General features: G+C 40.4%; 4 protein-coding genes across 6 annotated transcripts in view; 2 read left to right on the plus strand and 2 right to left on the minus strand.

Annotated features, from left to right (window-relative positions):
- Positions 1-9,679: 9,679 nt before the first annotated feature.
- LOC132782017 (protein-L-histidine N-pros-methyltransferase) lies at positions 9,680-49,342 on the minus strand. Of its 2 annotated transcripts, none has more exons than XM_060786653.2 (5): positions 48,913-49,342; positions 33,237-33,427; positions 23,657-23,866; positions 21,298-21,482; positions 9,680-10,428 (listed from the first exon to the last, which is right to left on the minus strand). In XM_060786653.2, the coding sequence occupies exons 1-5, from the start codon at positions 49,087-49,089 to the stop codon at positions 10,223-10,225; spliced, it is 969 nt and encodes a 322-aa protein (XP_060642636.1). In that variant the 5' UTR covers positions 49,090-49,342; the 3' UTR covers positions 9,680-10,222. The 2 variants fall into 2 exon arrangements, with proteins under 2 accessions (XP_060642636.1, XP_060642637.1); XM_060786654.2 differs by lacking the exon at positions 48,913-49,342 and adding an exon at positions 43,153-43,227.
- Positions 12,426-18,138, plus strand: LOC137097860 (immunoglobulin superfamily member 6-like). Its single transcript, XM_067473044.1, has 6 exons — positions 12,426-12,580; positions 13,594-13,944; positions 14,890-14,996; positions 16,611-16,664; positions 17,636-17,710; positions 18,051-18,138. The coding sequence occupies exons 1-6, from the start codon at positions 12,520-12,522 to the stop codon at positions 18,090-18,092; spliced, it is 690 nt and encodes a 229-aa protein (XP_067329145.1). The 5' UTR covers positions 12,426-12,519; the 3' UTR covers positions 18,093-18,138.
- A 2,352-nt stretch (positions 49,343-51,694) lies between the features above and the next one.
- LOC132782015 (transmembrane protein 180-like) lies at positions 51,695-67,369 on the minus strand. 2 transcript variants are annotated; one of them, XM_067473066.1, is made up of 8 exons: positions 67,299-67,369; positions 61,559-61,653; positions 60,327-60,507; positions 58,396-59,130; positions 57,267-57,421; positions 56,276-56,359; positions 55,295-55,438; positions 51,695-54,502 (listed from the first exon to the last, which is right to left on the minus strand). In XM_067473066.1, the coding sequence occupies exons 3-8, from the start codon at positions 60,477-60,479 to the stop codon at positions 54,379-54,381; spliced, it is 1,395 nt and encodes a 464-aa protein (XP_067329167.1). In that variant the 5' UTR covers positions 60,480-60,507; positions 61,559-61,653; positions 67,299-67,369; the 3' UTR covers positions 51,695-54,378. The 2 variants fall into 2 exon arrangements, with proteins under 2 accessions (XP_067329167.1, XP_067329169.1); XM_067473068.1 differs by lacking the exon at positions 61,559-61,653 and having other exon boundaries at positions 67,299-67,364.
- Positions 67,370-67,498: 129 nt separating this feature from the next.
- LOC132782014 (cerebellar degeneration-related protein 2) overlaps positions 67,499-71,860 on the plus strand; it is a 23,244-nt gene continuing 18,882 nt past the window's right edge. Inside the window, exon 1 of the mRNA XM_067473069.1 lies at positions 67,499-67,695. Within this exon, the coding sequence (XP_067329170.1) occupies positions 67,617-67,695 (79 nt within the window). The 5' untranslated portion in view covers positions 67,499-67,616. The remainder of the gene's footprint in view (positions 67,696-71,860) is intronic.

Here is a 71,860-nt window from a genome sequence, read left to right on the forward strand (position 1 = left end):
TCCAAAAATTGCAAGATTTCGCAGTCCAAGGCACTCTCAATATTTTCCTCCCACACCACAGTTCAAAAGTGTCTATCTTCCTTTGTTCAGCCTTCCTTATGGCCCAGCTCTCACATCCATAGGTTACTACAGGGAATACCATTGCTTTAACTATGTGGAGCATCGTTGCCAGTGTGATGTGTGCTATGTACGAACGTATCTCCTTCTACGTCCCACCTAGGAATTTAAGATCTTCTGAGGAGGCCCTGCTCTCAGCCCCACCTTTATCACAAGTGATGCTGGTGGGGACGAGGGACAGGGTCTTCTCGGTGGTGGCCCCCCACCTGTGGAATTCACTCCCCGGGGAAATTAGATCATCGTCTTCCCTCCTCTCTTTCAGAAGGAAGTTAAAAACTTGGATATGGGACTAGACCTTTGGGTAATCTGGCAGACTGACAAGGACAATGACGTCTATAGCTTTGGAAAGGATTATGATAATGCTGAATGGACTTACGGATTACAGAACTCAGCGAATGTTGGCCACCAGATTGGCTTTTCTTTTTTAGTTGTTATTGTATTAACTGAATGTTTTTAACTATTTATAATTGCTGCTGTTATATATTTTACTATGTTGAATTGTTGGTATTGAATTGTGCCGGTTATAAGCCGCCCTGAGTCCCCCCTAGGGGGTTGAAAAGGGCGGGGGTAGAAATGCTCGAAATAAATAAACAAATAAACAAATAAATAAATAAATAAGTGTACAGTGTGAGGAAGTACATCATCAGTGTCATAAATGGATGGTGAAGCGACAGCTCCCCTGATGGCCAGAATACCCTCATGAAAAGTTGGAATGTTAATAGCCTCTGTGTGTCTGTCTATATATGTTGTGTGTGTATGGCATTGACTGTTTGCCATGTATATGTACATTGTAATCCGTCCTGAGTCCCCTGCGGGGTGAGAAGGGTGGAATATAAATACTGTAAATAAATAAATAAATGTATCTGCTCTTAATTATTTTATTGAGATTAGTCATTGCTCTCCTCCAAAGAAGTAAACGTCTTCTGATTTCCTGGCTGCAGTCCGTGTGTGCAATAATCTTCGTGTCTAGAAATACAAAGGCTGGCAAGTCTGGCACTGTCTCCACGTTTTCCCCATCTGTTTTCTAGTTATCAATCAGTCTGGTAGCCATCATCTTGGATTTGGTTTTTTTTTATGTTAACTGCAACCCAACTTTTGCACTTTCTTCTTTCACCTTGGTTATCAGGCTTCTCGTCTCCTCCTTGCTTTCAGCCATCAAAGTGGTATCATCTTCATATCTAAGGTTCTTAATGTTTCTTCCAGCAATTTTAACTCTAGCTTTGGATTCATCAAGCCCTGCATATCGCATGATGTGTTTTGCATACAAGTTGGATAGGTTGGGTGAGAGTAGACAGTCCTGCCATACTAATTTCCCATCTTGAACCAGTCTGTTGTCCCATGGTCTGTTCTTACCATTGCTACTTGAACTTGCTTGACTCTATGTAAAATTGTATTGGACTGCTTGGCTTCGAATGAAGGGGGGAAATATATTTTCAGTAATAAGAGCTAAAAACTCCTCCTTTAGTTTTTAAAACCAACTCTACATCCAATCATATATTCTCAGCTTGCTTTTTGTCACAGACTCCCCTCAGCCCTTCAGATACTCCTTCCTTGCTTGCAGTGGAAGATCTTTGGAAAACAAGGAGGGAGAGAGCACTAAACACAATCTGCCTTGTACTCTGAACTATAAAGTTTCTTTCAGGGAAACTTTTCAACAGCTAATCCAGCAAATGAGAAGGAGCTTCTATTTTGCTTTTGAGGTCTGAGTGATAAGGCTAACAATCCTTATCACTGGACTGTTTGAGGAAAACAGTGCCCCAGTGGAAGCCTCTGTCCCGATCTCTGGTTGGCATTGCACCTCATAGTTATGCTCAGCAAGACCCAAAAAGCACAATGGACAATAATCACAGGCACGAAAAGATAGCCGACGGCAACATCTCACCATTGCCAGCTGATTAGAGTTTGAAATGGATCAGGGTTGCATTGTAGCTCTGGAAGGAGGTAAAATGAGGGCATGGCTTCCCAATAAGAAAAAACCCCTTTCAATGAAATGACTAGGATTGTTGTGACTTAATTTTTAGTTGTGCATTTAGACCAGCTATGGGCAAACTTTGTCCCCCCAGGTGTTTGGACTTCGACTCCCACAATTGTGGGTGTCGAAGTCCAAAACACCTGGAGGGCCTATGCCTGATTGAGACATATTGTTTAGCACTTGCAAACTCATCCTCGTTTTCTTGCAACAGTGAGTGAAAAATACATAAGTTTCATTTAAATCATATATGAGAAGGGATGTTATCCTGTATATGTTGGGAAGTAAGTCCCCTCCTGTTGATTACACTATGTTCCTGGGTTATAAAGGTCATTTCCTGATTGGTTCTATCATTAAAACATGAAAAAAGTTTATTAAACTGCAAAAAAAGTGGTCTGCACAAGAGGTTACAAATTGCCTATAAATGGTTAAAAGTGGCAGCCACAAAAACCAAGTCTCTGTAGTATAACAACTACTTTCAAAGTGAGGACTGCACAATTAAACAGGAAATAATACTTTCAAACCAGGAACAGATTTCCCCCCAAATTTTGTTACACAGTGTTGTCAATTGCTACAATCAAATGAAAAGTAAGAAATGGGAAAACGGGAAGTTCAGTGTCAGTACGGTAAAAACAAACAAACCAATACTTTCCCATAAACACTGAATTTTATGAAAGCATTAGTGATTTTTTTTCAGGAGAAGCAAGCCTTTCATCATCCACTGGATTTTTGTTTCTTATTGTTTTAACTTGTTTAAAATGGTTCCACATTTTATTATAATTAAAGTGCCTTTTAATCAGATTCTTTTTTGTATGCCGTTTATTTTTTTTAACTCTGTCTGTTATAACCGTTATAAGCCACCTTTACTCACAAACTGGGAAAAGCACAGTAAATATAACAATAATAACAATAACAGCAAAGCAGATCCTAAACTATGAATTGAATTCCTGGTCCATTAGTGTTAATAATAATAATAATAATAATAATAATAATAGCAAAGCAGATCCTAAACTATGAATTGAATTCCTGGTCCATTAGTGTTAATAATAATAATAATAATAATAATAGCAAAGCAGATCCTAAACTATGAATTGGATTCATAGTTCATTAGTGTTAATAATAATAATAATAATAATAATAACAATCGCAAAGCAAATCCCAAACTATGAACTGAATTATAATAATAGCAAAGCAGATGCAAAACTCTGAACTAAATTCTTAGTTCATTAGTGATAATAATAATAATAATAATAACAATAGCAAAGAAGATCCTAAACTATGAACTTAATAATAATAATAATAATAATAATAATAATAATAATAGCAAAGCAGATCCTAAACTTTGAACTGAATAACAACAACAACATTGCTAGCAAAGTAGATATTAAACTATGAATTGAATTTCTGGTTCATTAGTGTTATTACTAATAATAATAGCAACAAAGCAGATCCTAGACTATTAATTTAATTCCTGGTTCATTAATGTTACTACTACTACTACTACTACTACTAATAATAAATTTAATACTAAAGCAGATCCTAAACTATGAACTGAATTTTTAGTTCATTAGTGATAATAATAATAATAACAACAACAATAGCAAAGAAGATCCTAAACTATGAACATAATAATAATAATAATAAAAATAATAGCAAAATAGATCCCAAACTTTGAACTGAATAACAACAACAACAATAATATTGATAGCAAAGTAGATCTTAAACTATGAATTGAATTTCTGGTTCATTAGTGTTAATACTAATAATAATAGCAACAAAGCAGATCCTAGACTATTAATTTAATTCCTGGTTCATTAGTGTTAATACTACTACTATAATAATAATAATAATAATAATAACAAAGCCGATCCTAAATATGTACTCAACAACAACAACAACAACTTTATTTATATCCCACCACCATCTCCCAAAAAGGGATTTGGGGCAGCTCACATGTCGACAAAAGTGCAATACAAAACATATAAAATACAGAAAAATTTGGCCACATCAATGAGCAACACCAAAAATAATAGCCAAGCAGATCCTAAACAATAAATGGAATTCCCAGGGATTATATAAATGCAAGCATATATTAATATGATCATCATCATCATCTCATAAATATAATTATTAGCATGACCATGATCACCCATCCATTGCAAAAAAAAGTTATCCTATGGGAAAATACCTTATGAAAGGTAATATCTGGGAAACCTTCAGTTCGGACTCACCTGCAAATCCTGTGAAGTCGGTGAAACCGAGGATCCCAGGAAGTATTCCTCTCACTCAGTTTTAGGGCTGCGAGTCAAAGAGGTTTACTTTCTAGAAGAAAGGTGAAGAGGGGGAGACTGAGGAAGAAGGAAAGAAAGAGAGAAAGAGAAGAGAGAAGAAGAAAGAAAGGGAAAGGGAGTCTGGAATGCAGAGGGACAGCAGGGACTGTTGAAAGGCAAGCGAGAAGGAATGAAAGGAGGAAGGAAAGGAGCACATGAAAGTGAAGCGAATAGGGGATTCCAGGGAATGTGAAGCCTCTTGTGTCCCCTCACAGGAACAACACTTGCGCACTATACACAAACAACTTCTGTGATTCTGCTGCTTCTAGATCACTGATCAAGTAGCTCATTAACTGTACCTTTAATGCAGAGCTTTCCAAACGGTGTGTCGGGACACGAGTGTGTCACCTGCAGTCCATAGGTGTGTCACATTATATATTTAGAACATTTATAATCATAAATTTATTTATAATTGGAGCCCTCGGTGGCACAGTGGGTTAAAGCACTGAGCTGCTCAGCTTGTTGACCGAAAGATCGCAGGTTCGAATCTGGGGAGCGGCATGAGCTTCCGCTGTCAGCCCCAGCTTCTGCCAATCTAGCAGTTCAAAAACATGCAAATGTGAGTAGACCAATAGGTACCACTTTGGCAGGAAGGTAACGGCGCTCCATGCAGTCATGCCGGCCACATGATCTTGGAGATGTCTATGGACAATGCTGGCTCTTCAGCTTAGAAATTGAGATGAGCACCACACCTCAGAGTCAGACACGACTGGACTTAGTGTCAGGGGAAAATCTTTACTTTCACCTTTACCATCCTAACCGCCGAAGAGGAACTCAGGACGGCTTCCAACAGGCAACTATTCGACACCGACACAGTATATTAACATAACATAAAAATGCAATTAGAATACATTAAAACCAGTTGTAAATATACATTAAAACAGTTTGCCGGTTCAAATCGTCATCCAAATCAGTCCATTGCAGTCCACTATTCTATTCAGTCTATTCTGCAAACGCTTGATCCCACAGCCAGAATTTGAGCTTCTTCCAGAAGGTCAGGAGGGATGGAGCAGATCTAATCTCATTAGGGAGGGAGTTCCACAGCCAAGGGGCCACCACAGATAAGGCCATCTCTCTCGTTCTCACCAAACGCAACTGCGATGGCGATGTGACCAAGAGCAGGGCCTCGCCGGATGTTCTTAAGGTCCTTGGTGGTTTGTGGAGGGAGATACATTCGGACAGGTTAGCTGGGCCGGAACTGTTTAGGGCTTTATGGGTTAAGACCAGCACTTCGAATTGCGCACAGAAGCAAATAGGCAGCCAGTGGTTTTCCCATCTCACTGGAAGCAACCCCTAAAGGGCATCCAGTCCAACCCCCTTCAGCCAGGCAGGAAGACATAGTCAAAGAAGGAAAAATGGGGAAAAGATATCTTATATATATATATATACACACACACACACACACACACATATTCTTTCGCCCTTTATGCTGATCTCTTAGGTGTGCGATTGCCGTTGTTCTTTTGTGTTTAGATAATTAATGCTTTCTTATTTATTTATTTATTTATTTATTTATTTATTTGGGGTTCTTTTAGCCCGCCCTTCTCACCCCGAAGGGGACTCAGGGCGGCTTACAGAAGCACGGCACAATTCGATGCCTGCAGTACAGAACAATCAAGACACAAAATTACACAGTTACACAATTACATCACACTAGTTCATGCATTATATCAATAAAAGCAATAAAAGCAATAAAAACCAATACAAACCCAATTCCTCTCTTACACGGTCAGCGATCGCTAACTCATAGTTCTAGTTTTCCGTTCCACTTCCTCAATCCTGTTGTTCTTATTCACCTGATTGTCTTATCTAATCTAATTGCCTGGTTGTCCAAAGGCCTGGTCCCATAACCACGTCTTCACCCTCCTCCTGAAGGAGAGGAGGGATGATGATGCCCTGATTTCCCCCAGGAGTGAGTTCCACAGGCGAGGGGCTACCACTGAGAAAGCCCTGCTCCTCGTCCCCACCAGCCTCACTTGTGAGAGTGGTGGGGTCGAGAGCAGGGCCTCCCCAGATGATCTTAGATTTCGGGGTGGGACGTAAAGGGAGATACGTTCGGACAGATACACTGGACTGGAACCGTACAGGGTTTTGTAGGTCAAAACCAGCACCTTGAATTGTGCTCGGAACTGAATCGGCAGCCAGTGGAGCTGACATAACAGTTTGTGATTTCAATGTAATCTCCTCTTCCATGTATTTCTTAAATGGTTGCCAGTTTGTTTGTTAGGAGTTGAGTCAATTCATCCATGTTCATTTCGTCTGTTATTTTTATTTGCCATTGGTCTTTTGATGGGGTTTCTTCCAGTCTCCAATTCTTTGCATATACTAATCTTGCAGCCGTAATTAAATAATTTAAAAGAATTTCTTTATTCAATACCAATTTCAGTGCAATTCCAATGGTGGAAGTTGGAGTCCAAAACACCTGGAGGGCCCAAGTTTGCCCATGCCTGCCTTACAAAAATAACACAACACGGGGATTGCTGCACTGAGATGCTTGTTTGCCATGTTGCCTCCGCAAAATTGTCCTGCACAAGGAATTATTCACTGGTTGCTATACACAAAAGCTGCTTTCTTAAAGCTACACACAGCTTTAAAACATGAACTGCACTGCCATCTAGAGAGAAGGCAGTGGGACAACCGAGACCTAAAGGACTGTCTTGGTTCTGTCATCTGTCCTGAAGACTGATGAAGTAATTCAACTCACAAACAACATCTTTAAACTTACTCGCCCCAACGACGCTCAGTACTCACATCAACACAATCACCATAAACAGCTTGCATTCTCTGATGAATCTCCTTTGGGGTGACACCTTCTGCTGTCAAGAATTCAATGACTGCACGTTGCTTAAATAACATTGACCGACTGCGTAAGGTTCCATACTTCGCACTTTAACAACACAACTGTTCAATGCTAAGCCTTCCCACCAAAATGGAACTGTAGAGGAGAGTCTACTGAACAAGCCAGTACCTGCCACATACTAGTACTGCCATCTGTTGAAGAGTTATGAAGGTGGAGGCATTACTTTTCATTCAACCCTCGTACTCTGATGTTGAAGCCCCAGTGGCGCAGTGGTTGAACTGCTGAGCTGCTGAACTTGCTGACCAAAAGGTCACTGATTCAAATCTGGGGAGCAGGATGAGCTCCTGCTGTTAGCCCCAGCTTCTACCAACCTAGCCGTAGGAAAACATGCAAATCTGAGTAGATCAATAGGTACTGCTCCGGCGGGAAGGTAACAGCACTCCATGCAGTCATGCCAGCCACACAACCATGGACATGTCTATGGACAATGCCAGCTCTCTGGCTTAGAAATGGAGATGAGCGCCAACCACCAGAGTTGGACATGACTGAACTTCATGTCAGGGGAAAACCTTTGCCTACTCTGACATTGAAGTTTTCAGATGTGATTCTATGGTATCCTCTTGACCCAAGTATAGTAAATATATAAGGTACACTGTTATGCATAATTTCAGGTATCCAGAGGTGGTCTTGGAATATGGGAGTCATACTGTATAGGGAATTTGAAGAAATAGACTACACTGTACCTGCCTCATTTTTCTGTTTTGGCTGCAGGGTGGTGACCCCTCTGGACGCAGCCAGGGATAAGAGAGGCTATGACTATGTTTAAGGCACCTTTTCTAGCCCCTTCCCCAGCAGCGTGACTTTACTTGCAGAGGATTCTAGGTTTTGTCCTTAGCATCTCAAGTCGGAAGATCTCAGGTAACAAAGGGAAGTCAGACTTGACCCCGGTAGTGCACACTCTGGTTACATCCTGAATAGACTACTGCAATGTGCTCTACTTGGGGCTGCCTTTGAAGACTGTTCGAAAGCTACAAATGGTCCAACGGGCAGCAGCCAGGCTAACTGGAGCAGAGTAGAGAGAGAGGACATCCCTCCTGTTGCATCAGCACCACTGGCTGCCAGTCTGCTACCGAGCACAATTCAAAGTGCTCCCTTTAGCCTATAAAGCCCTAAATGGTTCTGGCCCAGCTTACCTGTCTGAACTTATCCCCCCCTATGGACCGCCTTGTAGGTTAAGATCTTCTGGGGACGCCCTGTTCTCGGTCCCACCTTCACCGCAAGCGCAACTGGTGGGGACAAGAGACAGAGCTTTCTCAGTGGTGGCCCCTCAGAGGTGGAACTCCCTCCCCAGTGACATTAGATTAGCCCCCTTCCTCCTGGCCTTCAGAAGGAAAGTGAAAGCATGGCTTTGGGATCAAGCCCTCGGAGAATAATTGTAGTGCAGTAATAGATACGGATTATGTGAAATGACTTCTGGAATGGCCCCAGATTACGATTGTGGATGGTGTGGTTTTTAACAGTAAGTGTGATGTATTTTAAAATGTTTTAATGTGCATTAATTTTAATTCTTAATTGAAATGTTTATTTTAATTGTATGTTGTGTTAAGGCATTGAATAGTTGCCTTGAGTCCCCTTCAGGGTTGAGAAAGGCAGGGTATAAATAGGGTAAATATATAAATAAATAAGCTTAGCCTGAGCTTCAGTGGTGTAGCAGTCAGTTTAGAACGGAAGATGCTACTCATGGCAACGCCCATAGACAAACCCACAAGGAAAGCAAAAAATAATGCAAGTTGCAGTGTTGATCTAACGCAGGGGTCCTCAAACTTTTTAAACAGAGGGCCAGGTCACAGTCCCTCAAACTGTTGGAGGGCCAAATTATAATTTGAAAAAATGCATGAATTCCTATGCACACTGCACATATCTTATTTGTAGTGCAAAAAACACTTTAAAACAATACAATAATTAAAATGAATAACTATTTAAACAAATATAAACTTATTAGTATTTCAATGGGAAGTGTGGGTCTGCTTTTGGCTGATGAGATAGGATTGTCATTGTTGTTGTGTGCTTTCAAGTCCTTACAGACTTAGGTTGACCCTGAGCGAGGGCCAAGTAAATGACCTTGGAGGGCCGTATCTGGCCTTTGGGCCTTAGTTTGAGGACCCCTGATCTAACAGTTCTGGCAGTGTCCATTTCTACCAGGAACAAGTCATTTTCAAGATTCAAAGGTATTAAATGTTTACTCATCACCAAGCAACAAAACACATTGCTTTACAACAGGGCTAGTGCAGTAGTTCTCAACCTTTGGGTCCCCAGATGTTTTGGCCTTCAACTCCCAGAAATCATAACAGCTGGTAAACTGGCTGAGATTTCTAGGACTTGTAGGCCAAAACACCTGGAGACCCACCGGTTAAGAACCATTGGGTGAGTGCAAAAAAATAAAATAAAATTCTGGGACAAGAGTCATGTCAAAAAAGTTTTATTAGGCATGATTAAAAACATGTGCTGAAGACCAACAGATAAAATAACTTCATAAACATGGAAGAAAATCTATCCCAACCCTTCATCAACCCAAATTTTATACCAAGCGAACAGCTTTATTGCCAGGGTTCTCTTCCAATGTTCTGGAGAAAAACAATGCACACGGGTTCCGTTTGTGCAACCTCCTGGCTGTTGCTGAATCAAGTCCTACCGCTGTCAGGTATAAAAATATCTTCTAGTTATGGTTGGATTGCAGGGACCTCGTGGGGGTTAAGAAATCATCAGCAGAAGAGCTCTGTCTTTTTTTCCTTTTTTAAAAAAGATGTTCTTTTCTTAAAAAAAACATACTACAAGGAAATTAGTAATTCTTTTTTTGACCTTTAGACTTCATACATGACGTCGATTTAGAATGGACAACCACAATTTTTTCCTCCTTTCCTGTAATTAATAATAATAATAAAAAACAAAAAAAATCAAAACGCTTCATTCACAGGCTGCTTCTTGGGATCGACTCAGAAGGTACATTTACACTGGTTTGAGGACGAAGACAGCATCATCTAAGACATAGTAGTCATTATACATATCACCTTCACATAAGTAGGGCAGTCTAGTGAATGCCTCTATGGCAAAGCCAGCTTTTTTGAAAACCTCTGGCAGGCTGTTCACTTGTTCCTCCCATGTCAGTCCTTTGATGTCCAAAACTTCAGAAGGCTTGTCCCACTTGCCACCTACTGAGAGAACATACGGGTTTCATTAGCATTTATTTTTCATAATTCATATTGAGTCTCAATCCTGCCATCTGGCTCAATTCATCTAAGAGGAGAAGTCCATTTATAAACCAATCTACTACAAAGTGGGCAAAACTAATGGGTTGGAAAGCACACAAAAGGGAGGGTAAGCGTTTCCAAAACAGTGAGAGACCCATGGAGGCTTGCAAATAGAAGCAATAATCAGCTCAACAAAGTAAAAGTATAAGGAAGAGTGAATTTCTTACTTTTTGGTCAAAACAATGAAGAAATCTGTGGCACTTTAAAGACATATTGCCAGGGTTCATGCTATAACAGTGGTTCTCAACCTGGGATCCCCAGATTTTTTGGCCTACAACTCCCAGAAATCCCAGCCAGTTTACCAGCTGTTAGGATTTCTGGGAGCTGAAGGCCAAAAACTTCTGGGGACCCCAGGTTGAGAACCACTGTGCTATAATAAATTGGGTTGTCCGTCACTCCTTCAGATCCTATCAGGCAGAGCAAGGTGGACATTTGTGGCCCACCTGGTGCTCTTGGCTTGCAACATCAGCTGAGGCACCATTGTTAATGGTGAGGAATTCTGGGAGCTACTTTCCAAAAACATTGAAGAGGCCACACCAGCTCACCCTTGTGTCCAGGAGTTGCAATGCTTTCCACTTCATGGGTGGGTGTTCCTCAGGTTCTTAACTGTCTGTTGACCCATAAGGTTTTCATGAATGGTCCATGGCTGGTCTAGAGATCCATGAACAAGGTGCTATTTTTGTTCTTCAGATTTATAACAAAGAGGTTATAAATACTGCTTTGACTAACAATCTCTTGACCATGCTGTGCTTCCTGTGTGGTTGTGTTCCTCTATGCCAGTGGTTCTCAACCTGTGGGTCCCCAATGCTTTGGCCTTCAACTCCCAGAAATCATTAACAACTGGTAAACTGCTGGGATTTCTAGGAGTTGTAGGGCAACATACCTGGGGACCCACAGGTTAACAACCACTGCTCTTTGATAAGGATCAAAACACCAGTGTGAAAAGAAGAAATTTAAATTTCAGGAAAACTTCCACTATGTGCCTTTCTCTCTATCACACAGCATTCCCCATTATATGTCTGGCCTTTCTAGCCTTCACTGATTTCTGGACAAGATTGTAGAGTTGTTGAACCAAGCATTTGGGTTTCAATGAGTGAATGTGGGTGAACAAACTGCAGTGAACATGGGGCCTGCTTTCAGTTTTGGCAAAAAATCCACTGAAATTTTTAACTGTAGCAGAGAAATCCAAGACACCCAACCAGTTATGCTGGAGAGGGAAAATAAGTCCAATGATAAAAACGGATATGGAATCAACCCCTAAAATTATATATAAATTTAAAAAATATATAATTTTTTCAGGGAAAGGGGGGGGGAGTTGAATACACATGGTATTAAAAGTTATGATTCTTTCAAATGATCTTGAATGTCCGTCCTTAAAACTGACATGACTTTAGCCTTGAGTTATGTTCAAAACAGTATTTCAGTGCAGTTTCTTTTAGGGAAGTGAAAGAATAACTTGGAAGGAAGAGCGCAGTCGCAACCACTAAACCACTAAACCTTACAAGACAAGAACAAGAGCTACTGTACTCGGCACGGTTCAGCAGATAGGCAAACAACTTGCAGCTATGGTCTGTTTTACTGCCAGGGAATCACTTGTGGAATATTTTGTTTCAGGAGCCAAATACGTTGACTACTTTTGAGTACTGCTTTGAGTAGGTCATGTATAAATGTAATTTGCTGAAACACATCATGCAGCAAAATGCTTCAAGCGCGCCCTGGAGAGAAGACACATTTATGGAACTGGAATCTGTTCATTCAGAGGGAAGGCAAATATGATCTGTGCTAAAAACTGAGACAGCCAACTTTCATCAAGTAAGCGAAGGTATTTTCAGAAAACAGAGCCCTATGCTTCCCCTAAACATACGCTTGGGAAGTTCCTTTCTTGAGCAACATGAGGGCATTAACTAAGAAGAGTTTCCTATTTTGGTGCTATTTCAGGGTGACTTACTTCCACTTTCTCAAGCTAAACCCTTTCAGAGGAATCTCACAGGCAAAATGATAACGTCCACACAATGGGTTCTGATTCTTGAAGCTACCTGGCTATCATATTGTGCTGGTAAGGAATTTTTTAAATCAATGCTTTCTGCTATTATTGAGCTTTAAAATAACAGTCAACAGGGCTAGCCCTATCATAAAGCAAAATGAAGTAATTGCCTGCTTGATGTGCCCTGGTTGCATTTTTTCTTACTAGTGGTCGGGAGAGCTGCTTGAGAAATTTTCTGCTTAAATCAAAATACCTTGCTTGGCTTTGCGGATTTATAGACTTGAATGTTGTTGGGGGCAGTTGTGACCCTGCCTAAGGATGGTCTTGAGTTCACACAGATTCCTTACACAGAGTAACAGAAAATTACTCTCCTAATAGTCCTAGCTGGGCAGAGTAGAAAAATCAAGAATGACAGCACATCTCAAACATCAACAGTCCAACCCACCCTGAAGACTACAAATGCATTTTTGAAGGCTTTCATGACTGGAATCACTGGGTTGCTGCGATTTTTCTGGGCTGTATGGCCATGCTCCAGAAGTAGTCTCTCCTGATGTTTTGGCAGGCATCCTCAGAGGTTGAGGGGGTCTCTTGGAAACTAGGCAAGTGAGGTTTATATATCTGTGGAGTGTCCAGGGTAGGAGAAACAACTCTTGTCTGCTTGAGGCAAGTGCAAATGTTGCAATTGGCCACCTCGATTAGCATTTGTAAAAAGCAACATTCTAAAAGCAAGGGAATTCCAGACAAGAATCAATCAGGGCCAGTTAACACCTCCCAACAAAGGATTCTTCCAGGCAGCAACCAGCCAGGCTTTTAAACAGCAAGGCCCTTAAATGCTAATCAAGGTGGCCAACTGAAATATTCACACTTGCCTCAAGCAGACAAGAGCTCCCTCACCCTGGACAATATTCCACAGATATACAGTATAAACCTCACTTGCCTAGTTTCCAACAGACTCCTTAACCTCTGAGGATGCCTGCCATAGGTGTGGGTGAAACATCAGGAAAGAATGCTTATGGAACATGGCCATACAGCCCAGAAAAATCACAGCAACCCACTAACAATGCACATTTCCCCCTTTTCAATAGGTGTTGACCATTGTGCAGTGAGTGTAAGACAACCTCAATCCATGGATGGTTTTACCGAATCCAGCAACATCAGTATATCATGCACCTTTTCTGCTCAGAATTGCCCCACATCATCCCTTAATATTCTATGGTTTCGGTATCTTGCAAAAACCCATGAAGATTTGTGTACTCCTGTGTGTAAAAACAGAACCAAGTTCGAAGTGCTTCGCCCAGCAGATGATCAGACTTTGCTTCAAATTAACACACTCAGTGTGGACGACAGTGGAATTTACTACTGTGGGGTAGCATTTCCGGATTCCACAGCACCTACCTCCAAGACCACAGGGGAAGGAACAGTGTTAGTGATCAGAGGTCAGTTGCAATTTTGAGTTTTTTTAACACTTTATTTAAGAGATCTAAAATCCACTTTCCTATCAAAGAATGCACCCAAATATTGTTTATCGTGTGATTTTACAGGTAAAATCATATGGTACTGGGCATGCTCTGTATACAGAAACCACTAATTTCATCTTTAGTATTACAAGGAGAAAGAAAAAAACACTCCTACCTGAGACTCTAGTGAAGCTTTACCCATTGGATTTAGTACAAACTGCCTGATTACAGATTTGCTTCCAAGCTGAACTCAAGAGGCTATTACTTCTTTACAAAGTTTTAGCTTTGAGGTAAATATCTAAAAGGCTGCATCTTGCCCATATTTTATGATTCTCAATGGAGGATCATTTGTATGTTTAATCACCCCAAATGGCTGAGTTAGTGGGCACACATGGAGCTGCGGTGGCGCAATGGGTTAAACCCTTGTGCCGGCTCGATTGCTGACCTGAAGGTTGCTGGTTTGAATCCGCGAGACAAGGTGAGCTCCCACCTGTCAGCTCTAGCTTGCGGGACACGAGAGAAGCCTCCCAGCAGTATGGTAACACATCTGGAAATCCCCTGGGCAACGTCTCTGTAGATGGCCAATTCTCTCACACCAGAAGCGATTTGCAGTATGTTCTTAAATCGCTTCTGACACGACAAAAAAAAGTGGGCACACAAGAGAGGACTTTCTCTCCTGTATATCTGCCAACCTGGACTGTGAAATTGCATTGCAAGGGAAGCTTGGCATACTTTAAATATGTCTGAAGTTCTAAAGGTGACCTTTGAAGGTAGCAAGCAAGATATAAAGCATTAATATAAAACCAAAGCCCAGAGTCTTCAAATTGGAATGAGGGTGACAAAATAATTCATACTATAAATCTGATATGAAATAGGGAAATAAACCACATATCCTGTATTATTTTTTGTTTGCCATTAACACAGAAACTAAGATATACAGCCAAGGAACTATCAATATCATGGTGGCCATATCATTGCTGCTGTTCTTATACATCACTGCAATTTTGGCAATTTTGAAGTTCTTCTCTAAGGTATGTTCATGACTGTATCTTTCTTTATTTGTGTCTGCGTAAGCATCAAAGCATGTACACGGTTTTTGCAATGACTCTGAAAAAAGTTAGTTTTTGGACTACAATTTCCAGAATCCTTGAACTAATGAAGTCTCTGTATGATGTATAAGAGATGCATGTCTTTGTTCATGTACACATTTATTATAGAGAGACAGTAACACCCTCTGAACTACTGCAAATTATCTCAATCTGGGGCCAAGTAGAATTGAGAGCATCACATTTTCTTTTAGAAGTGTCAAATGAATATTAAGACACCTTACTTAGTTAATGTAGTACTATTAGCCTATTTTCTGCATTGGACAACTACAATACGCTCTTTCATCTGAACAGAGTTTACAAGCTATATCTAATCCAAAATGCTCTGCTCAGGCTGCCCAGAGCAGTTAATAGGAATAATGCTACAAAAATGAATTTAAAAATGGCATCCCTAGTCAATTTCTGAGTGCAATCCCAATACTCTAATCCTGATAAGAGTCTAAGTAAGGTACAGTATGGAAAGGGTGACCTATGGGGCAACATGTGTTTCCCAAATCCCACTTTGTCAGCTCTCAAAATCCCCTCTAAGTATTTAATATTGTTTTCAGTTTTTTTTTTCATCGATTTCACTCAAAAACTATTCCAAAACACCTGCAAATCACATTCAAATAGGGTGGTTAGCCCCTCATTCCCTTAAAACTGAGTGGTGACATGTCATTTGGAACTTATTTTTGGCCTTTTTCTAAGAGTTTTACTTCGTCCTCTCTTTGGTGACATTCCACTGGTGGACTTTGACTTTTCAAGTGGCTTTTGAAATTTGTTAACTGATCTCCATTGGCTTCTTCTTACTGCTTGCAGATCTTAATCAGTGCTATTTTGCTTTAGTGCAATTAATAGCCTTAGAAAACTAACACATGGTGAGTTTAATATGTTCTAGTTTGTATTCAATATATATTCTTCCTTGCTTTTAACATTATTTTTATGGGATAGGTTGGATCTAAATAATTCTTAATAAATCAATAGTTGAGTTCAGTATTAGAGTGGATAATTGTAGGTTGGCTTTCAATGCTTCGAAACCTAATCAGATTAGTCATTTCAAATTTGGGACTCTAGAAACAGCAATTCAAAAATAATTTCCCAGTCTCTGATTGGGATCTACTACAAACTGATCTAATCAGTATCTACAGAAACTACACTTTTGGTCTATTTAAATTATCTTCAATTGTTTTAAACTGTTTAAATTGATTTTACTTGTACACCATCTTTAGATAATGTGACATAGAGAGGGATACAACTACTGTATTCAAATAAATCAATGTCCTATAACCAGCAAGATTTTTTACTCTCCAGTGAATTAAAAACACAGATAAGAAGCTCCCCCTTCTCTCAAATTTTATCAAATGTGCTTTTAAAAAGTCATCCAACTTCTCCACTTCAGTCCCATAAAGATAATGTGTCAGTTCTCCATGCAGCAATATTATTTATTGCTTGCAAAGGAAGGCAACTAGACCTGAAAAATCAGAACCACATCCCCTAACATTTGCAAGGCTACCTTCTTTGTTATTTACTCAAACCATGTGCATTTCCTTTCTTTTATAGCCAAAATGTAAGAAATCTGAAAACGATGACCTGAGAGGGAAACAAAATGTTCATGTAAGTGTTAGCTATTTGAGAAACTACAGTAATAGCAAATCATTACCTGGTTGTGGCTTCTGGAGAAAGAAAGAAAGAAAGAAAGAAAGAAAGAAAGAAAGAAAGAAAGAAAGAAAGAAAGAAAAGGGGAGGGGTATCAGAAGGTACAAAACAACAAGACACAGAAATACCTATGTATGTGGGCTGGAATCCTCTTGGTGACTTATAACTGGGCAAATGGGGTTGCACCCCAAGAAATGCTCTACTGGACACTGCAGGAAGAGGTATCCTACATCTCTTTCAGAACTTTTTTCTCCATTGTGCAAAGGCAGCTGGATATCTCTAGGGAGGAGCTCCACTTGACTGAAACACCACTGACTGGCTACAGGGTTTGTGTCTATATACCCCTGGGTGCCATTCAGTTGCTTCTTCCTTTCTGAGGCCCTTGTGTTTGTGACGCTAAGGCATACCAACAAAGTTTACCAACCAAAGTTTCCTTCTTGCCGCTTTCTAAAAGGGAAAGGAAGAGCAGCACACAAACAGATAGGATTTATGGTTCAACTGTATAAAGAGAGCCACCCATCCATTAGCCCTGCAACAGGTTAAATCTTCAGCTTTAGGGTGTGCAATTTGGGGTCCACCAGTCATCACTGTACTGCCCTCATGGTCATTCCCTATTCCTGTTGCAGAACTACTGGGCTAGATAACCTTTGTGTCAATATCAGGGGTGTGAAGCTTAAGTCATCCAGTTTTTTTGGACAACAACACCCATAAAACCTTGTCAGCATGTTGCAGAATGATGGGAGTTTGGGGACCAGAAACAGCTTCCTACCCTACTTCAAACAATTCAACCCTTATACATCCTACTAAAGGGCAACAACAATAATCTTTCTTTTAAATTCAGCAATATTTTTCATATTTTCTGTTTATATATCAGACTATGTGATAAAGGTGAGACCAAGACACCATTCAAAACTTTTTTAATTTTCCAGGCTAAAGAGACCAGAGATGCTTGTCAAGCAATTGCAAAGGAGATCTACAAAAAGAAGAAAAGAAAGCAATGGCCTGTAAGTAGCCAGTAGCATCAAAACTGCAAGTCAGTTCTGGTGTGAGAGAAATGGCCGTCTGCAAGGACATTGCCTGGGGATGCCTGGATATTTTACCATCCTGTGGCAGGCTCATGTTCCATGAGAAGCTGGAGCTGACAAATGGGAACTCACGCTGCTCCCCGGATTCGAACCGCCAACCTTTTGGTCAGCAGTCCTGCTGGCACAAGAGTTTAACCCACTGCGCCACCGGGGGCTCCTGGTCTGTGACTGAAAGTCATATGAAGATGCTACATGATCTTTTTTCCTCAATTTTCTTTTGTCTGTAAATTAATGAATGTGCTACTTTCCTTTCTTTCAGAGGTATCTGGCTAACATCAGCAAAAGACATGTACCATCCTAGTCACTTTTTTATTTCATGAGTCACACAGCTGAGGATGTGATTCAGATACCGAACATTTGCAAGAAAAAATATCTCTATGAAGACCGTCACTTACCAGCAAAGTATTTTGCACAGAAACTGCATCCTAAGTAGAACTTTAAACAATAACATAGCATTTACTTGTTGCCCAGGAACTGCCAGGACCAAAAGGTTTTATGGATATGCAAAGTGATTGGTAAGGTAAGGTGAATGAGAGAAAAGACTTAACTATCAGATTTCATCAACTTAGTGCCTTCCAGACTTCTGTGGACAATTATCTTTGTAGAAAGGCCAATAAAAATATATTCCAAAATATCTGAAGAGTCTTTGGAGGACATTGCCCTCGGGGCAAAACATCTTCTTAGGTCTAAAATAACATGCTTACCATAGGTGGTGGCTGGCTCATTTCACCAGGAACAACTCATAAAGGCTTTTTAAAAAAAAGTTTGGTTGGACAAAAACTCCCTTTCCTGGTTCTCCCTATTTTTGACCTTTGACCTATTCCCTGTCTTTGGCACTTTTGGGTTAACATGGAATCTAAATATATACAGGACCAAAGATTGAGAACCACTGACTTTTCAAAATATATTCAGATATTATATTCCAACCCTTTCAAAAGAAACTGAAGTGTATTCTTTGAATTTAAGATAGTGAAAATGCAAGTGCCGGTGAGTCTTGCACCATATGTGCAAGTGAAAAGTATTTCTACAGATACATCTGTGTTTCTCTGATGTCCTCCAACAATATCTTCATTAATGGTTTTATTAAAATTTTATTATCTAATGCCAGCTCAGATACACCATAGAATAGTCATAATTCTACTTTTTGTACATACATATTCAGTACAGAGTTTCTGTGGGAAGGATAGTAATAGTAAAATCCTCCAGATGTTGTAGTATCATAAGTACCATGAGTCCCAAGAGTGTGTCAGCCCCACAGCAGATCATCAACCCTGGAAGAGGAGGCCGCCATGTCCAAGCCATGGTGGACTCCAATGGCTACATGATGATGTCTTCATCGTTTGGTATGCTGCTGGGATTTGCAGTTACACAACCACTGCATGATCCCCACCTTTACTTCATAAATTCTAATGGAACCTCAAGCTATGGAACAAATGCACAGAGGAGTCTTAAGGGTCCTGTGGCCCTTCCTCCTTTTGTGCACCATAATTCCTCCTCTTCAAGTCTAGTTTGGAAAGTGCTATAGGTTATGGTATTGGCTGTACTACCATGTTTGTGTTTATCCAACAATTGTGATGCATACAAATATAGCTGCGGTATATTAAAGGACACATATCTTGCAAGAAAAAAGAGGAGATTGTTTGCCCTTTGTTAGCATGTGCCCATGTTTGCTTATTTTCCCTTGGGGTATTTGCCTTTCATTTAATTTCAGTTTATCCTTTCGATCTATTCACTTTATTTCATGTGTATTTACATTGGACGGAACTAATATGTAAGAGTTTTGTATTTTGATAAAACTAAAACGGAACATCTATGTGCACACATGGTATTTAAAAAAACCTGAGAAATCATACATGTTAGCTTGGGTTTGTAGTGAAGAGGACTTCTGTGCAACTAGAGAAAAACTCTTTGAACCTGGAGAGAAATGCAGGACATCTGGAAAGTGCCTGTTCTTCTGTTCTGACTGTGGGCCATGGTTGTCTAAAATCTCCAAAGTGAGTCCTTGTAAGGGCTGCTTCACATGTAATTAGAAGTACGGTGCCTGCTTCTTCTGCATATTAATTTACTACGGTTCTATGGCTTGGCTGTGCCACTTGGCATAACTTCTAAACATTCCCACAGAGTACAAGAGCAGCCACAAATGTAATGCTCACCACAGAGCTACCGGCAAACCATAAATCAGCCTCCAATTCTAAGAACTCTGTCATAAAGAGTCCCTCTAGTATGCCACAGCTTGCATTCCACACCCAGCATTTCTCCATTCTCCCTTTCCCAATCACTGGCTCCACTGACTTGCTTTTAATTTGGAGTGACACCAGTTTTTAAAACTTGCCTGACTAAACAGACTGAGTATACATCCTACTGAGCCCCACCCAGCTAGCAATAAGCCTAAAACTTGACAAGCCTTAAGTATTGTTAGAGCCAAGGATGCAATACTGGAACTACAGCAAAGCATGGACGTTTCTCAAATAAGATTCAGATCAACTTAATTTGGTTATTTGCATAGGTTGCTTAGAAAACGCGAACCGACTTGAATTTAGTCATCTGTGAGTCAATTCTCCCTATGGCAAACAAAGTGTGCCACACCTGAAGGAGTCAAGGCAGAACCCTTTATAGTGTGCTCTGAAGGAAGCAACAAGAGGCAATGTTTTGAAGCCATGAGATAAAGCAACCTTTCTGGACTAAAAGAGATGTGGGGTCGGCTCTCATTTGGATGGGAAACCACATGTGTGTTTTGCCACACTGAGTCCCATAATAGGTAAAAAATACTCTGTATTTTCAGGGCTTGTTTTGTGGGGATCAAAATTAGACAAGGTGTAAAAAAACTCACCTTATGTCTTATTTGTGGGGTAGGGAGATAAGTAAATAAGTAATGATAAAATACAAATGGGAAACAGCTTTAACTCACAGTAAATAACAGGTTCAAACTAGACACACTTAATAATTTTTGTATCTAGGGTTAAGATTGAAAACCATATTTCATTAGAATGGCACGATAAGGAGGGGGTAAACCTCAAATAGCAAAATGTTCTAGGTTCACTCCATCCTTTCAGAAAACCTTGACACCAGCATATCCATTCCCAAGCAGCTCCCTGAAGCCAACCACTGATAATGTGTCAAATGCCTGTTCTGTGTATTCCTCTAATAAAAGTGGAAAAATGGGTGTGTCTGGGAGCGATTATTTTAATGTTCCACAATGCCCTGGAGTACTAGTATATTAAGCATATTTTTGGCAGTCTAAATCAAGATTTCCAGGCCCAACGATCTGGTGTTGCTACTGCATATATTGGAGAAGATCTCATGGTGCATGGCTATGGAAGACAATAGAGGGCCCATTACCCAGAATCCTTCAGCCCCAGAGGTGGCCTTGGCTGTTATCCTTCTGGCCAAACCCAATCCCAAACTGATAAGATGATTTATATATATATATATATATATATGAGTGCTCTTTACATGGGGCGATTCATATGTGGCTTTTTCTCAACAAGCATCTGGCAGACACTTACCATTTTCCACATATGGATGAAAAGGCAGGACCAATGCCAGGATAACTCTGCCTCTTGTAGGCTCCAGTACACTTCTAATATCTTTTAATACAGTCAATGGCTGATCACAGCGATCAAGCAGATTCAAGCAGCTGATGACATCATACTGGAAGCCTGTATTTTGCCATTCGTTGATGCCGAGTATTCTGCAAAAGTATTTTTAAAAGCACAAGCTTACACTTATATAATGGCTTATTTGCTTACAGCAATGAGAAGGTGAGGTATCCAAAGAAAGACTTCACCTCATTAAATCTAGTCCATCAACCATAAGAAACTTGACAAAGGAAATGTGATTCTTTCATTTCTTTTTACATTATTAACAGATATAAACACTATTATATCAATTTATATTAATATTGTATATTAATAGTATTAATAATCTCCCCATACTCTACCTATATAGATCTTTAATAAATATTATAATATGTTAATATGTATTTGGTGAGTGGGGGGGGGGGGGGGGTCTAGAAATTGGCAAGACACAATTGCACTACAGAGCACAATTGAGAAAAGAGGTTAAATCGACATGAATGGCATCAAAAAGGGCAATACCCCAAAACTAGTATTTCATTTCAACTTTCCTGGATATACCAATATGGGGCTTACAAGTGGCAGTTCTAAACAAACAAAAAATCGAAGGAAGAAAAGAAAGACAGAAAAATGAAAGAGAAAAAGCTGAAGTCGTAAATTCCAATCCACTGCACACTACAGCATGCTATGTATGTAAATACCTCAAGCTTCATAATTGTGCATATAATAAAGGAATTTTCATGGAGGAAGTTTTTGAACTGACTTCTGAAACATAGATTTAGCGCTTGTACAAATCAATACTAATTGATAATTTTAAAGACTTGGGAGTCATGTATAGCCTCATAAAGTTCTATAAAGATTTATAGCCAAGGCCACAATTTGCATCTTTTTGTATTTTGCTACATTTTATCACACTCCCACAACTGTTTAATTGCACTTAAAATCTGTGGCTTTAACAAGGAGGAAGCATAGGAAGCCTATGATGCCTTTATATGTGTTATTCAAATAGAAGACTGTGACCTCTTAAAGAAAAGATATTATCTGAGAAATGATTATAGAACATGAATAGCTGGAAAATATTGCACTGTACATAACAAGCACTTACAAATGTATGTCTATTTCAATAAACAAAATAATAATAATAATAAAATAATAATAATAATAATGTGGCTTTAATATTACTTCATCGCTTCATCAAATGAAGTGGCTTGACGTCTATGAAAACTCATGCCAAAATATACATTATTAGTCTGAAAAGTACAATTAGATTTCATTTAACCTTTACCCCTATTTTACTATGGCAGGGAAGATAATCTCTGGATTGTGGAAATACCACAACCATAAATGCCCCAAATCTGTCTCACCGAAAGATAGCAATTCTCCTCCTCTCTGCAAACTCTCTATTATTGTGCAGCTACAAACAAAACACTCAATGGGACAGCAGAAAAAGTGGAAGGAAGAACAGGTTTCAAAACCTCAAGAGTGAAGAGAACCCTATGGGCAAATCATTGCCTGAATTTGGACACTGGAGATTCCTCCTTGACAAATATTAGTTGAGCAAAGGCTCAAAAGGCAATCTGACTTCCTCAACGACAACCTATGGGTTTGCTCCATAATTTCTGACTTGCTGTTGCCTAATTGCTTTCCTTTGATCAAGCACAAGGAACTCTTGTCAATCCAAAAAAGGATGAGTTGCTGTGAGTTTTCTGGGCTATATGGCCATGTTCCAGAAGTATTTTCTCCTGATGTTTCGCCCAGAGATCTTGGCAAAATGTCAGGAGATAATACTTCTGGAACACAGCCACATAGCCTGGGAAACTCAAAGCAACCCAGTGATACCAGCCATGAAAGCCTTTGACAACATATATAAAAAAGGATATTTTGTAGATATTTATTTATTTATTTCCTATATTTATACCCTGTCCTTCTCACCCCGAAGGGGGACTCCTAGATAGGAGAACATAATTCTTGATAAGGAACATTTAAAAGGAAAACCAGCAGCAACTGTATTATTCGTACATTTCTTGGAAAGAAACTCAACGTCCATGTCCTGGGATTCTGAAACATGCAAAAATCTACTTCCTTGCCCCCATTCCATTTTCAATTTATCATTATATGTCCTGTAGAGCAAGGGACACTTCTCACACATTCTCTTTTCTTTCATGGAAATCAGCCACAGAATTATTGCTATAGGTTACTTTGAGGCTATGAAAGAGGACCGAGTGTGGGGGTGGGAATAAAATAGCTATGTCCCAGTACCTATGCACTATCATGCCCATTTCTGTCATACCTGTATTTCTTCTTCTGAAGCTGCCATATCATTGTTTCAGACAACTCGGTAACATAGGTTTCTTCAAAATGGGGACTCATGACTTTTGTGACTTCTCCATCTCCGGCTCCTAAATCAAGAAGCCTGCGGGATTTCCAGTCTGGATTTATTGTGAGCAGTCTCTGAAATTGTTCAGGTGAAAACACAAACATTGAACCTCTTCCCAGCAACCTGAAATGTCAAAAGATAGAGATTTATGTATTTCTTTATTTTGGAAGAAAAACACATTCAGCAAAAGGACACTTTTCTTTAGGACAGGTCTAGACACAGTGGTTGGATGAAGGTATCAGAACAGTGCTTCAGAAAGTTACTCTTATTTTGAGAATAACTTTGCAAATCTCCCAGCCTACATGGCCACGTAACTTTTCCAAGTTCTGGGCTAGATCATGGGTAAGGAAGGGTTGCTTATCTGTAACCATGTTTCTTCAAGTGGTCATCAACAACAACAATTTTTATTTGTACCCTGCCACTCGGGGCGGCTCACAGAAGCACTCAAAGTGTCACATGCAGACAATACATAAGTATAAATACAATGACGTAAGTATAACAACAGTGCATAAAAATCTCATTAATATAATGATAAAAAACTGAAAATTATAAAATTCCTAAAATGCAGTGGGATCTGCCGGTCGGCTATCTGTCGTAACAATCAATCAAAATATATGGTATTTCCTGTGCCTGCACAGTCAGTTCAGAATCTTCTAGAAGCTTTATACCTTTTAGGCAGTAGCCCCAGCCACACTCCCCATGGAGTTATATAGCTAGTGGGAGGGGCTACACCTCAGTTCCTCCGCTGCAAGGTAGCAGCAAGAGAAACTGAGGCATGACGAGACAGCGGGGAGGATGAGCGGAGATGTCCACATTTCACAAATGACAACTCGAAGAAACATGGTTACAGGTAAGAAACCCTCCCCGCTGATGGTATTCCGAAAAAGACTAAAAACTTGGATGTTCAAGCAGGCATTTGGTTAATTCGGTGCAATGAATATGTCGACTACGGATTGGTAATATGGATGATGCAATTGGACCACGATTTTAGTTAGGAGATGTATTGGATTGTGATTTATGTGAAATATTGTGTATTATGTTTTTTACGGTTTTAATTGTATACTGTGTACTGTATATTCTGTTGTAAACCGCGTTGAGTCGCCAGTTAGGCTGAGAAACGGCGGTATACAAGGACAGTAAATAAATAAATAAATAAATAATTCTTCTTCGTGGTCTCTGTGAAATCGCACATATGGTAGAGTACCAAGCTACTAACCTTGGCTGGCAGGAGTCATGCTACTAAAGAGATGAGGACTGCTCTGCCGAAGGCTGCATCTCTCCTGGAGAAGTATCCACCTTGAAATGGGCCACAAAAGTGAGTGGGGTAGACCAGGTGGCTGCCCGGCAGACATCTTCTAAAGGCATGCCCCAACACAGCCTTTTCTACCTCTACATACACTTTCTACCTTTTCAGCTTCTCACCCATTGCTTCCCCTATCTTTTCCCTGTTATAGATTTTAACATCAAACTTCCCCCATTGCAAAACCTGTCAATAAAGATGATTTTTAAAAACGAATAAAGGCATGCCCCTCAAGAAGGCCCAGGAAATGGCCACCGCCCTCGGGGAGTTGACCCTGATTTGTGGAGGTAAAATACTACCCACCAACTGGTAGGCCAAACCGATAGTAGATACAATCCATGAGGAAATTTAGAGCTCGTGCCAGGTGAACAATAAGTGCTGCGAAATTGCTGAATTCATCGGCCGATGGGAGCTCCATTTCCAACCGGGACTCAAGTGGGAATGCCACGTGAATGCCCTCTGATGAATCTGAGTCCTTGTCGGACTCGTCAACCTGAATGGGGGGCGAAGTCGAGGTCGTCACCACTGGCATGGCAGGCTGGCTCCTCTGCAATGCTGAATTCAAAGCAGCAGGTATGGGTGGTTGACTCTGGAGGGGCTCTTCATCTATGGGATATGAAGGCCCAAAATAGCAATAACTGCCCCTGAGGGGAGCACTGCCAGCAATCCCAATTATCAGGGTCATAAAAAGCGGCCCCAGCAGTTTTTCTTCCTGTGGTAGGAGGGGGAGTGGCAGCTATAATCAGCTCCCCTATGTGGAGGCAGTGACCCGCGATAGTAGACCAGGTGGCTACTATGCCCCTGGAGCGGCTATGTGAGCAGGAGGTCCAGGGTTGTGTAGCTGAAGCACAGCCCCTCAATCCCGAGTACCCAGAGTACTGAGATCCATAAGTGTGGGAGGAGGTAGAACGCACATGTGATCTCCTGCTTTTAACTGCTTGCCCTGATCTAGTCCTTTCCCAGATGGTGGGAGCTGGGAGGTTTTGGGCTTCTTAGCCTTGGCTGTCTTGGACCGAGTGGGCCGGTTTGGAGGGACAAGCTCTCAGCCAAAGGTAGGAGGCCCTCCTGAGCAACGCCATTAGTTGAGAGAGCAGGTGGCTCCAATAATAATCTCTTTTTCAGATGGGGGAGGACAGGAAGGTTTGCTTATAAAGCAGGATGTTGAACGGGAGTCGTGGTTTTTGCAAGCTTGGGGGGTGAAGGAGAGGCACATGCTACAAGATTGTACTGTATGGCCTTCTCCCAGTCAGAGCAAGCACATTGTGTGCCAGTCTGTGTCAAGTGTTTTCCTCCCACAGGATGAGCACTTCTTCAAAAAGGTGGTAGAAGACATTACTGCCCTGATCCTATTCACGTAGTCAATATAGTCCGGGTCAAAATGTGTAGCTGAAGGAGAACTAAAGAAAGAATAGTTTAAAAAAACCCAGTCCCAGTCAATGATGATGATACAAAAAGAGCAGGAATGGTCGGTAAACCTATTTGGGTCAGTAACAAGGCAAGTAAGCTAGTCTAAAGAGCAAAGAGATTCCCAAGATGCTGCAACTGTGGTGGACAAAAGGAACTGAGGCTGTAGCCCATCCAACTGGCTATATACCTCCATGGGGAGTGTGGACGGGGCTACCAACTAAAATGTATCATAGAGCTTCTAGAAGATTCTGAACTGACCATGCAGGCATAGTGATTTCATGTGTGTGATTTCACAGAGACCATGAAGAATAAAGGAATTATAACAATTTAGACCAGGAGATCATGTTTAAACTTCTCTGACTGATGACAATTCAAAGTTTCACAAAGAGGTCATTTTTAGTACATGCTACCTAAGAACCTTTGAAATGAGTATTTCAGAAATGAAAATAGGATTGTGTGTGTGTGCAGACAGGCAGAATCTCCTCTGTATGCAGTATTAGAAGCTGAAGGGTCTGTCTATACTGTAGAATTAATGCAGTTTGACACCACTCTAACTGCCATTGCTCAATGTTATGGAATCCTGGGAACTGTAGTTTTATAGAGTCTCTAGCCTTCTCTGTCTGAGAGTGCTCATGTCTCACCAACTACAGCTGCCATGTCACATGATGCAACTGGGTGGTTGTAGACAGCAAACAAATCAACTCAACTGATTTTTCATGGAATTTGCTAGCACAAAATGCAGCAATGGTCATCAACTTGGATAGGGATCAGACAAACCCATTTTGGTAAAGCTATCAAAAGTGACTAATAATGATGGATATGTATCCGTGGCAATGAAGCTCATATGCTAGCAATAAGAAACGCAAACAAGGGGGTTACATCCTGCTTGTGGGTTTCCACTGGGCATCTGATTAGCTACTGTGTAAAAAGAATGCTGAACAACTTAGGCCAAGTGTGGCTCAGGAAAATGTTGCACCACTGAGCCATGGTCTCTCCTAGAAGCCTGGAGGATCCTCCCTTCCCTCCCTTCCAGAAGGAATCTCTCTGCCCATAATGCAACTTGAGGACTATTCATTTAAAAATTAATTCTACTTTTTGTTTGTATGCAAAATTCAAACTCAGGAAAGAGTGAACATGGAACGGCTTAGACAATGTTTTTGGAAAATGAGTTAATAGAAGTCACTGGTGATTGTATGTTTTTAATTATTTTTACATGGTTTTTATAAGGTGCACTAAATGTTTTAGTCCACCTCAGACATCAGAAGAGTTGCAAGAGCGAGAACAAGCCACGAGATTAAAGACTAAGATCCACCCAGAGGAAAAGTGTTATTGCCATACATTAAGGGAACCACTGACAGCATAGGGAAGCTGATGAGGAAACACAACATACAAACTATCTACAGACCCACCAAGAAAATCCAACAAATGCTACGTGCAGCAAAAGACAAGAGGGATCCTCTCACTTCTGCAGGAGTCTACTGTATACCATGCAGCTGTGAACAAGTCTACATAGGGACCACCAAACACAGCAGCATCGCCCAAACACGAATCAAAGAACATGAAAGGCACTGCAGACTACTTCAGCCAGAGAAGTCAGCCATAGCAGAGCACCGGATGAACCAACCTGGACACAGCATATTATTTGAGAACACAGAAATGCTGGACCACTCTCACAACCACCATGTCAGACTACACAGAGAAGCCATTGAAATCCACAAGTATGTGGACAATTTCAACAGAAAGGAGGAAATCATGAAAATGAACAAAATCTGGCTACCAGTATTAAAAAACTCTAAAATTACAACAGCAAAACAACAGAGAGGAAACAATCAGGGACAGCTAATCACCTCTCAACAAAAGATTCCCCCAGGCACCAACAAGCCATGCCAAAAAACTGCTAGGCCATCAAATGCTAATCAAGGTGGTCAGTTGAAACATTCACACCTAGCTCCAACAGATAAGAGTTCTTTGTCCCACCCTGGTCATTCCACAGATATATAAACCCAATTTTCCTAGTTCCAACAGACTTCACAAGCTCTGAGGATGCTTGCCATAGATGCAGGTCAAGAGAGAATACCTCTAGAGCAGGGGTCAGGAACCTTCGGCTCTCCAGGTGTGGTGGACTTCAACTCCCACAATTCCTTGAGGCTCGGCATTCACCCCAAAGGCTTACCTTGGTCTCAAGGAATTGTGGGAGTTGAAGTCCACCACACCTGGAGAGCCGAAGGTTCCCCATGCCTGCTCTAGAGCATGGCCATATAGCCCGAAAAAAACCTACAACAACCCAGTGATTTCGGCCATGAAAGCCTTCGACAATGTGTTTTTAATTGTGTTTTAGGACTATTGTGGCATCGAATTGTACCAGTTGTAAGCCGCCTTGAGTCGCCTTTGGGCTGAGAAAGGCGGCAAAGAATCGCCGTAAATAAATAAATACTTAAATAATGAAGAAAATATGAAACAATCGCCCATTCTAGTACCTATTTAAAAGATAAAACCTAATTTATATTGGCACAGCAGATCACATGAATAATGGCAGTGTGGAGGATACAACACCGTGCAGAGGAACACATTAGCTTATATTCACAGGGCATTTAGAGACAGAAGATAGCAGATCTGATCCAAAAGACTGGAGCTTAAAAAAAACCAAAACGACAAGGAAGATGTAAAAGAACAGAAATTCCAGAGTGAAAGAGAGGCTGAAGGTGACATCGATGAAGCAGTGGGAGAGGAGATTAATATTTTAAAACTGTATAATCTATCAGCAAAGGACTGCAGTAGCTACCTGAGGCTCTCTTGGACGGGAAAGAATGTAGAATAGCAAATGAGCTCTTCATTAAGGAATGTGTGGCAGGGGACAGGCAGGGTCTCTCTGGATCATGCCAATGGCATCGCGGCCTGCTCGACTTTGAAGACTATATTGTAAGATTACAGTAGAAGCGACAGAGGTTCAAGCAGATGAAAGGATACATAGAATATACAGGGAGAAAGAAAATAATTGGTTAGCAAGAGAGACGAGAGGGGAGCCAGGCATTAGTCAGGTCGGCATAGCTAGAGAATCCAAACTAGAGTGTAAAAAGCAATTGGCGCCAAGGCATCTGCAGCTGCAAAGAGCAGATTCATGATCAAGGGAGAGGACAGGGGAAGGAGAAAGAATAGGTAGCGAAGACAATGAGGCCAGATGAAAAGTGAGAAAGCACCGCGGATTTATGTGGGTGGAATATAATGGTCCATAGGAAATGACCTGTTAAATGTTGATAACAGTGTTCAAGGAAATCATTTTGTACAGAATACCACTTCGGTTAAAAGACCAACCCCCTGGTGGTACCTTTCAGTGTCAGATAAATTGGCACAAGGGTATTATTCCTAAAGCCATGGGGAGAAGAGGTTCAAAGCGACAGAACCCCTTTTTGAGCAGAGGAAAAATGGCAAAGAAGGAAAGAGGGTGGAAAGTACTACTTGACTACACACTCCACAGGAAACGTCTAGCTGAGAAGTATGATTGGCTCTTAATATAATATTATCCCTCTCTCTCTCCCTCACACAGACATATGCCAGCTTCAGCAGATCAAACCGCAGAAGAGGAAAACGCGAGGTGGTGGGAAAGGAGGTCAAAAAGTGTAGTGCAATAGTCATTCTGCTAAAGATGGAAAACCTACGAAGCATGATGTTTTGGATTTTGATGGGATCAGTCAACATGATGCTCCACTGGAAACTTTGTGGCCCTATCACAAGGTACTGTGTGATGGATTATCCCTCACACAGATTATCCCTATCTTAGATTTAGGGTGCAAGATCGGAGCTTGGACAAAGCATCCCTACTTTCTGAACAACCTCTGAGAGTGCCTGCCATAGATGCAGATGAAAGGTCAGGAGAGAATGCTTCTGGAACATGGCCGTACAGCCCGGAAAACCTTCAGCAACTCACTTTCTGAACATAGCAATCAGCCTCCTACCAGTAGACTCAAATCAAGGCAAAGCTTCATGAGAACCACCACTTCTCTTAATGTTCCCCCAGCAACAGCAAGAGTGTCCATCTGGGCAGGTAAACCAGGAAATCCCAATTGGATGGCCCCCATGAAGGTCTGCAACCTGGGGTAAACCAAGAATGGGCAACTTGGAAGTCCCTGAACACACTCAGAATTGTAGTGGGCAGATCAAAAGACAGCCTGGCAAAATGGCACTACCTAATAGAATCCTCCACCTTGTGTGACTGTGGAGCAGAACAGACAACTCTGCAACTGTATGTTCTTCCACAATGTCCTGCCTCATGTACAGAGGAAGAATTGTTGGAGGCTACAGATAATACGGTTGCTGTTGTTCATTTATGGTCAAAAGATACTTAGCCACTTGTGCTCCTTCTATTTTTATTGGTTTTATACTAATTTATGCAATGCTTTTGATACAAAATAAATAACTTTCTGAACAACCTCTTTCCTTGGCCCTTTTACTACAGTTAAAAAGTACAGGTCAGAAACATAGAACGGTATAACATTAAACCACAATGGAGCAAATTGTAATATAAAATAACAATGGAATGAAAGACAATTGAAAACAAAATCAGTAAGGTACAAGATAAACCCATACATTCATCAGCAGCTCTTCCACAAGCTCCACCAGAATCAAAATGCTCTGACTTGGGGTCTTTGCAGCGCAACACAGATTGTGAAGTTAATTTGCACTATGAAGAATTGTCAGTGCCTTCCAATCAAATATCTGCCACAAGGCAAAGGATCCTTGTGTGCCTTATTCAGCAACCAAAAATAAATGACATGGACACAATGAACACTGCCAGGAACAGTTTTGTGTCTCAGGACAAGACACTTGGAACACATCTTACCCAAAAACATTGGCATTCTTCACAAAATAATGTATCTGTTATCTAAGGTAAACTTCTACCCAATTTCTTCCAAAACTAAACACACAGCCAACTATCTTCCCGAGAGCAAGGGTCTTAGAACAAGCATTGGATTACAATAGGGAGGGCAATCCATGTGCAACTTTCCTATTTTCCTCTGTTCAGTTGGATGGTACTGAAATCCAAGAATGGTAAAATAAAAGAACCTTTCTACATTAAGACATGCTTCCCCGTCTGCCTCATTTTAATGTATAAATGGCACTGTGTATGGATGCAATTGTTGGTGGATTGCCAGGGAAACATGTTCTTAGAACAACTGTGTTGCCCACCCTGGGCTAAAGTGGGCAAAATGGGGAATGAGACACACATAGCCCCAATTTAGTAGACCATGAAGCACCCCATAAGCCTTCAAACACCAACTCCAAACATTCAGACAATTTTTCACAATCAAAAGCCCCAAATAGTTAAAACCACAGGAAAACGTAACAGTTTGCCTTCACAGGCCCTCAACTACACATGTCACAAAATCTTTAACCCCCCCCCCCCCCCCAAAAAAAAAACTGGCTGAAAAGCAATTGAAGCTGAAGTAGAACTGATGTAGGCTGACCACTTCTAGATTGCATGGCCTTCAAACAAGAGTGAGAACTCAGGATCATTCAACACAGCTTACATTTTATTGCAAGGGCGAACAGACTGTGTTTAAAGGATATCCTTTGATGTTTTATTTGTTTTGACTTCTGAGAGCCAAAAACTTGAGACTGATACAAAACACATATACTTAGAATTAAGACATTCCAAGCCCAGCAGTTGGTTTTTAGCATTAGAGATGAACACAGCTCCCAGTTCTTCCATGCAAAAAATACAGTGCTTTTCTACACACAGTTTTCTTCATTTCTGTACAATTTTGGCAAGGAAGGCTGTCATTTTGTAGTGGTTGCTGTTAAGCAATTGAGTGTTAGAAATGTTTGCTGATCTACCACAGATCACCTGGAGATTTGTTTTCTGCACATTCTTGCCTTAATGGTCAACAGGGACAGCCCCCAGTAAGAAAAAAAGTAGTTCACACAAGACTAACATTTGCATTATAGGTTTACCAAAGGTCAGTGCTAAATAATGTAATCAGTAACTAACCTCCATCATTGCTACTGAAACAACTAGGGCTCTGGCTGGTATTTGGGATTCTGATAAATGTTTTGGTTCAAGTGCACATTATATGTTATGAACACATAACTTCTTTGGCTAGTTGATGCTGTGGTTAGACCTTCCTGACACAGTCAGTGCAATTGTGCTGCCTAGGGATGTGCTACAGCTGAACTCAACAGGACAATGATGGGCTGTCAAAGTCTAGAACACCACAGCATTCATTCTCATTGAACTCAACAGTTTGCATTGACATGTTCCAATACGACATGGGGTGGTTTGATGTGATGCATCAACTTATCTCAGATAACAAGTTATGGTTTGCTAACCAGTCACAAATGACAATCTGAATCTACAGTTAGTTGCTGGTTTATTACCTCTGATTTGTTTAAATCATGGTTTTCTATGTTTACCTTTAAAATAATTGAATTAGGCAGAGAGTGGTGGGAGAACACATTAAAAATGGTGAACATAAACCATGGTTTGTTTGGTCATCTGACATGCAATTAACACTATAAGGAAAAATGGTTTATCTTAAAGACAGTTTATTGTGACAGTTTGGCCAGTCATTACATAGGCCACAAAAAAGCATGACGACAATAGTCCATGCCTAACTGATATTCAAAGAGATACTGCTTTTGAAGATGAAGATCTCAGCCTGAAGATCAACTCGGTTAACTCAATTTGGTTAAATTTAACATTTCTTTATGCATGCTTTACATTATAGCAATATTAAAAAACAAATTTAAGAACACGTCCCAAGCTTGATGTTTTCATTTTTTTTCACTTACCCATTAATAGACGTCCTAGACATAAACAAGCTAAAAACAGAGGACACGAAGGAATGGTAGAGTTGAATGAATAGCCAGCCAGATTTCTCAATGCTGTTATCTAAGAAGATCTGTGTTCCTTGGTCAAGGTAACTCTGGACGAACATAGGCTGAAGAGATTCACATAGCTGCTCTCGATTGCACACGTACCACTAAAGGTGAGCAGGGGAGAAAAATAACCAAGAATTATTATTCACATTTCAGTACCGCCAAATGAGACTTAACTAAAGAATAGTCTTGAGAGAAGTGAAGGAATGTAACCCAACTGCAGAGTATGTGCTCTGCATGCAGAAGCCCTTACATTTGATCCTTCATGTTAATAATTCAAAAGATTAGGCACCAAGGGATGGCAAAGAGACTCTAGAGAACTGCTGCCAGTCAGAACAGACAAAATTGGGGTGGATGGACACTATTTGACTTTGTATGAAAGACTAAATAAATAAACACTTTGAAGATCCCTCAAAATTTCTTAGAACTTTGCCAAATATATAAAGTTTAGCAGGCAATAAGTGTAATTTGTCCACCTGTAGTTTCCAGGTCAATTTAGACTGATGGTATCAAAATACCAAGATTATGACGCTAACTTTGAGGTTCCATCTTGCTGGGAAGCCCTGCAAGAAAAGGCAGGATTGTGGAGTGTGGTATAGCCTCCTTCTGTTGCAAGTGATTTGACTGTGTGCTCCTGTATGGCAGAATGGGGTGGGAACTGATAACTCTTGAGGTCTCTTCCAACTCTATGATTCTATGGTCATACCTGCCTACCTGCCAAAAACCTTGTTCTCTTGTTGCAAAGATCACGACAACGCAGCATCCAATTGTGGCACAGATCAGAAGGCTACAGAAACCTACAGATAGTTGCATCATTCACCAAACAGAGCTTGGACAAGGTAACTTTTGGACTATAGCTCCCAGAGTCTCACAAACAGCATAGCAGATTATCCTTAAGAAAATGTGGCTCTGAACAGAGAGAGAGAAAAATCCCAATTGTTGGCTAGATAATCTCTAAGTATAAGACAGTTTTGAGCAAATGAGGTATGAAATAAGCAGACTGAATTGTTTCAGCTGCCCATTGATGAAAATGGCTCAATTCTACGCATCATCATTGCCCAAGATCCAATTATATCCTAGTCTTTAATAATTGGTTCTAGTACACCGCCAACACCTTGTTATGTATTCCTTACACATAAGCTGTGACTCAAGTTCCTTCCCATTTTGAGCAACTGTGGACACATCTCGCCTGTACTTCCTCTATATTCCTGGATATGTCCTAATCGCTACAACTAGGTTTTCTGCTGCTTTAGTTAAGTTCCACAAAGCTTATGTTTTTCCCCCCTTGTCTTTTCCTATGTTTCTAAAAGTGGCTGGGCAGGGGGAGACTGGAATTTTCCCCATTACAAATAGCCTAATCAAACAGATTGAAATTGTTACAATATCTCATGTGAGAAACTACCATTTACATAAAACTTTTTATCATTTCATCATTTTAATTGACTTGGGAATCTGTTTTATGTTTTAATTGGATTCGTTTTGCTTGATAGTATCATTATTAGCCATCTTGAGAGCTGTACTTCAGAAGCAAGCTGGGGCATAAATCCAATAAATTAATAATTCTGAATTCTAATCACATAAATTTCAATGGCAGTCGGGAATGACCTTAATAAACTTGGCTGGCAACCTGTTCAGGATTTAAAAGTGGATTTGGAGTCTTGCTACTGCTGGAGGTTAATGTTTAAAGTCTATTATTATTATTATTATTATTATTATTATTATTATTACCACTTTTTCTCTCCACAAGGAGACTCAATAACCACACACGTCTAAAACAACCCCCCCAAAACCTTACAATTTCTATTTGGCAGCACAACAACTTAATGATTTTCAAGGTGCTGCAGATAGCAATGCCCTTCCGGTTGTGTGGTGCCTTAAGACAAGCTGTGGGAGTTGTGGTAAGACCTCAAGATCTCAATGTGTCCCATAACTAGAGGGAATTGCAGATGTTATTACTGGGTGTTCTAATCTACAGAAACCCTTCAATTGAGGAATTCTTAGGCAGAAACAGTAGGCTTTAGAGCAGCCTAGCTGTTAGGAAATGTGGGGATTGAAGTTCAAAACACCTGGAGAGCTGAAGTTTGCCCATGCCTGCTTTAGAGGAACATCATCATCAGACATAACTGATGTAGGGCTTTAGTGACTCAGCAGAAGATACATCTCTTCTTCCACTTCTTTCAATGAGCAATTATTAAATCATCTAGGAGTTAAATAAACCCATATAGTATTTTATCCCACTATGAATGATGAAGAAACCTGATACAAGCTGTCCTGCTAACTGAGTTGGAGAGTAAGAGCATAAAATGTATTAATATAATTATTTTGAGTTCCTGCAATATTTTGTCGTCATTATTATACATAATCTGTCCAGTCATTTAAGTCACTCCTAGAGAATGAATTAAAGTATATACCATATATACCCATGTATAAATTGATCTCATTTATTAGTCGAGAACAGATCTGGGGCCCAAAATTATAGATTTTTATATGGCCAGGTGTAAAGAGGGCCACCAATTTGTAAATGTTTGTAAAGGAGCCACCACTTTGTAAGGGCTTACTAAATTGATAACACAACTAATAGCTTGTAATATTGATTTGGTCTTTCTTCAATGTGTAGCATGGCTTAACTTGGAAGTATTTGTAACAGAGACTTGGCTTTAGAAGAAACTCTAACAAGTTTATTGAAGTATAGAAGAAGCTTGATGGTTTCAATGTTTCTTAACTCTTAGAGGCACATATCTTCAGAGGTTACATTTATAACTTTTCATAAAACAACTCTTAAGAGAACTATTCCTTCTACTAAACACGTTTCAAACTTATTTTCCTTCAAAATGTGTTTCTTTCTTTAACAGATTACTTCAGGCACAAGCTTATTCTTTCCTTATGTTATTTCTGTTAGTAAAGATTCTTATTAGGGTTCTCTCACCCTTTCTACTCATACACTAACTACTAACCTAAATAAGTCAACTTGACCTATCCAAACTACACAGGCTAAAAGCCTAAACGCTCCTGATTTTCAACACAGTAGAATCAGCCTTTCCCTGTAGTTCTTAGACTACTTTACTGGTTCTCAACACACAATAGAACCAGCCTTCCCTGTAGTTCGCTGACTACAGACTAACTGTTTTAAAATGGCTGCCCTGCCAAGTGGCAGTTGGCTCCGCCCCAGCAACCCAGCTCAAAGTGAGCTAAGTTGGCTAACATTCCCCCAGTTATGCTAGTTTAAATACTTACCCTTTTAAACACCTATCTATTATTATACATAACTAGATTAAAACTCACACTTCACCACACCAGGGATATGCCAAGCCTCATCTCATGGAGATCAGAAAACTTAAGCATTGTCTCAGGGGTTCAGCCATCCCTCGATGCTGCTACCATTTTCCTATCCAGGCATTTGAAAAGACCAGAAGTAGTGTTGAGGCGGAGAGTAGACAAGGTCAGTGCTTCTTCTAAGTTCTCCTTGATGGACTAAGCTCTCACCTTTCACCACTTTATATAGAGAAGGGGATTGTTTCCTTTAAAAATAAAAGTACCATACTTACATTGAACCATAGAAAAGAAACCATTTTTTTGCTTAATTTTTAAAACTAAATTTTCTAGACTTATACATGAGTATGTACAATACATACCGTATATACTCGAGTATAAGTTGAGTTTTTCAGCCCTTTTTTAAGGCTGAAAAAGCCCCCTTCGGCTTATAGTCAAGGTTATTTATTATTTTACTCTGTTGTTATTATTACATTTATTATTTTACTCTGTTATTATTATTGTATTACATTTATTATTTTGTTCTATTTATTATTGTTATTATTATTACATTTATTATTTTACTCTATTATTACTGTTATTATTACATTTCCATTATTCTACTCTATTTATTATTATTAGAAGGCTACGTAAACACATTGGGGAAGGTGAGACTAATGGTTTAATCAGAGTTGGACAGCCTTATCTTAAACTACAGTTTTATGTAAATATTCAAAAACATTTAACCTACTGATGCCCCAATTAACGTAATTTTATTGGTATCTATTTTTATTTTGAAATTGATCACTAGCTGATGCATTTCCCACCTTTGGCTTATACGCAAGTCAGTATGTTTTTCCAGTTTTTTGAGATAAAATTGGGTGTCTCGGCTTATATTTGGGTCGGCTTATACTCGAGTATATACGGTATATTTGACATTCAGACATATAGAATATTGAAATAAAATTTCTTATTAACTGAAAGACACAACTCCAGAACACAAAGAACTCAAAAATAAGCATCACTCCTAGTTTATCCTTGGTTAAGTTAATTACATTGATTGTTTTATCAGCTATACTATAACAAAATTACAGGGGAAGGGGGGAGCATATAACTGAGCAGGAACATGAATTATGATTTAGAAGATGACATCATTACAATCTCTGAACAACATATAAAGTCTTGCTCCACTTCCTTTCCTGTAACATGAATGCTTAACATTCATTTACGAAAGAGTCAAACTGCTCTGTGTTGAAATATGCACCAGTTGCTCTTTTACGTTCTACACAAATAATGAGGAAAAGAGCACTCCATAGTGTTATCCTGCAATGTGACAATAACAGTACAATAGGATGAAGAGGTAAACAGTAATAGGATAGTAATTTATGAAGGCACTACAAATTTAGAAACAGCATAGCAATATAATTGCGTATCCCAAAGGAAATTATATGGCAAAACTTTCTATTTGCACAGAAAGGGACACTGACTGGATTATCATATCAAAGTAATTCACAGGGACTGCCTGTAGTTTAAACAAGCCACAATTCATTATACAGAAGTAAATGTCAGTTGCTCCGTATGACTAGCTAGCATATAACTATTTCAGAGATAACACTTTTGTATGCACTTGTAGTTCCTCCAATGGGGAGGATCTAGAGATTCCTAGAGATGAGTTTCCTCAAGCAACAAATAGGCTCTATTTGTAATTCTTGTTTTTCCATTACATAGGAGTCCCTATCCCCAGCAAAGGTGGAGGCCAACTATACAGACCAGCGGTTCCCAACCTGTGGTCTGTGGACTACCAGTGGTCTGCAAGAACTAAAATATGGTCTGTGGTCCCATCATTACTACACCATTGCAACAAGAGCGACTGGTCTTGCGAAACCCTCTTATAGTGCCAAGGTTTATAAAATATGGTTTTCTGTGGGCAAGCAGGTGGTAACTACTGGATGGCATATGTTCTGTATCAGAAACTAGAGCTTATGTGGTCCATCCAATGTAATTTTCTAAATCAGCACCCCAAATAACCAACCAAATCTAAAGTTGGGTTGTTGCATCTGATGCAGGCGAAACGCCAGGAGAGAATGCCTCTAGAACATGGCTATGTAGCCTAAAAAAACCTACAACAACCCAGAGATTCCGGCCATGAAAGCCTTCGACAATAAATCTAAAGTTGATCAAAAACTGATTTGTAACTCTTTTGGTACTAATGTTGCAGAATGGTCCCTGGTAAAAAAAAAAAAAAAAAAAAGGTTGGGAACTACTGATATATACTAAGCTTCAGTTCTTTTTTCCGTTGCATAACAAATTTGATGGGTTTTAGTCAAATATGCAGGGTGAGGCAGCATAACTTCCTTTTTTAAAATGCGTGCCATTCAGTCAGTTGAAGACGTAGCAGAGCGCTAGTGGTCTCGTTCGAGAGGCGGGAGTATAAAGTTTTGTCCTGACACAGTTCAGTCGCCATCATGCGTTGGAACAGTGAGGAGTGTGCTTTTGCGGTTGAGGCCTACTTTTTGAGTGGATTTGGAGTGGCTGGCCCGCTCTCCAGATTTGGCCCCTTGTGATTTTTTTCTATGGGTTTTTTTGAAATCCCGTGTTTATGTGAACCGTCTAAGGACCCTACAAGATTTGAAGACCAACATCCAGGAAGAAATTGCCAATATAACGCCTGCTATGCTGGGAAGAGTCATGACAAACACCAGAAATTGGTTTACTCAGTGTATGGAGAATGGAGAATGGGGGACGTCACCTACCTAATTTGATCTTCAAAACTACATAAAACAAAACTTTAGGTATGCGCCTCCATTATAAAAAAAATCTGATTCATACAATGGGTTTTATTAAGTTTTGAAAAAAGGAAGTTATGCTGCTGCACCCTGTAGAAGCAGATTCATAGTTGTCATCTTCCACAAATTTCTTCTAACATGGGGATGAGGAGCAATTGCTCCTGCAGACCTTGGCAGAATATAGCTCCCATCACAACTGATGTCTGCCCATGTTAGCTCAAGCGAGTGGAGTTGGACAACATATAGAGAACCACACCTTCCTCATCCTTGGTCTAGCAAGCTACAGGAAGCTAGCTGCTATTTCTTGTCTGTTGTTCATATGATGACAAAAGAAAGTCATATAGACAAGATTAGCAATGATATTTACTTTAGATAGCATGCCTAATACATTATCAGTTGAGTATATAAAAATTGGCATGTGTAGAAGTGGTTGTGGACATTATCACTCTATTAATAAAAAACCCTATAATTTTCCAAACTTGGATCCTTTCAGAAAGGGTTTTATGGGTATGGGATAGTACTTCTAGAGCAAAGAAATAAAAGCAAACTTAATATATAAAAAGGCTGGCCAATTCTCAACCTAATAAAATTAAAAAAAACAAACAACAACAACAACAAAAACCCCACAATCTCTATCACTTTACTTAATTGAGTTATAGGCCTCCTTTCTCATAAAACTGGAATGGAAATTAGCTCAAAGGGTAGGTATATCACACAAGAAAATTAACTCAAAAGGTAGATATAAAACACAAAAGGTTGTAATTAAAATAGTTTTTAAAAGCCTGGACTTGAGACAACCAGAAGGCCTAATAAAATTGCTTTAAAATTTACTGTTTGACATCTAATTTTCAGAAGGAAGGTGAAAACCCATAGTCAGACCATGTTATTATGCTCAGTATCACTGCGGGTCCTTCCACACAGCTACATAATTCAGAATTATCAAGGCAGAAAATTCCATAATATCTGCTTTGAACTAGGTTTTCTGAGTCCACACTGTCAAATATTCTAGTTCAAAGTAGAAAATGTGGGATTTTGTTCAGCTGTGTGAAGGGGGCCTGCGTCTCCATTTTGCCTAAAATTATAAGTGGCAATCCAGAGGTAGTGATGATAAGAATAACCATGTCGCTAAACAAAAGATTTCCCATCATGCTGACAAGTGCCACACAATAGTTTTACATTTTTTTCATCTTCATTCTAAACCTGCTTTATCTCCACAGTTTCAAGGTGGATAATAATGTATACGAAAATCACTGAACCAGAATAATAAGTGTGGTATAAAGCAAGAAAGATGCTATCCATTTAAAAAATCTGATAAAAATGATAGGGAAGGGAAAAAAATAGAATGAAGGAAAAGCAACAAAACAAATGGATAAAACCAGACCACCAGCAGATAAAAGAACAGACAAACAGGAATATTTTCACCTAGCGGTGAAAACTCACAAACAGTCAGCAGGTGCTGGGGGAATCACTTTGAACTTGAGATATTCCATAGCTGGAGCATCACAATGAAGAAAGCTGGAGCATCACAATGAAGAATAGCCAATCCTTGGTCAAGGTGCCTCACATTAATAGAAATGATACCCAAAAATGATTTCAGGGATTAGACAGGTTCATTGAGAAGCAGGCAACTATAAGAGTAAACTGATCCAAAGCGACCACATGGCTTCTGACTGCACAACTTCACTAAAAAGAGGTCAGAAATAATCCTGTTCAACAATGGCAATCATATTGTCGAAGGCTTTCATGGCCGGAATCACTCAGTTCTTGTGGGTTTTTTCGGGCTATATGGCCATGTTCTAGAGGCATTTCTCCTGACGTTTCGCCTGCATCTATGGCAAACATCCTCAGAGGTCTGCTGGAGCTGGGATAAAGGGGTTTATATATCTGTGGAATGACCAGGGTGAGACAAAAGGCTTTTGTAAGTTGGGCTAGGTGTGAATCTTTTCAACTGACCACCTTGATTAGCATACAATGGGCTGACAGTGCCTGGAGCAAACTCTTCTTGAAAGGTGATTAGATGTCCCTGCCTGTTTTTCTCTCTGCTGTTTTAATTTTAGAATTTTTTAATACTGGTAGCCAGATTTTGTTCATTTTCATGGTTTCTTCCTTTCTGTTGAAATTGTCCACATGTTTGTGGATTTCAATGGCTTCTCTGTGTAGTCTGACATGGTGGTTGTGAGAGTGGTCCAGCATTTTTGTGTTCTCAAATAAAATGCTGTGTCCAGGTTGGTTCATCAGGTGCTCTGCTATGGCTGACTTCTCTGGTTGAAAGATGTTCCTGGAACATCTTAACAGCATCCACCCTAACATCCAGTTCACCATGGAAAAAGAAAAGGAAGGAAGACTGCCTTTTCTAGATGTCCTAGTCATCCGCAAACCTGATCAACAATTGGGTCACACCGTTTACAGAAAACCCACACACACAGATAGATATCTACATAAAAACTCCAACCATCACCCAAGTCAAAAAAGAAGCACCATTAAAGCCTTGGCAGACCGTGCAAAAAGAATCTGTGAACCCCACCTCCTCCAAGATGAACTGAACCACCTCAACTGGGCTCTACAGGCCAATGGATACTCCACCTCAGACATCAGAAGAGCTGCAAGACCAAGAACAAGCCACAAGAGTAAAGATGAAGATCCACCCAGAGGAAAAGTGTTCCTGCCATACATCAAGGGAACCACTGATCGCATAGGGAAGCTGATGAGGAAACACAACATCCAAACAATCTACAAACCCACCAGGAAAATCCAACAAATGCTACGTTCAGCAAAGGACAAGAGGGATCCTCTCACCTCTGCAGGAGTCTACCGTATACCATGCAGCTGTGGACAAGTCTACATAGGGACCACCAAACGCAGCGCCCAAACAAGAATCCAGGAACATGAAAGGCACTGCAGACTACTTCAACCAGAGAAGTCAGCCATAGCAGAGCACCTGATGAACCAACCTGGACACAGCATTTTATTTGAGAACACAAAAATGCTGGACCACTCTCACAACCACCATGTCAGACTACACAGAGAAGCCATTGAAATCCACAAACATGTGGACAATTTCAACAGAAAGGAAGAAACCATGAAAATGAACAAAATCTGGCTACCAGTATTAAAAAATTCTAAAATTAAAACAGCAGAGAGAAAAACAGGCAGGGACATCTAATCACCTTTCAAGAAGAGTTTGCTCCAGGCACTGTCAGCCCATTGTATGCTAATCAAGGTGGTCAGTTGAAAAGATTCACACCTAGCCCAACTTACAAAAGCCTTTTGTCTCACCCTGGTCATTCCACAGATATATAAACCCCTTTATCCCAGCTCCAGCAGACCTCTGAGGATGCTTGCCATAGATGCAGGCGAAATGTCAGGAGAAATGCCTCTAGAACATGGCCATATAGCCCGAAAAAACCCACAAGAACTGAATGGCAATCATAGATATGGTATCTGGAAAGCTTTACACCAAATAGTTTTAGTATTCCAGTTTTTCTTGGTCCCAGTTCAATGACATCTGGAAATGTTTGCACGTACTGTTACAATAAACATTATCAATATTGATGATCCACTGTCAGTTTAATTGCATAAGAACCCACATATACATCTAAAACTCTTCAGAAAGTTTCCCTGAAAATGAATTCTTTACAACTGTACAGAATGAAACAGTACCAAAAAGATGGTCCAGAAAAAACCCTATAAATTCCAAATTGGTTTAGGTATTTTTCAACACAACTCTAATTTTTCTGCTTGGCTTTTAAACAACTAAACACAGTACAGTAGTCTGAAGATAACGTTCCACTTACTCGTTTTCTCAACGTGGTTGCCATTGTATACCAAAAGGAACCGAAAAGTGTCCTAATTTACCTATAGCCACGTTACGAGAACAGATGGATCTGAAAGTTTTACAGAATTGTAACATGCTTTTATAAACATGTATCTAGGTAGTTTGCACAACTGCTCCAGCGTTTGTATATTAAACAACTCCTCCTTCGCTGATTCTTTTCCTGTTTGCAAATATCTCAATGTATTTCAGTCTACACATTCTTGCTTTGGAGGTCAAATTGCAACATTATCTATTATCACTAGACTTCCTTATAGGACAAACATCTCCAGAGAAAAATGATGAATGAGACCACATTCTCCCAATCAAAGGAGAGAACTTGCCCCCTGAAAAAGGAGGAAATTTGGGGGCCTAACTAGAGCAAGAAGAGAGCAATAAGTATACAATCCCTTCTGCAGATACCTCTGTGATGCTTCAGGAGAAAGCTTAATAGAGGGAAATAACCGCATAAAGATGGATATGGGACTTCATCACACTAGAGAATTAATCCACTTTAAATCCGGTTTCTGCTACCTACAGAATTCTGGAGTTTGTAGTTTAGCAAGGCTGTTAAAGGCTCCTCCCTAAACTTTTTTTTTTGTCATGTCAGGAGTGACTCCTGGTGTGAGAGAATTGGCCGTCTGCAAGGACGTTGCCCAGGGGACGCCTGGATGATTTGATGTTTTTATCATCCTTGTGGGAGGCTTCTCTCATGTCCCCGCATGAGGAGCTGGAGCTGATAGAGGGAGCTCATCCGCCTCTCCCCTAAACTACAAACCCCAGAATTCTGCAGGAGGCAGAAACCAGATTTAAAGTAGATTCATTCCCTAGTGTGATGAGGTCCATGTAGATGTAATTAAAAGAGACTATGACTCTAGAGATGAAGGTTTGAATCTCTGCTTGGCCATGGGAACCCAAAAGCTGACCTTAGGCAAGTCCTATTTTATCGGACTGAGAGAAAGGCAAAGGAAAACCAACACAGGATATATCTTGGGGGGAAAAGGACGGGTTTTACCTTTGGGTCACCATAAGGCAGAAACGCATTGAAGGAACACAACAACCAATGTAATTAGAATGGGCTATCATGTTGATGGCACTCAAATTGTGGCAATAAACGTATAGTTCCTGAAAAGGTAAGGATGCATCTACACTGTCGAATTAATGCAGTCAGACACCATTTGAACTGCCATAACCCACAGCTATGGAATCATAGGAGGTGCAGTTTTACAAGGCCTTTAACCTTCTCTGCCTCACCAAACAACAACTCCCAGAACTGCAGCGTATTCAGCCATGGCATTTAAACTGCTGTCAAATTGCCTTAACTTTACTCTGTAGATACACCTTCTAACTCTTTGTATCATTTCCTTTCCCTTATATTCTAAACTAGTATACACTTATTTATTTCGTGTCAGGAGCGACTTGAGAAACTGCAAGTTGCTTCTGATGTGAGAGAATTGGCTGTCTGCAATGATGTTGCCCAGGGGACACCTGGATGTTTGATGTTTTCCTATCCTTGGGGGAGGCTTCATTCATGTCCCCACATGGGGAGCTGGAACTGATTGAGGGAGCTCAACCCGCTCTCCCCAGATTCGAACCATTGACCTATTGGTCAGCAGTCCTGCCGGCACAAGGGTTTAACCCATTGCACCACTGGGGGCTCCCCTTATACATAAAACTGAATTACCATGTCACAAAAGGACACATTTCTACAAAGTGTGTCACCAACATAAAAACTTTGGAAAGCTCTGATCTAAACCATGGGTTATATGGGGAAGGAAAACATAGAAGTGTAGAAATGGGGAGGGGAGTTGAGATGACAAGCAATGAAGAACTCAGTCCTTGCCCAGGTTTCATTATATGCACCCCATCTCTTGGGCTTAGTCATACGTGTACAGGTAGTCCACGAGTTCCTCTACCCCTCGGAAGGGAAATCCACTCCTGAAAGTTATTATCATGGGGAAAAGGTGTCCTCACTGAAGCTTTCTCCCAATCATTGTTTCCACAATAAGCCACATTTTCCAATATCCAATTCTCACAGGGAAAGTGAGGCTCCTTAAAAAGTGAGCTATATAAAATCCACATTGAACTGGACTAAATGGCAGTGTAGACTCAGATAATCCAGTTCAAAGCAGATATTGTGGATTATCTGCCTTGATAATCTGGGTTATATGGCCGTTTGGAAGGGCCCTGAGATGACATCTTGTGAACGGAGGCTCAGACAGGAAAACAAACATGTTATCCAAAGCATGTGTGTGTGTTTGTGTGTGTGTGTACACGTATGACTGGAATTCCATTTTTAAAGTACCTGTACTGGCTTACATACAAATTAAATTTTAGAAAAACTCAACAGAATTAATCTTGTTGGTAACTTGAGAACTGTCTTTATTTGGGAAAACCCAGAAAGGGAGCAACCCACCGATGATGATGATGATTATGTGCATTTATATTCCACTTTTTTTCTCCACAAGGAGACTCAAAGTGGCTACCATTCACCTCCCCCAAGATTCACTCCTGGTGACAGAGGACCCTTCCAGACAGGCACTATATCCCTGGATCTGATCCCAGGTTTTCGGTTTATCCCAGATTATCTGTGATTTTAAAATTTGCATTGTTGTATTTTACTATGCTCTTATTTTAATTGTGTTTTTGCTTTAATAGATAGTTATGCTTTTATGTTTTGTTAGCATTGTGACCCATATGTAACCTGCCCCGAGCCCCTTCAGGGAGACGGTGGTGGTGTATAAGAATAAAGTAGTAGTAGTAGTTGTTATTATTATTATTATTATTATTATTTTCTGCCAGTGCGGACTCATATCATCCAGTTTAAAGCAGAAAACCTGGGATCAGATTCTGTGATACAGGGCCTGTCTGGAAAGGCCCTGTGTCTCAGGCCCCTTCCAGACAGCTAAATAAGATCCCACATTATCTGCTTTGAACTCAAATATATGGCAGTGTGGACTCAGATAAATCAGTTCAAAACACCTATTGTGGGATTTTCTGCCTTGATATTCTGTATTGTAGTCCCTTCAAGGGGGGGGGGGGGGGTTATAAACAAAGTATCATTATTATTGGGTTGGTGTGAGTTTTCTGGGCTGCATGGCCATGTTCCAGAAGCATTCTCTCCTGATGTTTCACCCACATCTATGGCAGGCATCCTCAGAGGTTGAGGGGTCTGTTGGAAATTAGGCAAGTGGGGTTTATATATCTGTGGCATGTCCAGGTTGATTCCGGCCACAAAAGCCTTCTTCTTCTTCTTCTTCTTCTTATTATTATTATTAGTTTGCGTGAAAGGGCTCTGAGTCCATACTGCCATATATTCCGCTTCCAAGCAGATCTTGTGGGATTTTATACCTTGCTATTCTGGGTTATAGTCCTTTTGGGGCGAGAGGGCGGGTTATAAATAAATAAATAATTTACTACACTTATATACCGCCTCTCAGCCCAGAAGCAACTCAGGGTGGTTCATAATTGGCAACAATTTGATGCCTCCAGAACTATAAAGTGCAAGTTAAAAACAGATTATAAAAACAATTAAAACATTAACATATAGTATAAAACACAGACAAAGCTATAAAACACAATCTTCAATGTCTTCTTACTGAAATCATGATCCAAGTGCATCGTCAATCATTTCAAATTCATCTTTATCTAATTATGTTGCCCTGGCAAAAGCTTGCTCAAAGAGCCATGTTTTAACCTTCTTACGGAATGTCAGGAGGGAGGGGGCTAATCTTATATCTGTGGGAGGGGCATTCCACAGCTGAGGGGCCACTGCTGAGAAGGCCCTGTCTCTCATCCCCGCCAATCACATCTGTGAAGGGGGCAGCACTGAGTGCAGCCCCCCCCCCCCCCAGACGATCTTAAAATCCTAGATGGTTCATAAAGAGATATATGTTCTGACAGGTAAGTCGGGCCGAACGTATCTTATAGGTCTGTGTGGAAGGGCCCCGAGTCCATGCTGCCATATATTTCAGTTCCAAGCAGATCTTGAGAGATTTTCTGACTAGAAATTCTGGGTTACAGTTCTTTGGGGGAGAGAGGGCAGGTTATAAAATTATTATTATTAGTATTGGTCTGTGTGGAAGGGCCTTGAGTCCATACTGCCATATATTCCAAGCAGATCTTGTGGGATTTTGTGCCTTGATATTCTGGGTTACAGTCCTTTTGGGGAGAGAGGGTGGGTTATAAAATTATTATTATTATTATTATTATTATTATTATTATTCTGTGTGGAAGGGACCTGAATCCATGCTGCCATATATTCTAGTTCCAAGCAGATCTTGTAGGATTTTGTGCCTAGATATTCTGGGTTACTGTCCTTTTGGGGGGAGAGAACGCGTTATAAATATATTATTATTATTATTATTATTATTATGTATTATTATTACTAGTCTGTATGGAAGGGCCCTGAATCCATGCTGCCATATATTCCAAGCAGATGTTGTGGGATTTTGTGCCTTGATATTCTGGGTTACAGTGCTTTTGGGGAGAGAGGGTGCATCATACATATATTATTATTACTATTCTGTGTGGAAGGGCCCTGAGTCCATGCTGCCATATATTCTAGTTCCAAGCAGATCTTGTGGGATTTTTTACCTTGATATTCTGGGTTATAGTCCTTTTGGGGAGAGAGGGCGGGTTATAAATATATTATTATTGCTAGCTGTCCCCTGCCACATGTTGCTGTAGCCCACATGGGGGTTCTGTGTGGGAGGTTTGGCCCAATTGGTGGGGGTTCAGAATGCTCTGATTGTAGGTGAACTATAAATCCCAGCAACTACAATTCCCAAATGTCAAGGTCTATTCCCCCCAAACTCCATCTGAGTTTGTATTTGTGGCAAGTTTGGTCCAGATGCATCATTGTTTGAGTCCACAGTGATCTCTGGATGTAGGTGAACTACAACTCCAAAACCAAAGGACACTGCTCACCAAACCCTTCTAGTATTTTATGTTGGTCATAGGAGAACTGTGTGCCAAGTTTGGTTCAATTCCATCGTTGGTGGAGTTCAGAATGCTCTTTGATTGTAAGCGAACTATAAATCCCAGGAACTACAACTCCCAAATGACAAAACCAATTTTTGAGTGAAGGACATACATTGGATTGTTAGGTGTATGCTGTCCAAATTTGGTGTCAATTCCCCCAGTGGTTTTTGAGTTCTGTTAATCCCACAAACGAACATTATTTTTATTTATACAGATGATGATGATGATGATGATTATTATTGATTATATTGATGATTATAAAGATTATGATTATTATTATTGGTCTGTGTGGAAGGGCCCTGGGTCCATGCTGCCCTATATTCCAAGCAGATATTGTGGGATTTTGTGCCTGGATATTCTGGGATGCAGGGCTGTGTGGAAGGGGCCCCCAGCAACCCCCCTGTGTGCGTGTCCCCTTTTCCCCAGCAGGAGGCGCTCTCCCCGTGGCTCCTGCCCTTCACTCTTTGGAGGAGGAGGAGGAGGAGGAGGAGGAGGGGGGGGAGGGGGGAGGGGGGGGAGGGAAGGCCAAGGCCCCCCTCCGCCGCCGACAGGGCCGTTGCTTCCCAGGCTCCCCCTTCGGAGGAGGAGGAGGAGGAGGCGGCCTCCCTTGCCTTTATGACGTCCACACAAAGCGCAACACGCCGAGCAGAGGCGCCTTCTTTCCCTCGCCTCTCCGTGTTGGGTAGGCCTCTCTTTCCTGAGACTTTCCCTCAGGGAGGCGTCCCCTCCCTCGGCCTCCCTCCCGCTCAGAGGCGCCTACCTGGTGGTTCTCCTTGAGGCCCGGCGCGGGCTGGCCGTGGCTGCCCATCATGTTGGCGTAGAAGAGCGAGCGGGATAAAGGGCTCCTGAGGTAGCGGGCAGGGCCAGACCACATCCTCCTCCTCAGCGCCCACAGGGACAAGGTGCAGCAGCCCAGCCAGGCTAGCCAGAGTCTCATGAGGGGACGGGGAGAAGGGAGGAAGGAGGCCGAGGAGGAGGAGAGGGCCGCGCGGTCACCCTCTCCCGCCTCTGCCGCTGCCTCTCCCGCCGCTGCTGCTGCCGCCGCCTCTCTCCATGGCAGCCGCCCGCGCCCAGCTCCCCATTCAGTGGCCGCATAGGCCGAGCGCGGAACCCCAGGCCTCGGGGAGAGCGGGGCCGGCCGGACGGGATGGCCGGTGACACACACACTCTCAGACACAGAAACACACACACAGAGAGGCGCTGGCCTCGGGAGCGCGCACGCACGCCGGCGTGCCTCTCTCTCCCCCCCCCGCCTCCTTCTCCTGGAAGCGCTCCGCCAATTAGAGAGCGGCGCGAGCTGCGCCTCTTGGGGGCGCTGCTTTTGAAAGCTCGCGGAGGCACAATGGACGCGCCTCCAGGTGGGCAGGGGGCGCGCGCGCACGCACACGAGGGCTCGGCCGCGCGCCTTGTCCCCTCTGCCAGAGGCTTCCGAAGCGCCTGGCCTGAAGCTTGGACTATCTAGAGCAGTGTTTCTCAACCTGGGGGTCGGGACCCCGGGGGGGGGGGGGGGTCACAAGGGGGTGTCACTGGGGTCGCCAAAGACCCATCAGAAAACACACTATTTTTTGTTGGTCATGGGGGTTCTGTGTGGGATGTTTGGCCCAATTCTATCGTTGGTGGGGTTCAGAATGTTCTTTGATTGTAGGTGAACAATAAATCCCAGAAATGACACCCCCCAAATGTTATTTTCCCCAGTGTCCACATTTCCCCCACTCCACCAGTGTCCACTGGTGGAGCGAGGAGGAGCTGAGGAGCCTTCTAATCAAGGTGAAAGAAGAAAGCGCAAAAGCCAGGTTGCAGCTAAACATCAAAAAAACCAAGATTATGGCAACAAGAATGATTGACAACTGGAAAATAGAGGGAGAAATTGTGGAGGCTGTGACAGACTTTGTATTTCTAGGCGCAAAGATTACTGCAGATGCAGACTGTGGCCAGGAAATCACAAGACGCTTACTTACTTCTTGGGAGGAGAGCAATGTCCAATCTCGATAAAATAGTAAAGAGTAGAGACATCACACTGGCAACGAAGATCCGCCTAGTCAAAGCCATGGTGTTCCCTGTAGTCACCTACGGATGTGAGAGCTGGACCTTAGGGAAGGCTGAGCAAAGGAAGATCGATGCTTTTGAGCTGTGGTGTTGGAGGAAAGTTCTGAGAGTGCCTTGGACTGTGAGAAGATCCAACCAGTCCATCCTCCAGGAAATAAAGCCCGGCTGCTCACTGGAGGGAAAGATACTAGAGACAAAGTTGAAGTACTTTGGCCACATCATGAGGAGACAGCAAAGCCTAGAGAAGACAATTATGCTGGGGAAAGTGGAAGGTAAAAGGAAGAGGGGCCGACCAAGGGCAAGATGGATGGATGGCATCCTTGAAGTGAGTGGACTGACCTTGAAGGAGCTGGGGGTGGTGACGGCCGACAGGGAGCTCTGGCGTGGACTGGTCCATGAGGTTACGAAGAGTCGGAGACGACTGAACGAATGAACAACAAACAATCAAAGAGCATTCTGAACCCCACCAACGATGGAATTCAAGCAAACTTGGCACACAGTTCTCCCATGACCAACAGAAAATACTGGAAGGGTTTGGTGGGCAGTATCCTTTGGTTTTGGAGTTGTAGACATCTCTTCCTCTTTCATGAATATGTCTTAATCCCTTTTTCAAGTCCTGAAAATCCATATGGCAAACTATTTATTGTATATCCCATAATTATTCCAGCACGGAACCCAAGTCAGCTAACAGCATGGACTGAACTATTATACAACTTAAAGACATGGACGATAACAAGAGTTTAACAGTGGAATAAATTATTTTATTAAAATACTATTTTCTTTAAAAAGCATTTGGAAGTGTAAGACACTACTTATATGTGTAAAGTATTTTATTTTGAGCAGGATTTTGTTTTCACACAGCCATATAACCCAGAATATCAAGGCAGAAAATCCCACAACATCTGCTTTGAACTGGGTTATCTGAGTCCGCACTGCCATATCTTCCAGTTCAAAGCAGAAAATGAGGGATTTTATTCAGCTTTGTGAAAGGGGCCTAAGTTCCTTGGTAGACCTCACTTCAGTTTCTGTGCTGTAAAACAGGAGCAAATAAATTCTATCTACTTTCTCCACTTCTGGGTCACTTTTTAGACAGGATAGGGCTCTTATACATGCTCAGAGAAGTCCCACATCCTTGTGTTACCACTTCACATATAGATATCAGAGTAAGATTTAGAAAGCGCTGGCTCAAAGGCAATCAAAATGCTTCTAAAGATGTGGGAGCGATTACTCACTTGTGAGAAGGACATATGTTAAGTGGCACTCCATTATCACAATGCTGCACACCTCCACAGTAAATTCAGTTACTGCTTTCCCACATAATACAGTGCTCATTCTAATCACCAACTAGTAATACGACGATTTGTTTGCTACAAAACCAGTGATTTTCCCCATACAGAATATACTGGAAAGAACTTGAAACATTCACAAATGAAACTTGTTTGTTTCTAATTTTGAACACTGAAAACTATGAAGGAAAATAAGAATATTACAAGAGGTTAGAACAGGTTACTCATTTTTATTAACAATTCAGAATCACTTATACAGAAATATTTTGCATAGACTTAGGCATAATATAATCTCCACTCCCATCTTCAAGTAAACATTCTCAATGGAACAAAATCCCAAATTGATTTCCATAATTTAGAAGTTACAACTATTTAAAAAACAACAACATAGAAGTAAACTTGAACAACTCCTCATTTTAATGGGGCATGTGCAGGACAGGCTGCTGGATAGCTGTGCAAAATAGAACACCACAATAATTGCCACAAATGTGCAGGACAAAATAAAACCAGAACTTGAAAATGCATCCCTTAATGTATGCCATTAATACAAATTTCAAATGATGATTGTTCTAATATATAAATAAAAGCCACCAGTAACATTAGTATAAATAAATAAAAACACAGAAAAATTTGGCATATTACTGCATTAAAAAATAATCAGGAATGTGTACCATCATTATGAAGTGTTAAAAAATGAACAGTTTTGTCCAGTGCATATAAACCTAGGTTGAAAGATGTTGCTCAGATCTATGACTTTTAGTGTTTAGAGGCAACATTTTAAATTTAACAGGCATTTTCTATCAGATCTCCTTTAATGCATGCTCAACAGTCAGTTCTTTCATTTCACCAAGCAATCAGGGACATGAGGGAAACATGGATTTACTCCATTTCATAGAAGGCTGGAATCCCTTTCCAAGTTTTTGTTGGTCAAGATTAGAGAACAGCAAACTTCTTTACTAGGGAAAACTGTCTGAAATAAGTTCTGCCAGTATGATTTGACCTGCGATAATTGCTTTTTGTCTAGCATTTTATTAATGTGAACTTGTTGAGTCTATGGACTGTAATAAAGTGTTGTTCTTATAGGATTTAATGGTATGTTTACTTCTTGAAGAATGTGAAAGCAATCCTATTGGATTGCTGTGAGTTTTCTGGGCTGTATGGCCATATTCCAGAAGCATTTGCTCCTGACGTTTCACCCACATCTATGGCAGGCATCCTCAGAGGTTGTGAGGTCACAGCGAAACGTCATGAGAGAATATTTCCGGAACATGGCCATACAGCCCGGAAAACTCACAGCAACCCAGTGATTCTGGCCATGAAAGCCTTCAACAACACAGTTCCATTGGAGTTAAGCTGTTTAACAAAAGAGGTAGATTAGCTTGTATGCAATGATTCTGGGAAAGAAAATCCAAATCTCATCATGAACAAGTTTTCTAAGAAGTCATTTTCTTCTTCCCGTGTTGAAGAAGAAAATGACTTAAACTTCAGCTAAATAGTCTACTATACAGAGAGTAAAATGATTATATATATATAATGTACTAGGCTAAGATAAGGATAGTAGGATATATTCAATTATAATTTAGGCTTTGTGACATATCAAGTGGTATTACCTTGTCATTAGGCGTGAATTCCACCTGGAAGATGAAAATTGCAAATGTCCTTAACAGTCAAATTCAAAGTACAGTTCTCAGCTATTTGAAATAATATAAATAAAACTTGACAGGCAAGCCAAACGGACTGTCAAAGCACTAGAATGGTACATCATATCCCTATTTGCATTGATAAGCTATCCAAAAAGTAAAAAAAAATCTTCCAATCACTAAATGTGCATGTTTGTGTGTGTGTATATTATAAAATACATCCGAGTATTCCTTATCTAAGGAAATGCTGTGGAAGTCATGGAGTTGCCTTGAAGTCACACTACTACTACTACTATTCTAGTTTTACAGTCCAAAATTCCAAAAAGTTGGATTTCCAAAATTATTGTAACATGTTTTGGAAGTACTCAACCCCCTTTTCTTTAATTATGAAGTATCTATCAAAAGATTCAAGCTTGGTAGAAGCATCTGCTTTGTTTCAGGCAATAACATGCCTGCCCTCCACCTAGATTTCCTACTTACTAACCTACTTCTGTTTCCTACCACTTCATCCTTTACAAAGTGACAAATGGCAGTGTTTCTAATAAAACCCCTACTGGCTTTGCTAAATACATATATTGATGTCTGTGCTCTCTACAGAGCATCTACCTTCATTCCCCTTCAATTACTTTTCCCTTTTATTCTTGTTTGTTTACTAAATAGTCCCTATAACTTCTACTCATCTGCTTTCAATGGTTACAGCCATTAATTCTTCCCTGCAGAGTTAAAGTATCTTATTTAAGAAAATCATATTGAGTGTTGCATACTGGATATTAGGAAGAGATAAATGCAATAAATCTTTCTATATTTCTTGGGGGGGGGGGGGGATGACATCTAATTTGCACATGTGGAAGTAACATTCCATATTTTTAGAATATTCAAATGAACCCTTTTCAGGTTATTGTAGGTCTTTACACACTCTAAAAGGAATCCAATTTGAGGATGTCGAGGTGGTACACGGAATTCCAGTTTACCATTAATTTTAATATAGCAGTATTTTAAATGTCCTCCTCAAGTCTTTTGGAGATCCCTAACTTCTTCAAGTCACTCAGCTCGAAAGAGATACTTACTTCATGTCAAGGTACTCAGGTACTTAATGAATGAATTTCCAGGGCTAACAATTAACCAATAAATGGCTCAGGTTGCATCTGATCTATTTGTCCAAAGATACAAAAGGGTCCAGTGTTCGAGTTCACAGCTGTCATTGGCTATTGTGTGAAATTCACTGTCTGGTCCTTTGAAGGCCATGTTTACAACTTAGTGCATTAGGTGGCTATTCTGGATAGAAAAGGGTGTCCATGTCAAAATCTGTATGACTGCAATGCAGAGAGGAATCAGGCAAATCATGTAGAACATGGCATCATGGAGACCTAAAAACAAACTGGGGGGGAAAGTCCAATTTTTTCAAGTTCAGTATTCAGAGGACTCATTACAAAACCCAAATAATTACAGTACATATATAGAAAAATTCTGTTGTCCTACAGAAGATAATAAAATTATATTAACTTTATTTTGCTGGACTAGTAAATAGAATGAAAGAACTATATGTCAATTGAATTCAAACAAACAATGGCACATGCAATTCTGAACAAGTGGTGCTGTCAAAGCCATGTATACTATTTCTATAAAACATTTTTCTTGCTTTGCTACCCTTGTATTTCACAAAGATGTCCTGCAAAATATGTGCCTCATTCATTTTAATAAGATTCCATACAAACTAGGGAACTCTCTGGAGGTGTAGCATTCTGAAATAGTTGCAGTTTAGAAAACAATATTTAGTGACAGCTCAACACAAGAAGTTTATTTCTCTGCATGTCCATTCATGTCTATTTCTCAGTTAACAACAAACAAGTAATTGTGTGGGAAAATGGAGCTGTGAATCAGGCATAGACTTTTTTTTTTTTGCTCCAAACACAGGATTCACTACAGTTGTGGTCTGTGCACAGTCCAATTTGTATTTTGGTTATTTGTTCAATATACTAAAGGAGAGACTGGTCTGACTGTATGGGGAAAGCAATAAATTTTATGCAAATCTGCCTTTGGGGTCCTAGTACTCTGGAGGTGATGATGAAATCTGCAATATACTAAAACAAATTCCCGACTAATGTATCTATGCATACGTGTGTATAAAACACTTGATAGCATTAACATTTAATATCTTTCTGACACTTACTGTGGGTCAGGCTGGATGGCTTTGTTATTCAGTTGTGCGTACCCAAACTGATTTAGTATTGTAACCACAAGCATAGGGGCTAAAGACTGAGCTGGTTTCGTAAACAGGGCATTTGTTCCAAAGACCATAGAAGAAAGTGGTGATCTGAAAAGTCAGCAGAGATTTTGTGTTACAAGCCATTATCAATGTGAATAAAGTGTAAGATCTCATTTCACAATATAGTGGTAATGACTGAACAAGAATGCATTGGCCAGTTAGATTCTGGATTGATCAATTTATTTTCACTATGAATATAACCATGACCAAGCTTGGATTCTGATTCTTCAAATCCTAATACAGAGGATATTTTTCTTATGAATAATGAAAAGGGAACCTTCTCAGCTCCCAGAAACTTCTTAACATGTTTAATATTCTTTTAGACTAAAACCTTTGTCAGCTGAATAAAGTATTCAAGCAGAATCACCATCTAGTTTCAAATGTAAGAAAAGGAAAGGAAAAAAATGTGTAAAAGGGTTGATACAGAAAAAATTAGCAGTAATAGATTGCAAGGAGCTGAATGCTTTGCTGATCTGCCAGTAAAGGTAAAGGTTTCGCTTGACATTAAGTTTAGTTGTGTCAGAGTCTGGGGTATGGTATTCATCTACATTTCTAAGCCAAAGAGCTGGCGTTGTCCGTAGATACCTTCAAGGCCATATGGCCAGCATGACTGGATGGAGCACCGTTACCTTCCTGTTGGAGTAGTACACCTATTGATCTACTCACATTTGAATGTTTTCAAACTGCTAGGTTGGCAGAAGCTGGGGCTAACAGTGGGAGCTCACCCCTCTGCAGATTCGAACCGCTGACCTTTCGGTCAGCAAGTTCAGCAGCTCAGCAATTTAACCTGCTGCACCACCAGGGGCTCCAATCTGCCAGTAGTATGTGCAAAATAATTTAGCATTATTAGCTATGATAAATGTGTATATAAGTATAAAATACTACCTTCTTTTATATTTCTTTAAATCTTCATCCACAATATCAGCCAAAGGCAGATTAAACAAACTGAAGGCAGCTTGAACAATTACCCTAAATAAATAGGAAAGCAGGTTTTGTTTCTGAAGAAACAAAATATGTATATGAAGCATTTAGAAACAAAAACATTAATAAATACACAGCGCTGGAAATAAATATCAGGACTCAATTAGTGGCCAAAACAAACATTCCAGAACCGAACAGATAAAAATCCAATATACCTGAAATGTGACAATTATGGAATCCCAGTGCCTTTCATTTTAAGACAATTGCAGCTTGTGCTACTCTTAAGTTACATGGTGAATCTGTGTTCCTTATTTCCTTGAATTAATATCCAAAATAACAGTTAATAGATAAAACAATATTTAATACTAACTTTCCCAGTGATGCTAAAGACTATGATTAATAGTTCCAATAATTACTGCAAAAATTCAAGAGTCCTTGTAGTTCAGAAGTCCATCTAATCAGGTTTTCTACAACTTCTCAGCTGCTCTACCTATAGTTTCCATCTATCCCCAGATTGCCTGGCTAATAATCTGTAGACCATAGGTCTGATCTCTCCAACCCGGAGTTTGCCATGAGTATAAACAACCAGAAGTTTCCAGGAAATGCACAAACAGGATATGAAAGGAATAGTCAAAAGTAAGGCTATTCAGATGAAAAAGTGCAAACAGAGCATTTGTATATGAGTTTGTCTAATACCCTTTTAAAGAAGCAGAGGTCTTCAGTAATATCTTCCAGGTATGTTAGCAATATAAAAACATTTCACATTGCCAAGACTGGGTACAGAAACAGCCATCTTCCTTTCTGCCTGGTGGTGTTGTTTCTTCCACCATCCTAAGGCACAGTAACCCACTGACAGTAGCTAGCCCAATTCATCATTGCGCTTCCATCAAATTCAGGCAGCCTTTGAACCTAAAGGAGCTTTCCAAAAGGTGTCTAACATGTGGGAAATACTTACATATTTCCTGTAAGATAAGCAGCCAGAAGGTAGTAGTGTTCTACACCTAGAAAAAACATGGCAGCTGCAGCCATCACTTCCAAGTAGAAGGAATATAGGACAATCTTATAGTAACCAAATTTCCGCAACAAAGTTTGACTGATGAGCACAAGACACTGAAAGATAAGAGAAAATATTTACCTATAATACTGTAATCCTGCTAAAGAGATGCTAAATATTGCTAGGCTTGCTTTACCTGGATTTTAATAATTAGAAACAAAGATCAAAAATGTCACTTGAGAACACTGGTTTTTGCTCAGTAACATAGAGATTGGCTCTGTGTTCCAACATAAGGAAATACAGGCTCAGTCAGTACCAGAAGGGGACTCAAGGACACAGTTGAGGTGTGCTGCTGGATTCAGCACTGCCAGTGCCTAGCACTTGGCAGGAAAAGTTTGAACAGTTAAGACTAGTGACAGTGAGTCAAGTGCACTGTCTAGAAATGCTTGAACCTACTATGGTGACACACTGTTCCACACCAAAATGACATTTTAGAATGACCACGGGATTCTTATCACTGCAAACACACACTCATGTGCAACTGCACCAAGTACACATATCGCTCAAAGTCAGAGGCACATAATGGCTGACAATGCAGACAACTGAAACTTCTCAGCTGTTTTATTGCATATATTTTCTAGAGACTCACCTGATATAAATTCATTTCAAAATGTGAAAGGCAAATATTTCATCCAAAGCAAAAGACAAAATTGCAAATATGGTGGAACGACTGTATTTTCCCGTTTTATTATTTAATACATGTGGAAAAGCGATTTTAGTTAAGCATTAATTATTTCCAGACCTTCTCCTTAAAAATATAAAATAAATTCTTCAATCATCAAGAGTATTTCATAGTATAAATGTATATGATTTTTAAAATATGTCCTAGGAGCAAATGGGAAAGAATTCAAGCTTCTTTGTACAAATCCATCATGTCAAAAGATTTGTTATACCATATGATAACTGTAGAGTAGGAAGACAATAATGCAGAATTACTAACATCAAGCAATGGGAGGAATTTTCTAGGATTTATGGTAATACATTTTCCTTTCAAGATAAAAAAAAAAGAGTGTTTGTTTGTTTTGCCTACCTGAGGACAAATAAAGCCTGCTCCGTACATGATACTTCTGACAGAAGATGCAAGAACTTCTTTGGGGATGAGATTATCTGCAAAGATCATCATGAAATTGTTGCAAAAGGCCAGGTGGAAGACTTGAAAGAAGTTCATGGTCACAAAAAGCAAGAAGTTTTTCTGGGTCATGATCTGCCTGGTCAACAAAATTATAGAAGACCAAGACAGAGAACCCTCAGCACTCTCTGAAACAACCTCTTCTGCAAGAATCTCCTTTTGTTCATACTCAGTTGTGCTGTAGAGTCCAGTGTAGCACATACAAGCTGTTGCGATAACTCCTACTAAAACTGTAAAGGCTTGGAAAGAGACAAAGTTCTCCATATTATCTGTAATTAAACCACAGAAAAGGATACTGGTAGATCCAACTAAGCTCGCCACCTGGTTATACTTAATCAGCTGGAGCCTACTTTCATGTCGAGTGGAAATTTCAGCAAAAAGTGCACATTGTGCTAGTAAAACAAATGTAAGCAGGCCGTCAAAAGCGCACAAGGCAACAATAAGATGAAGCCCGCTAAGCCAGTCATCTTCTCCATATTGTTTCCAAGGAAACCAAGGAAGCAGAAAGGCCAAAGCATACAAGGGAGCGCCATACAGAATGGAAAACTGGCGTCTAGAGCAGCATGGTACTCTGGAGTTGTCTTGAATATACCCAAAGAGAGGATCATTAATGGCATTCCAGATCATAAAAACAACCTAGGTGAAAACAAAATACAACCATTTGCATTGTTCAGTTACAAAGAACACTATGCAAATGAACACAATATGAAATAAATGCAATGTGAAATGGAAATATCAAATTTGTTAAATATTTTATCAATTTGATGAATTAAATGGTTGATAACTGATCCATTAAAAACAACAGTGTAGAAAAAAACAGAAAAAGTGTGAAATGGGAAATAGATGATGCTTTGTTGCAAGAAATGAAAACTTAGAAGAAATTTCTGTAGACATAATATGTCATTTTTAAATCGCATCCTTCATCCAAGAAACTCAAGCCATGTAAGTAACTGTCTCCCTCTTATTTCTCCACAATATTCCTAAAACGGATGCCATTATTATTATTATTATTATTATTATTATTATTATTATTTTACTCACACAAAAACACAGTATGACAAAGCAAATGAGATATATATGCTGGATTTCGTATCACAAAATCACAAGTCAAAATGTTTCGGACTGTGTGATGTATTTTCGAATGATGTGCACAGATCCAAGTAGGGATTATTATTATTATTATTATTATTATTATTATTATTATTATATGCAGCTTTATCTCCCCTGAAGGTGACTCAAAGTGGCTTAACATAAAAGCATTAGCATAACTATTTAAAATATACAAAAATACAAACATTAAAACAGGATTAAATATAAACAGTACTAAAAAAAATACAGTTAAAACAAATTCAAAGTTAAAAACCACAACATCCCCTGAATTGATCTTAAATCTTTAAACACCTGTCTGAATAAAAAGGTTTTAGGGATACCAGTGACTGGCTAATAAACCTCATGAACTTACAGATCCTTAAAACAAGGACTGGGACAGAATATAAGAGATGGTCAAAAAGGGAAAAAAACAGCATTTAAATCTGTTATCAACCATATTTATATGATAGCTAGAGCCATCATGTTTGGCAATAAATCAGAAAATTATGAACATGAAAGGGAACTAAAAGTAACTACAATTAAGAAAAGGAAACTTAAAAATTATAAGTATTTTAAAGTTGGGTAATGGAAATAAGCCGTTTTGGTTATGATCATGTCTTATAACATGATCCATTCGTATTGGCTAGGTACAGTCTTAGCCAGCATTATAGCATAACTTTTGTAACACAGTGTTTAATTCTGAATTCAAAACATTTATCTACTGAGAAACAAACCCAATGTACCTGCGCTTGATGGAACGCGGTTTCTGAGATCTTGTATCGGTTTAGAAAAAGTTTAACATAATAGAAATTGAAGATACTATTCATCATTCCAGCACCCAATGTGGTCATGGAGTATGCCAGCGCATTGCGATGAATTCCAGACATAAACTTCATTTTTCAAATATAAGAGTCTCTGTTGTCCCTAGCATAAAATACATACTTATGAAAAATAGTACAGATGGTTGTAATTTTTATCAAAAGCTGAGGACTGAAAGAATATTAGTAAGTCAGTCTTATACAAAAGTAAATCCTGCATTCAGAGAGGAATCAATGCAATTCATACGACATCAGTCCTATCGAGATTTATTTGGAAATATACTCATGTGTGTACAGTATGCTTTATGTTGAAAATAACTGTAAATGGGTGCTATTCAAAATGGGGGTCCAGCTTTCAGGAAAGAAACAAACACCTGTAGCAAATGGTCACAAATGTTATACTGGCCCCTGGCATATTGAGCAAAATAATGAATGAATGAATGAATAAATAAATAAAAACAGTTGAAGTCCCTCCTACATCAGACAGTTTGGGAAGCACTGCTGAAAATGCCTGCAATGCTGTATTAATCAATAAAGCAAAGGCTACCAGAATTTTGTTCTACAGGACTGTAGCAATGCATGAAAAAATATACAATGTGTTGTCAAAGGCTTTCATGGCTGGAATCCCTGATCACTGATCTCACCAACCTCTGAGGATGCCTGCCATAGATGTGGGTGAAACGTCAGGAGTGAATGCTTCTGGAACATGGCCATACAATCCGGAGAACTCTCAGCAACCCAAAAAAATACAATTTATTCATATTCACTTTTTTATAAATACTGCACCTGGCCATCAATTTTAAAAAACTACAACACCGTGCAGCGCTGGACATAATGTAAAGAGGCAAGCAGCACAGTTGATAGTGATAGTGACATTATATTATGATATGTGAGGTTTTTTTTATTAGTTTGCAGAACAGAAAGGTACCTATCACTGAATCATTATCGATAGGTATTTCTGGACCAAATTTAAAATTGTTTACCTAGTTTTGCACACATTTAAAATTCTTGACTTTAGATCAGCCTGAGTTAAGAACAATAATTTTATCCTTTTGCAACTGAAATGTAAGTCAGTCCTTCACATTCGCTGTTGCTTGGAACACGGGACCCTTGTGAAAATGAAATACCAAGAAGAAAGACATAACTAATGTTTTTACCTGAGAGAAAACCTTTCTAGGGATTTTCAGGTCCTCCAATATGAATCTGTGGTCAATTTCTGCTGGACGTTGACCACAGAATTGTACTGCAGGATCTAGAGATTCAGAGAAAGAGCATTATAATCAAATCTACAAAAGTCACATCTACAAATGTGGAGAGCTAACTGTATCCCATCATCTATTTGCTAAAGTAAACATAGGACATGTGCCTGTTAATATTAAATATTGAAGTCACAATTAAACCAATATTTGTTGGTAAATACTATTATTGTGTGTTGTGTTCTGCTATGCTTTGTGTTCTTCTGTTAATATGCATGCACTTGTGTGTATAAATGTAAGCAAGTTTGTGTGATCCTTTACTATGGACAATTTTTAATTATTTATGAATTTCCAGTGTATTAATAATTTTTGTGGTTTTATTTATATATTTTGAAGGGATAAGTTGTTGTCAGGAAGGGGATTCATATTTCTAGTGGGATTCTACATTAAGGAAGCCACAATAAACACTGTGTGACACTTGCAGTAAAGTATTTATGTACATGACAGAATATAAGATTATGCTGGATTGTGGTATGGTATAATAGATGGTTTTGGTGGGAAATTAAATTGGCGATACACATGATGTATGCTTTTAATAATCTCTTCATATTTTCTTGGGGTTTTTTGGCTACTGCCAGAGTTTGAATATTATAGAAATGGCAGACCTGACTGCTTCATTTCAGATAGATTAAACCAATGTTACTTTTCCCACTTAGTACCTATTAAAGGGATAATGCCTTGTTTCAATCATGACCACACATCTTTATGCACATTAATTACAATCTTCACATGATCCATAAGAGGGCAGCATTTCCTAATCGTCGAAGGCTTTCATGGCTGGAATCACTCAGTTCTTGTGGGGTTTTTTGGGCTATATGGCCATGTTCTAGAGGCATTTCTCCTGACGTTTCGCCTGCATCTATGGCAAGCATCCTCAGAGGTGACCTCTGAGGATGCTTGCCATAGATGCAGGCGAAACGTCAGGAGAAATGCCTCTAGAACATGGCCATATAGCCCAAAAAAACCCACAAGAACTGAGATTTCCTAATCGATTTGCCCTTGTCTCACTGCTATAGGATGGCTCTGCATTTTGCCAGAGTTCCAAGGCAAACAAGCAAAAAAGAGAAAGGGGCAGTTTTCAAGATAATTTGTTCCAAAACTGGGATGATTAGTCCACCACCACCACAAGCCCATTTTTGGTCCCAGCACACTAAGAAATGTGTTTGGAAAACAAGCTAAAAAACCTGCATAGGTGGCAGTAATTATCTTTATCAATATTTGGATTCAATCATAGGGTGAATCTACCACACACACACACACACACACACACACAGAATATATGTACTTATCTATGTTTATGTATATGTATGATTGATCCACATATGATACTACACAGCTTGATGAATCTGGCCTCAACTTGGCATACCTACCCATCATGATTCAACTTAAAATACCGGTGGGTCTTTTTTTCTTCTTTTTTTGAGGCGGGGAGGCACTGATAGATGATGGGAGTTGTAGTCACATCCAGAGATCCATGTGTATACTACCCTGGGATGGAGGCCACACTTGGAGATACATACATTTCAAGATCTAACTTTAAAATACTAATGAGGTTAGGGGAGAATGATAGCGAATAATGGGAATTGGAGTCTAGCCATGTCTGGAGAACCACATCATTGCCAGTTCCAATCCAAACAGATTGGGGCAGATTGGAGTTCCAGCTGACCAAATCTAGGGCTAATGGGATTTGTAGCCTGACCAGGACTTGGGCTAATGGAAATTCCAACTCATCACCCATATAATTTTATAAACCTCCCATTATATACAGCTATACATTTTCGAATGGGACAATTCATAAAATCATAAAGCTAATAATGGTTATTTGTATTTGTATTTCTGGGCAACATTAGGCACATAAGACAGATAGGTAATAGCATTGATTAAACAGCTCCGTTTAAAGCAGTGCATGGGATACACGTAAACAGAACTAGGCTGAAACACAAAGAACAAAAAAGTTTTATTGTTTTTTTGTGAGCTCCACTTAAAATACTCAGATTCTGCCATAGTATATATTACAGTATATGAGGTTCTCATAGCCGTCACATTGAATCATTCAGCAGACAAAAAATACAGGAAATAGTGATACAGGAAATAACTTTTCTTGAATTTAACTATACCTGTACAAACCACATACCTTTTCTGCATATAGTCAGACGTTAAATGTTATAACTCAGTTAAGTTAAATGTTATAACTCAGGAAGATAATAGATAGAATAAGAAATGGATTAAATAAAATAAAGATAGAAAAATATAGGGATCTAGAGCAGAAAGTAATAACAAAATGGTATAGGACACCAATTCAATTGGCACATAAGAATCTGAACACTTGTCCTGCCAAGAAAGGATCAGTTTTGTTTTCTGTTGTATTACAGAATAGAACTAGAAACAGCAGGGAAACAAACAGGCGATGATTTTTAAAGCTTAAAAGCTTTTCAACAGTAACACAAACTGTCTGGGGAACAGGGACTACTAGTAAGCATTTAAGCTGAGTGCATGCTCCTCTTATGGCAGGGAGAAGAAAATGTGATTGGCTTCTTAAAAGCTGGCCTCATGCCAACTAATTCTACTTTTATTTCATTATTGGAGGAAAGTGCAGCTTTGTTTTTTTCTTTTTTAATTTGAACTCTTGTATATTTTAATTGTAAGATGTTTAAATCTTGTCAGAATTGCCATCTAAAAATGAATTAGGTGGCTCTCTGTATGCTCAGATTCCATCATCTGTGGCTTGCAAATATTTTTGAAAATCCAGAAAGCAAGCCTCGATTTAGACACAATAAACACTATCTTATTATGCCATTGTGTATTAGCATGTTTACTCAAATCTAATGCTCAGCTTTGTTTGCTAAATTACCTTGCCAAAATTAGGGTGCACATTATATTCGAGTAACACAGTCATCTTAGTGCTGGATCAAAGCTTCAGGAGCTGCATTTGGAGCTCCATTGAGGGACTGGAGGTGAAACCATCCGTTTGTAAAAGATATGGACACAAACATAGATTGGAATAGCAAAATGTATTTCGTATGAAAACCTTTCATTTATGTGTTTAAACTTATATGGTTTCTTGCTTCTTTCACATAGTGTCAGAGGTTTCTCACTGTGTTCATGTGACACACGTAGACACTGCAGCCAACACACGAGTATAGACCGTGCCCTGAGCATTTTGGACTAAAAGATTGCCTATTACACTATGTAACAAAATTTGGGAAAAAATTATGTTCCTGGTTTGAAAGTTTTATTTCCTGTTTAATTGTGCGGTATTTATTTTGAAAGTAGTTATTCTACTCCAGAAACTTCGTTTTTATGGCTGCTACAAACTAGGTTGAATTGGTTGAGACTCTATGAAGATATTCATTGAAAAACCAGAGCAAAATGTGCTGCAGGATGTCGCTCCTGCAATAACAAAGGTTTTGCAGTTTAATACACTTTTTCATTGTGTGGTGCAATGGGTTAAACCCTTCTGCCAGATGAACTGCTGACCGGAAAGTCGTCAGTTTGAATCCATAAGACAGGGTGAGCTCCCATCTGTCAGCTCCAGATTCCCATGCGGGACATGAAAGAAGTCTCCCACAGGATGGTAATACATCTGGGTGTCTCCTGGCTACCTCTTTGCAGACAGCCAACTCTCTCACACCAGAAGTGACTTGCAGTTTCTCAAGTTGCTTCTGACTCGATTAAAAATGTTTTTTTATGACAGAACCAATTAGGAAATGACATTTATAACCCAGGAACAAAAATCCTGTAACATAGTGTTATATACAGCTGCATAAAAAGAGGTTGCTTTCATGCCTTTTGAAATTTTTCAACAGCTGCTGAAAAGTAGGAAGCGGTGCAGCCTGTTCTGGAGGAATGAGGAAAAGCCTCAAGGCATCCTTTTTCTGGCTGCTGGGTCCCATTCACAGACATCTAAATCCAGTTTTGGGGTGAAGCAGTATTGTAGAATTAATGCAGTTTGACACCACTTTAGCTGCCACATAGTAACATCATAGAATCATAGAGTTGGAAGAGACCTCATGGGCTATCCAGTCCAACCCCCTGCCAAGAAGCAAGAATATTGCATTCAAAGCACCCCTGACAGATGGCCATCCAGCCTCTGCTTAAAAGCTTCCAAAGAAGGAGCCTCCACCACACTCCGGGGCAGAGAGTTCCATTGCTGAACGGCTCTTAGTCAGGAAGTTCATCCTCATGTTCAGATGGAATCTCCTTTCTTGTAGGTTGAACCCATTGTTCTGTGTCCTAGTCTCCAGGGTGGCAGAAAACAAGCTTGCTCCCTCCTCCCTGTGACTTCCTCTCACATATTTATAAATGGCTATCCTATCTCCTTATTTCTAAGCCAAAGAGCTGGCATTGTCCGTAGCCACCTCCAAGGTCATGTAGCCAGCATGACTGCATGAAGTGCCATTACCTTCCTGTTGGGGCGGTACCTATTGATCTACTCACATTTGCATGTTTTCAAACTGCTAGGTTGGCAGAAGCTGAGGCTGACAGCGGAAGCTCACGCCGCTTCCTGAAATCAGATCTGTGATCTTTCGGTCAACAAGCTCAACAGCTCCTGGTTTTACCCACTACAACACCAGGGGCTCCATGAACATAAAATATATACAATAATAAATGACACAGGTTACTATGTCATTTATTATTGTATGTATTTTATACACAACTAGACTTAATGTCAGGGGAAACATTTACCTTTACTCATATGAACATAAAATATATACAATAACTAACATATTTTATGTTCATGTGAGTAAAGGTAAAGGTTTCCCCTGACATTAAGGCTAGTTGTGTCCGACTCTGGGAAGTGGCGCTCATCTCCATTTCTAAGCCAAAGAGCCAGTGTTGTCCCTAGACGCCTCCTAGATCATGTGGCCAGCACGACTACGTAGCATGCCTTTTACCTTCCCGCTGGAGCAGTACTTATTGATTTACTCACATTTGCATGTTTTTGAACAGCTAGGTTGGCAGAATCCCCTGATTCAAACCGCAGACCTTTCAGTCAGCAAGTTCAGCAGCTCAACGGTTTAACCCACTGCGCCACTGGGTGAAAATAGTATTCTTAAAAAAAAAATAGTAGGGAAGGTTTCCAGTAATTGAAGTCGAAGAGCCGGTGTTGTCCGTAGACGCCTCCTAGATCATGTGGCCGGCATGACTGCGTGGAATGCCTTTTACCTTCCTATTGATTTACTCACATTTGCATGTTTTTGAACTGCTAGGTTGGCAGAAGCTGGGGCTAACAGCGGGAGCTCATCGGGCTTAAGCGGCTGAGGGGAAAAAAAAGAAAGGTCCTGTGGCTGTTAGGAATGGGGACTGGGAGGTTTAAATGGAGAAAATCAATCTATGTCAGGCCTGGGCCAACTTGGGCCCTCCAGGTGTTTTGGACTTCAACTCCCACAATTCCTAACAGCCTACCGGCTGTTAGGAATTGTGGGAGTTGAAGTCCAAAACACCTGGAGGGCCCAAGTTGGCCCAGGCCTGCACTAGCGAACCCCTCTCAATGTAGTAGCCATTTCCGCGTGTATCTTTGCGGTTCAGACCATTCTAAGAACACGACACGCAACAAGGGAGAGTGACAAAGGAGGCCCCTCCGGCCTGGCGAGGTTCCCATGGCAACGGCCGCGCCCTCCCTCCCTCACGACCGACTAACCGTTCCTTCCGTCTCGAGCGACGCTGAGAAGCACCGGAGGCGGGCTCTCGCCTCCCAAGCCTCACCTCATTGGCCGGGCGGCGGGATTGGACGCCTGCTATTGGCTGCCTGAATCCAGAAAAGGTGGGGGGCGCTTTTTTGAAGAGCGCCTTTGCCACGTTGCGGCTCGGAGACGAAAAGGGAGACGAAAAGGGAGGGAGAAAGGAGGGGCCTTCGGGCAAAGCCGGAAGCGCTCGGGAAACTTCGGAGGCGGCTTTTAAAACCTCGCTCTCCGGAGCAGAACAAGAGGCGAGGAGGAGGCGGTGGCTGTTCTCCGCGATGCTGACCGACAGCTTGGTGGAGGAGTTCGAGATCCGCGAGGATGAGCCTTGGTACGACCAGCAGGACCTGCAGCAAGGTGAGCCGGGAAGGAGGGAGGGAAGGAGGGAGGAAGAGGGCATCACCTGCAGCCGCGTCCCCCATTGTCTTCTCTCGGGCGCCTCCTTTCCTTTCTTCTCTACCTCGTTCCTTTCTTTTTCCCACCCCGTCCCTTCTTTCTTTTCTTTCTTTTCTTCCTTTTCTCATAACCCTTCTTTTCCTTTCTTTGTTTCTTTTCCTTCCTTTCCTTTCCTCATAACCCTCTCCTCGTTTCCTTTCCTTTTTCCCTTCCCTTGCTGCTTCCCTTTCTTTCCTCTCCCCATTACTTCTTTCCTTTCCTCTTTCCTCACCTCCTTTCCTACCTTTCTTTCTCTCTTACCTTATTTCTTTACCTTTCCTCATTACCTTTCTTTCCTCTCCCCGTTACTTCTTTCTCTCATTTCCTTTCTTAGCCTTCTTTCCTTTCCCCATTACTTCCTTTCTTTATTTCTTTTCCTTCCTTCGTTCCTTGCCTTTCTTTTCCTCATTTCCTTTCCTTCCTTCCTTCCTTCCCTCTCATAGAATCATAGAATCAAAGAGTTGGAAGAGACCTCATGGGCCATCCAGTCCAACCCCCTGCCAAGAAGCAGGAATATTGCATTCAAATCACCCCTGACAGATGGCCATCCAGCCTCTGTTTAAAAGCTTCCAAAGAAGGAGCCTCCACCACACTCCGGCGCAGAGAGTTCCACTGCTGAACGGCTCTCACAGTCAGGAAGTTCTTCCTAATGTTCAGATGGAATCTCCTCTCTGGTAGTTTGAAGCTATTGTTCTGCGTCCTAGTTTCCAAGGAAGCAGTAAACAAGCTTGCTCCCTCCTCCCTGTGGCTTCCTCTCACATATTTATACATGGCTATCATATCTCCTCTCAGCCTTCTCTTCTTCAGGCTAAACATGCCCAGTTCCCTAAGCCGCTCCTCATAGGGCTTGTTCTCCAGACCCTTGATCATTTTAGTCACCCTCTTCTGGACACATTCCTCCTCTTCCCATTACTTCTTTCCGTCCCTCATTTCTTCCCTCCCTTCCCTCCCTCCTTCCTTATCTTTCCTCGTTATCTTTCTTTCCTCTCCTCATTACTTCTTTCCTTTCCTCATCCCTTCCTCCCTCCTCTTCTTTCCTTTCTTCCTTACATTTCCTTCCTTTCACCATTACTTCTTTCCTTTCCTTACCCCTTTCATTCCTTACTTTTCCTTCTTACCATTCTTTCCTCTCCTCATTACTTCTTTCCTTTCCTCTTTCCTTACCTCCTTTCTTCCTTTCCTCATTTCTTTCTTTCTTTCGTCTTACCTTATTTCTTTACCTTTCCTCATTACCTTTCTTTCTTCTCCCCGTTATTTCTTTCACTCATTTCCTTTCTTAGCCTTCTTTCCTTCCTTCCTTCTTTTCTTCATAAATTTATTCTCTTTTTTTCCTTTCCTCATTATTACTTTCCTTTCCTTCCTTAGTTCCTTGCCTTTCTTTTCCTCATTTCCTTTCCTTCCTTACCTTTCCTCCATGCCTTACTTTCCTCTTCCCATTACTTCTTTCCGTCCCTCTTTTCTTTCCTCCCTTCCCTCCCTCCTCCCTTATCTTTCCTCATTATCTTTCTTTCCTCTCCTCATTACTTCCTTCCTTTCCTCATCCCTCCCTCCCTCCCCTTCTTTCCTTTCTTCCTTACATTTCCTTCTTTTCACCATTACTTCTTTCCTTTCTTCTTTCCTTCCTTCCTTTCCTTACCCCTTTCATTCCTTACTTTTCCTCCTTACCATTCCTTCCTCTCCTCATTACTTCTTTCCTTACCTCCTTTCTTTTCTTCCTTCCTTTCTTACTTTCTTTCTTTCATCTTACCTTCCTTCCTTACCTTTCCTCATTACCTTTCTTTCCTCTTCCCCTTATTTCTTTCTCTCATTTCCTTTCTTTGCCTCTTTTCCTTCCTTTCTTTTCTTCCTTCCTTTCCACATTTCATTTTACTGTTTTCTATTCTTCTTTCCTTTCCCCATTACTTCTTTCCTTCCTTCGTTCCTTCCCTTTCTTTCTTCCTTTCTTCCTTATCTTTCCTCATTATCTTTCTTTTTTCTCCCCATTACTTCTTTCCTTTCTTCATTTCCCTTCCTCCTTTCCTTTCATTACCTTCTTTCCTTCCTTCCTTTCCTCATATCCTTTCCTTACCTCTTTTCCTTCCATACTTTCCCTCCTTACTGTTCTTTCCTCTCCCCATTACTCCTTCCCTTCCTTTCCTCATTTCCTTCCTTTCTTCCCTTCCTTTCCTTTTGTAATTTCCCTTCCTTTCCGTTCCTTTCTTTCTTCTCATTACTTATTTCCTATCCTCTTTCCTTTCCTTATCTCCTTTCCTTTTTCCTTTCTTTCCTGGTTACCTTTCTTTCCTCTCCACATTACTTCTTTCCTTGCCTCATTTCCTTTCTTTACCATCCTTCCTTCCTTCCTTCTTTCCTCCCTCCCTCCCTGTTCTTTACTCTCCCCTTTACTGCTTTCCTTTCCTGCTTTCCTTTCATTTCCTTTCTTTCTTTTCTTCCTTCCTTCAATCCTTTCTTTTCTTCCTTACCTTTCCTCATTACCTTTCTTTCCTTTCCCCATTACTTCTTTGTCTCCTTATTTCCTTTCCTTACCTCTTTCCTTTCCTTCCTTCCCTCGTTTCCCTTCTTTCTTTTCTTCCCTCCATTCTTTCCTTTCCTCATTTCCTTTCTTTCTTTTCCTTCCTTCCTTCCTTTCTATTCTTTTCTTCCATCACTTCTTTCCCTTCCTCTTTTCCTCGCTTCCCCTCTCTCTTTTGCCCTTTGCCTTCTCCTCAAGATGTTTCCATCCGCCCTTCTCTTTCCACACACAACAGACCTTCCGACCTTTCACACAGAAGTCTATCTCAAGATAAAAGCAGGATAACAATAAATACATCAGAGGAATATAAATATATCAGTGTATCCCTGCATCTGGTTTGTCTCCCTCTCCATCCTTCCAGCCTTTCGTTAAATGTATACCCTGCCCATATGTCCTACACATAAGCTGTATGTCAGCTGGGTTGTTGTGAGTTTTCTGGGCTGCATGCCCACGTTCCAGAAGCATTCTCTCCTGACATTTCACCTGCAACTATGGCAGGCATCCTCAGAAGTTGTGAGGTCTGTTGGAAACTAGGAAAGTGTATATCTGTGGAATGTCTGTTTGATGCAAGTGTGAATGTTGCAATTGGCCACCTTGATTAGCATTGAATGGCCTTGCAGTTTCAAGGCCTGGCTGCTTGTGAGATCTGAGGATGCCTGCCATAGATGCAGGCAAAACGTCAGGAGAGAATGCTTCTGGAACATGGCTATGTAGCCTGGAAAACTCACAACAACCCAGCGATTCCAGTCACAAAAGCTGTCGACAATATATCTAAGCTCTCCCCACTTCAACTTAACTGATGGCTACAACCCTTTATTTGAATGCTGCTTTTAAATGCAATAATGGTCACACTTCCACTTTAAGAATTCGTTTACCATCAATACAAACCTCTTCCTGATTTAGTTCTCTTCATTACGCTATACACCTGTGCCTTGAATACGTCTCCTCCTCATCCCGTCATTTCTCCCACTTGCTAGGCTCATTTTGAGCTTCTCTTTTTCGTCTTTTGAGTGTCTCCCCAGGCCTTTCTCCTCTTCGCCCCTTCACATTCATATTTCCATAATTAGTCCTTGACTCTGCCTCTTTGCTTGGATTTTTCTACCCCAAAGTCCGCTCTAGGGAAATTATCAACTAATGCGTTGGGGAAGTGCTCTACTTCCGATAGTAATTTAAACACTTAGCAGCTATTTATACCTCACAAAGTGGCTCCTGGCATAATTTGAAAGCACATTTGAAGGGCTACAGTAGGCATGGGCAAACTTCAACCCTCCAGGTGTTTTGGACTTCAACTCCCACAATTCCTAGCAGCGTTAGGCCCTTTCCTCCCCCCCCCCCAGCCACTTAAGAATGTTGAGGCTGGCCAATCAGAAACCATATGCAAAGTAGTGGGTCGAGATAGCTCATGCAAGGGCCAACTTGGGCCCTGCAGATGTTTTGGACTCCAACTCCCACAATTCCTAACAGCTTCAGGCCCTTTCCCCCTCAGTCACTTAAGAATGTTGAGGCTGGCCAATCAGAAACCATATGCGAATTAGTAGGTCGAGATAACTCATGCAAGGGCCAACTTGGGCCCTG

The sequence above is a fragment of the Anolis sagrei genome, chromosome X, assembly GCF_037176765.1.
Source record: "Anolis sagrei isolate rAnoSag1 chromosome X, rAnoSag1.mat, whole genome shotgun sequence".
Taxonomy (NCBI): domain Eukaryota; kingdom Metazoa; phylum Chordata; class Lepidosauria; order Squamata; family Dactyloidae; genus Anolis; species Anolis sagrei.

Bases quoted from the DNA above. Each gene is read 5' to 3' on its own strand.
- LOC132782015 (XM_067473066.1), bottom strand. From the start codon at position 60,479: ATGAAGTTTATGTCTGGAATTCATCGCAATGCGCTGGCATACTCCATG. The intron at 56,360-57,266 runs GTAAGTATTTCC...CTATTTATTTAG, and splicing joins GCTTATCTTACAGGAAATAT to GGTAATTGTTCAAGCTGCCT. The intron at 55,439-56,275 runs GTAGTATTTTAT...CTGACTTTTCAG, and splicing joins TTAAAGAAATATAAAAGAAG to ATCACCACTTTCTTCTATGG.
- LOC137097860 (XM_067473044.1), top strand. From the start codon at position 12,520: ATGATAACGTCCACACAATGGGTTCTGATTCTTGAAGCTACCTGGCTA. The intron at 14,997-16,610 runs GTATGTTCATGA...TTTCTTTTATAG, and splicing joins TTTTGAAGTTCTTCTCTAAG to CCAAAATGTAAGAAATCTGA. The intron at 17,711-18,050 runs GTAAGTAGCCAG...CCTTTCTTTCAG, and splicing joins AGAAAAGAAAGCAATGGCCT to AGGTATCTGGCTAACATCAG.
- LOC132782017 (XM_060786653.2), bottom strand. From the start codon at position 49,089: ATGAGACTCTGGCTAGCCTGGCTGGGCTGCTGCACCTTGTCCCTGTGG. The intron at 23,867-33,236 runs GTAAGTGAAAAA...TTGACATTTCAG, and splicing joins TCTAGGACGTCTATTAATGG to GTTGCTGGGAAGAGGTTCAA. The intron at 21,483-23,656 runs GTATGACAGAAA...ATACTTTTGCAG, and splicing joins CTTCAGAAGAAGAAATACAG to AATACTCGGCATCAACGAAT.